The following is a 63,425-nucleotide window of genomic DNA, read 5'->3' as shown; positions in this document are numbered from 1 at the left end:
TTTACGAGTCTCTCCTTGATGAATGAAACTTGACATGTGAGTTGTAGAGTCATTCATGTAGCTCAATCATACTTAATCAAGATAGTGGCATATTGTGGACAAGTTTGATAAAATGGAAGGATATGTTCACATCTACTGTTAAACTAAATAAATTTTTGGACGAAAAGAGCAAGTTGAAACTTAGAAAGGAGTTGTCATATTTGATAGAAAATTGTTCAGACAATATGAGTGGAAATTTTACATTGTGGGGTGAATAATAGTCAATGTTCCATTCCTACTTGAACCTTATTTAGAGGGAGATGTTCCATTCTCAAATAATCTAAAAGGACAATTTTTGAATCTTCATGTGCAAATAATTATTTTTATCTTTTACATTTATATTTTATTTGTTTTATCTTTTACTCCTTGTAGGCTCTCTCTTATTTGTAATTCTATACATACACTAAGGGTTATTTTCTTTGATCTTTTCCTTTATGATTGAGGATATTCTTACAGGAAAAGAAGGCTAGTACTAGTAGATAGTAGCTCCAAAGACCCTGATGATCAAGATGGTTAAAGTGAGGCTCTTGATGTAAACATCTTTGATGACTGAGATTATGAGATTCTTCTACATTAAGAGGGAGTATGACACTTCTTCTAAAGCAATGCAGGAACTTAGAAGATTGATGCTCAGAGGGAGTCTAGAAATACATGTGTGTGACTGCATGATTTTGATGGGCCTACTATTGAGTGCATCATGAAGAAGTATTGACTTATCATTAGAAAATTAAAAAATTGATATCAGATTTAGAGAGTGTGTGACAAGAATCCTTGGGGAAAGAGAGCCTCTAAGGGAGAAACTATTAGACCTAACTTCCCGGGATCATTGTTAAGAGGGAGAATTTCTTGAGGTGCAATCTTCTGTGAATGATATCTTTTCTATGAGAAGAAGTTCTAAGTGAAACTCCTTGTAATGCATTCTTCTCTATGAGAGAAAATTAAGGTGAAAACTTTTGTACCACCCTCTGCCTAGGTTCATGGTGGTTACTATTTCACATATGATATGTAATGAAAGGTGACGATCTTTCATTGACATATATAAACAGAAGGTAACCATTATAAGATGACGATCTTATAAATGGTAGACCTGTTATCATGACATACTTCATTAAATTGTTGTCCCAAAGTGTTGGAAATCATGATAACGAACAGACAGAACATAACCATTGTAAGGTGGCAATCTTATAAATGGTAGACCTGCTATTGTGATTTTTCAGGCCAAATTTTGCTGAACACCATGATAACCAACTTGTTATGGTTCTTTGGGTCGGATCTTGCTAGACACCATGACATAGTTAATTCTATAGACCACACATAAGGTGGTGTTTTAAAGTTAAGGAAATTGCTTCAATTTTGTGTTATGAAATGTGAGAAATTTAGCCTCATAGGGAATTGAATATCATTATGAGATGATATCTCTTCATATTCTGGAAAGCATAATGTGTTCTATAAATCCTCCCTAGCTAAGAGGGAGTGTTAAGGTTGTAGCTTATGTCAGATTGATTTTATCATGAGATACCGTGTTGATGGTAAACCATCTTTAAGATAAATATCTTATATATATAATATATATTATATATGTAATATAATATATTATATATATTATACATTATATACTATTATATAATAATAATATAATAATATATTACATATATGGTTAACATATTAATATTACAAATATGCTTAAGATGAGTTAAATATATGATTATTTATATTACTATTATATTAATATGTTAACTAGTGATGTTTAACCATAGAGACATGTCTCTTCATGAAACGTGTCTCCTACTCTCATATTTGTAAGCCTTCATTTGCATTTGGAACATCATCAATAACAATGGCTATGATTCTACATTTGCAGAAAGGATCCTAGAAATTAACACCATCAGCGTTAATCTTATATAGCCAATGGGCTTCTTCCCAGGAGAGATCAAAAAGCACCCAAGTGTTGTTCTTGAGAAGACTATGGTGTTTAACTTCCATAGCCTAGTCCCCACTCAAGTACCTTTAGCCTCTGAATAAGATTGAGGCTCATAAACACAATAATGTTGGCCATAAAAGAAAAATTAACTATGTTCTATTGCTTGATCTTGTTTCTACCTGATCTACCCTCAATGAGCTTGTCATCATGGAGATAACCTAAGGTCTTGGCCCACCATTTAGGAAAAAGAGTAAAGTGCCAACAACTGATCAATAGCTTCCTAAGGAAAGTTGGGTAGGACAATATTATGCCTGGGAGACTCCACAACTTCAAAGACAGAGTCATCTAAATCCCTCCCATCCTGTGAACTTAATGGAAGACTAACATCAAAATCCTTAGCTTGAAGATGCTAATCCTTAGAACTCAAAACAAGAGAAGAGAGATGAAAAGGCCCCCGTTCTTCATCAAAGACAACACCCTGGCTAAATATGAAATGATCAATGCCTACATTAATCAAGAAATATGCTTCCTAATTTTTGTTGTATCTTATGAACATGAGCTTCTAGCTTTGGAATTCAATTTTGAGCACTTGGCATCCAGAATCCAAACATACGCTGAAGAGCCAAAGGCTTACAGGTGAGTGATTTTAGGCTTTCTGTTAGACTAGGCTTCCTTTGGAGTCTTGTTCTTAACAACCTATGTGGGAGACTTGGTCATAAGATAGACACCATTGTAGATTGCTTCTACCCATAAATTCTTTCGAACATTTCTATGTTCTTGTGATATAGAAAATGGTAATCAATAATATAACCCACTTTCTATATACATTGGAAATACCCAAAACGACCAACAAAGGAAACCCAATTAGACAACCAAATAAGAAAGAGTGTCAATTTGTGATCCTCATAGTGTAGAGTTTTGGATTTTTACTAATGGTAGAGATGTCAATGATATGAAAAGAAAGGTATATAAGAGCTGCAAAAGCAAGTACAAGGGGAAACTGGAAAGAACAATCTTACCTTTAAGCCAGGAGAGGAGGAATGAACTTCAAAATCTAGTTTTCATTGTCGTAAAGCTATCAAAATCGGGTAAGGTTCTAGATCTGGAACTCTCATGTCTATAACTTCCTCCTATAAATATCTTAGATCCAAAGGACAATGTCAGGAAAAGTCAACCTAGTCCTATACACTCAAAAACTGATGATATATGTAGATGACTTATCACCAAATCTATAACTCCCCAATTTGGATCCAAAACTTTGCCAATTGTTCTTGCACACAGAAAAGAAGGGGAAATTGTTGTGGTAGGGGCTTGCCTTGTTAAAGCACCTGTATAGGGATTAACCTTAAAACGAAATAAATGTAATTCAAAGAATGTTGTCATGTAGAAAAGATTAGTTCTAAATTAAGGAATTTATCGAACCATGTAGATGCAATTGTCCTTAAAATGCAATCAAGTATGTTGATGCAATAGCTTTGGCTCAACACAAAAAACAAAAGGAAATCATGTAAGACAAAACATCATGTAGATGTTGTAATTCACCATAATGTTGGATAGACGAAGAAGAAGACTTGATGGATGAATATAGATCTCCTTCCTTGATTATGAACTTATTTGTCGAACATCCAATGAATAGCATTCGATCTATGGAAGGAAATGCCTAGTATGCATGATGAAATGATGGAATGTAGACTTTGAAATACTTAAACAGCTTCATTGCACTTGAATTCTTGATGGGCTCAAATACTTGACAGTAGATGCCTTCGATGGATGCTTGCTTGTAAATGATTGCATGAAGATGGGATGTGAAAATGAAAGGAAGAGGTATCCTTTTATACACATTTTAGGGCTCAGATTTCACATGATCGGCCTGAGTTAAACACCCAAGAGAATCACCCCAAATCAGACCCAAAAACACATAAATTGCAATGCCCTAGGACAAGACCGACTTGTTCGACCTTGTTTGGGCATACTTCTTCAAAGCTTTCTCAGAACCTAGGGTTGTGTGTCAAGAAGCATAGTCTACTTGGAAATCAGGGGGAATCTTGAAATCAAAAAATGCATGTAAAGGGGACCTAGATGGAGAAAAAATAATGTGATAGGTGGAAAAATAGGAAGTCGTGCATAGAAATTAGAGCCATCTTGTGTTTGAAGGAGGACCTATATTTGAATTTAATATGCATTAAAGTACAATATGAGGTCCCTCCATAGGAAACACACTAAGTAGGCTCAAAATGGTCCCAAAGTGTACACAATTTAAGTGCTTAGTTTTTAGAACCGAACAGTTCCAACATAGACTGAGTCATCTCAATGATTGTCTGATTTCTCTACTCAACAAAATTGTTTTTGCAAAAGGGTGTAAGTTGTGGTAAGTTGATGCTTGATACCTTGATATGCATAGAAGTTCGAGAAATCAGAAGAACAAATTTCCCCTTGTTGTTTGACCTAAGAGTTATAATTTGTTGACCAAACTCATTTTCTACCAGTGCCTTAAACTTGTGAAATGTGCTAAACACCTCTAATCTTTTTTTAAGAAAATACACCCACATTTTGTGATAAAATCGTCAACAATCACAAAATGCTTAGACCCAGTAGCAGAAGGAGTGTTTCTTACTCCAATACATCGACATCAAACAATTACAATACCTTGGAAGCTCGTCAAGTATATCCAAAAATGGAATCTAACGCTACTTTCCAACCTAACAAGCTTCATTTCAAACACCATGATTTTGAGTCTAAATCTTAGGTAAGCCAACAACCAACTCTCTTGAAATAAGTGAGAGAGGTAGTGACCGTTCAAATGCCCATACCATTGATTCTAGAGATTGTTGATGGAAGAACTTTTGGCTGCTATGGCACAGTCCCGAGATTCACTAGTGTCAACTAGTATATAAAGATCATGATACTCAATACCCACAAATCTCCCAATCAACGACATTGTATTTGTGGGAACTGTGAATTGAATATCACATCTAGCTGAGGAGAGTGTCCCAAAACCTACTAAAAAGAGAAGGTTAAGTTTCATGACAAGAACATAGTATATGTTGAGGAAAATTAAATTCCTCCATCCAAATTAAATCTACACATTGCCCTTTTCGACAAAATAGTATACTCTTCTACTCCAAAAAAAACAACTAAATCAATGAATGGAGTGTAGTCAAAGAACCAACCTCGACAAGAATAAAGTGCTAAGAAGCACTTAAGTCAATACCAAGAAGACAATTTGATGTGATCTATTGGACGTTTGGCCATAAAGGCATAGAAGGTAGACTCCTCCTTAGTGTACTCTACCATATTGACCTTCTACTAAGGCCTTCCTTGCTTCTTTTGTTCAAAAGAACCAAGCGATGCCAACAATCTTTCTTCATGTGACCATACTTGTGACAATAATTACACAGAATTTTCTTCTTGGAAAAATCATGGGATTGGGTTGGGCCATTATGTTGACAGAAGTGATTATTCCCTTTGTCTTGAGTACAAAAGGTTGTTGTGCGAGCTTGTTCTATGGAGGATGAACTGGCACTGCTACCGATTTGTTGTCTCCATTGGACCTACTGCACAAGTTTGATGCAAAGATATGGAAACTTCAAGTCAACATTAGTTAAGGCAATGTTGAGTGTCTCAATAAAGCGCTCACAAGACTTCGGTAGACTTTTCAAAGTGATTACTACCATATCTTCTTCCTCCATCATTCGACAAATCACCTCCAACTAATCACAAATTTCCTTCATTTTTATAAGATGCTCCTTTAGAGACATCATCTCATCCATCATAATCAAGAAAAGCATGTTTTTCAAACATAACGCATGACTCTTGTTGAGCGTTTCATGTAGGCCTTTCAAAAATTCCCATATTTCCTACGCTCCACGGAATTTCCAAGACGAGGACGTGTTTCCGGTACGAGGAGGGGTCAAAGCCAAAATTTAGGGGACAAGACCTTATGGGACAACGATTAAAAACATATGGGATTGTTTAATATAAAGAGACAAGATTCAAATATGCATATCATAACATTGATAAACCATTCACCATAGACATTTTAGAAGATCAATACATGGAAAATTATCAAATGACAAAAACTAAGTACTTCCATTATAACAATATCACATACATATATAGCAAAAATAAAAATGCCTAAAGGCTCCAAGTATCATGCATGTAATTGGAATGGACTAAAGAGAATTCCAACTAAAATAGTAAGTAGTAAATACTAAATGCAATCTTTCCTCACTGATATTGCTGCTCTATGTTTTTTTTTTCTTCCTCTTAACAAGTACATCAAATCTTAAAATGAGTAGAAGAGTTAGTATTTTAATGGACCAAATATGATTTGCACATTTTTATCATGTCTTTAAGCCAACTAGAGGCCCGCACAAAAAGCAAATAAAAAATTTAAAATTGGGGAAGTGTTTTGCCTTCACTCAACTAGTTGGAAAAAAGGGGATGGCCAGCAGTTTTGGGGGTGGCTGGAGGGGACAAGTAAAGAGAAAATAAGGATGCGAACAATCTTTGCGAAAGAAATGTGAAAAGAAAACCCGTCCTAATTCTGGTTAATGTGGAAGCAACACTGCATAAACTCTGTAAACTAGTCACACGGAAGCCAAAATCCGAGCTATGAGAAGCCCAAAAACTGGCAATTTTAAGTCACTCTGAGCAGGAAAGAAAATAGATGGCAATTAGATTATTGTGGCATTCAGACATAAAAGAAAATTGCGTAGAAAACGACCAAGAAAAAATAGCAATCTCTTGAATTTGTAGAAAATGTGACATCAATATGAAGAACGACACATAGAGAAATCGTGTATTACACCACTAGTTGCAGACTTCAAAACACAAGATTAGAAGATGCTTGGGCATGGTCATACAAGTTAGAAACGCTCTATGTGGACAGAGAAAAAACTAGAAATATGCGTATAGACTATGAAAAAAACCGGCCCAAGAAAAGAAAACAAGGCCCAAAAATCTTCAAAATGCGAACTGTCATAGATGGGAATCACAAAAAAGAAAACTAGAACATGCGAAAAAAAGAACTTGTAGAAGAATTGAAAACACACAAAACCCTCGATTTTCAGAGATCGCTAACAAAATTTCAACCATAGCAATGAAAACAGATTTTGAAAAAAAACGTAAAAGGAAAGGTTGAAAAAAAAAATGGACAATTTTTCACTACAAAATTTCTATTTAGAAAATTTTAGAATTATAATAAATTTCAAAAAAAAATATTGTCCACCTACTCTAATGCCTTGTTACAATGGTAGATGCTATTTTTTTTATTAAAAGAATAAAATGTACACATATATGCAATTACATCATTGATGTTTGCTAAAGAAACAAACGAAGACTAAATTAAAAACAAATCTAATCTACCTAAAAATACATTATTGACCAAATCATAGATGCAAATATCATTTTAACACAGATGTGAAGAGAAAATAACCAGGAAATGGTCATTCAAGAACATTTATCAATTCAAAGAATTTGAGTTACAGCTCTATCAGGGAGAATGAAGTAGAAATAAGAAAGTCCCAATCTTGTTGCTTGAAGGATCCTTCAAGAAAAATACATTACATAAAAGATCAAACTGTGAGGCCTTTTTACTAATCAAACACTCTTTAAGCAATTACGGACAATTAAAGATAAATAAAAGAGTTGGACTTGCTGATTATGATTCAATGTCCCAATAGTATAGAATCTAGGACTCTATTGCAAAGCTTTGTACTTTCAAGTTGCAACGATTTTCTTAATCTCCTAAACCAATGGAAACTGATAAGATTTACCAAATTTGCATTCAATTAAATTTATTTAAGATGAAGAAAAGGCAATACAACAAGGAAACCGTGGTAGTTAATAACAGAATAATGTCATTGTAAATTATACATACAATACAAGAACCAGAGAGGATTGATCACTGGAGATCACATCACATTGCTCAAGTAGCTGTTCCAGTTTCCAATTCAGAATTATCAAATTACAGCCGTTCATGCATGGCTGATACAGCTTCTCTCATACAAGCTTGAACATGTCTGGACTAGCTTCACATTCCTCTTGCAGAATCCCAAGTCTACCTTCAATTAGAGAAGCGTACTGTTTTTGGAGTTCTATAATCTCCCTAGAACGCCGAGAATTTTCCTCAAGGAGTTTAAGGCTTGCTTTAATGACTTTTTGCATTATGTGTGTCAAATTGCTTTTGTCTCTACCTCTGTTTGTGTTGTCATCCCCATCTCCAATCTGTTCAAGCTCTTGGTTATGTCTCTCCAATACTTTTTCAAGTACATGTGGCTGGCATAGAAAGGCTGTATTCTTCAAAGCTTTGTCATATATTTCTGGGGAGAGTTTAGATATATCAACAAGCCTCCATAGCATTTGTGCATCCTCGATACACAACCTGTACTTTTCCACCAGTTTTTGAATGGCTGTATAGAGAAAGTCATGGTTTTGTCGGAATGAATGAGGAAATGACTCAAATATGAATGAAAAATCAGAGGGGGAGATGGAACCACAGTCCACGCAACTCCACAGACAACTGTCAACTTCCCTGGAAACTTCTTCTCTTTCTGTTTCTCCGACATCTTTATCTTTAAAATATGATACTAAACTTACTAATGTTTGTGTGCTAAACCTGTAACAATGCAGGTACTCATCAAGCTCATTCAAGCTTCCTCCGATCCTATACTCAAGAAATGATTTAATACTGATTAGCTTTTCTTGCATCTCCTCCTCCAGGTCCCCCTTTTCTGCCAAAAAATCTGCATTTTCCAAAAGACTGCACCAATACTGAGAGGAGAGTTCCAGCCATGGGCGATCACTAGAGCAACTCTTCTGCAGCATTCTTGAAAGACAGACGATGACCCAAAATCTGCTTCTGTTGGTTTTGCATTCTTCATGTATTAGAGAGTCAACCCAACCTCGAACATTTCTACCCTGTCTGCACTTTATATGCAAATTAAGATGGCACTTGACAAGAGCATCAATCACATCCTGGACATACCTGTTAGAGACCAATCAAAACAAAGTGAAACTGATCATTGCCATATTAAACAAAATAAGTCTGATAGAATCCTGGCGGGCAGAAGAAAAACAATTCTTTTCAATTACATTCACATGAACTCTACTGTATGGTTAATTAGTGCAGAGAGGAATTATATCATATCATATATGATTGATAATTGAGAGCAAACACAACTCAATCTTAATACTTGGAAAATAAAAAATCAGCTCTCATCAAAGAGATGGCATGTGACTCTGATATAAGAATACAGTAGCATATTAAATAGCTTATTAAATCTGACATGGCAGCCAACTATGGGCCATGGAAACACAATAAAGAAATAATGGGATTAGGATATGCAATTAAGGAAGATGTGGCTTGTATACAATTTCCATTCACCATCTTTTAAGCTACTTTCTGTTATAAGTTTTCAACCATGAGAATTAACTCAATATATATATGGGGGTCATCAGCATATTTTAACATAATATTTGTCAGCTTTTAAACCAAATGATAGAACCTTCTATTCGAATTTGGGAAAGCATAATTGCCTTCGAACCTGCTGTCTCAAAGCTCTGGTTTTCTAAGCAATTGCAAAGCTTACATTTGCCCAAAGTTGCGATGTTATATATTGTGTATTGACTGTGGAAGGCCAAGGGGAGACCATACCTGTCCTCATCTAAGTTACCGATTCAGATGCGGATTCTCAAAAAAAATTGGATCCTCCTCATCTCCATCCGCTGCAAGGTTGATATCATTTGAACCAAGAAAGGTTCCACTTGTGCTAGATGCAAACAAAATGAGAACAGTAAACCCAGCTGCAAACAAAATGGAGATTGAATGGTTGAAAGGCCTCTATTAGGGCCGTAAATTGTGCAAACAAGCACGTCTTAAATAGTTTTTAAGTGATATTTGCATTTTTTTTGACTTTTTCAGTGTGGATGCTTACAGAAGCTCCCAGATGACCTGTGGGTGCCAACCGGGATGCCACTCACAGGCACCCGAATGTGTCCGGATGCCTAAAACAGGCATCTGCCCACATCTGAGTGCCTGTGAGTGGCATCCAGGTGGCACCCACATAGCTTCTGTCCGTATCCATGCTTCCGTACGTATCTGCTTCTGGCTCCAGACATTTCCTGCAAGTATAGGTATCTAAGGTCCTCATTGAATCCCTAAGGCATATGTAAGAAGAGTAGTTCATCACAAAGAAGAGGCTGAAAGTAGGCAAACCAGCAGAAAAGGAAAATGTAAAGTAATATAGCGACTCTGGGAATCCAACAAAGGAAACAAATGGGGAGCGGGAGAAGAAAAAATAAAAGTCAAAAAAAGCTTTTCCAGCTGAACAATAAGCAAAAAAAATTCTTATACCATTGTTAGTATCCACCAACTGTGAATATATAACTTCTTAAGTTTTACTTTTAAGTTTTTAACACATAAAAAATGGAAGCGAACTACAACAAAAAGGGTTGAAATTCCAGAAGGAAAATCCAACACTACTCACCTCTTAATTTCTAATATTTAGATTGGAAACCTCTAAATAAACATGCAAAAATTAAGTATACTAAATAAATATTTATATCATACTTTAAATAGCATTTGCAGAAGGTGTGCAAAATGAAGTCACATTTATGGATCTAGATGTTAATTAGGCTCTAGGTTATTAAGCTTTTTGTTTATTGCATTAGATCTCACATGGTAAATGAGTCATGGTCAAAAACATCAACATGTCATCAGAATGACAGTATACAAAAAATCTAGTCGTAAATATCATAATGCAAGTGTTACGAAAAATATCAGTGTAGAAGCTACTTAAAGCTAAGTTGCCAAATAGAATCAGATTCCAGTCTAAGTATGTGGATATGGTACACCGGTACACCATATATTTTAGGGTCTTTGAACATTTGGTTACATCTATATGCAAATTAAAAATCATAAATATATACATTATACCTTTAATAATGTCGTACAACATGCCCACTAATGGGCTCTCATGGGTTCATTCATGCAAAGATTCTAAGAGCGAGGTGCACTAAGAAGTGTCACAGAATGGATAGATTATGGTAAAACTTTGATGGGGCATCAAAAGGTAACCTAGGGCCATCAAGTGCAGGATGTATGGCAAGGGGTTCAAAGGATAACATTCTAGCCACAAAGGCGAAGAAAATGGAGGATGGACCAAATCATGAGAAGTCAAGCTGGCTTTGGTAGCAATACAAATGGTCAGAAGATTGAAGTTTGAGCAATTGCATTTGGAAGGAGACTCCCAAATCATAGTAAATGCCATTGGGGAAGGAAAGTATCGTGCATGGAAAATTGATAAGATAATAACTATAATCTAGAAAAATTTGGAGGCCTTTTGGAACTTCGAAGTATCATGTATATAAGGAAGGCAATGTGGTGGCAGACTCCCTATCCAAGCAAGAAGTTGGCAAGCAAACTAGGTGATGAATGTGGAGCAATGGCACCTAGGGAAAGGAAGACACAGTAGAGCAATTCCTTGAAGTACACACCAAAGATAATAAAATCCCTTCAAAAATAGCAACTAGGGAAAGGATTATATGGTGGATAATATCCCTCATAGCGAACACCAAAGTTGAAGTGAATAAATTTCTTGTCGGCAAACACCAAGAATGTTTTGAGTTCCTGAAGAGGCAACACCTAAGGAAGGGAGGATATGGTAGATAAAATACTCAGAGGCAAATAACAAAGGTGGAGATGCAGTAAACTGATGGTGAGGTATATAAAATCCCTAGCAAAAAACACAATTGATGACTAAGCACAACATGTGACGAGCAATAATTGCTGAAAGACTTTGAGAAAGCTCAACACACATGTGAAGGACAAGAATATGGTAAAAGGCCCCAAAAAAGGTGGTGCACATATGGCAAGAGGATGTTTACACTCCAGATTGCATTTTGGCAAAGAAGGACAGGGGATGAGATCCCTGGAGATGAATGCTAAAGTCAAGAAATGCTCTAGATAATTAGCACCTAGGGAAGGGAGGAAATGGTGGATAAAATCAGCAGAGTTGGACACCTAAGATGGGATTGCCATAAACCAAGGTGAAGGTGAAAGTCCTAATGGCGGAAACCAACACTGACAAAGCTCATGAAAGGATGGATAGTAAATGCAAAAGAAAATTCTGAAGGACGTCGATACAACTCAACACACATGCAAAGCTAATTGGCTGGCCACCCAAGAAAAAAGATGGTGTAGAAATGGCAAGAAGATGATTTCAGTTCTCATTGCGTTCTGTCAGAGCAGCAGGAAAGAAGAAGGGTGGTCTGTGATCATGGAAGCCAATTTCAGCCTATGACCACCAAGCAACATATGCCTTTCTCGGGTGAGGTTACAATGGAGCGGCTCAAACATGTTTTTACTATGGATGACCCATGGTTCCTTTTCATGGTGCGGGGGCTTCTAGGTTACGACTTTTTGCTGGTAGACTACAAACCAAAAGTCGACACAAACATTTTGTCGCTTTTCTGTGCATGCAGTTCAAGTTCAATGCAAAGTCAGAGGTTTGCCAAGCGATAACCAGATCTGTGTAGATGATTTCAGTTCTTGTTGCATTCTGTCAGAGCAGAAGGAAAGGAGAAAGGTGGTTTGTAATCATGGAAGCCAATTTCAGCCTATGATCACCAAGCAACAGATACCTTTCTAGGGTGAGGTTACAATGGAGTGGCTCAAACATGTTTTTACTATGGATGAACCATGGTTCCTTTTCATGGTACAAGGGCTTCTAGGTTACGACTTTTTGCTGGTAGACTACAAACCAAAAGCTGACACAAACATTTTGTCACTTTTCAGTGCATGCGGCTGAAGTTCAATGCAAAGTCAAAGGTTTGTCAAGTGATAACCAGATCCATTAGAGCTCAGTCTCGAAGCACATAGTGGAGCGATAGCGAGATTTTTGAATTGAGGTGGGAGATTGTGATGGATCACAAGCTACCTATTCCTTCTGCATCCCTTCATCCTTCACAAGGTTAGGCCCAACCACTGGGATAGACATGAACATGCCCATCAAATGTGGCAAGTTTTGTGCAACTACACGAAGAATTGGGAAGAAGTCATCAACTTTGGGCAAAGTTGAGCAAAATTTGATGTCACCAGAATCAAATTCAAACTTTCGGACTATTGACAAGCCCTAACCCACAATGTGGATGACCAAAACCAAGGTGCCCGCAGAAGGAGAAGAAGATGCATGAGTGTGAGTAGGACCTAAGTGTGGACAACACAAGATTGAGACAAAGCAAGGATGAAGGTGTAGAATGTACATGGGAATCTAGAGAGTAGTTGCAAAGGAAGGTACACTTTGTTCTCAGGCGAACTAGAGTTTGGGTGAGTGTCATGGACCCTCAAACTTTCGGATGTAGAAAATGGAGGCGATGTATCTTTTTGGTGTCAATTTGTTGAGAAGCCTACAAACATATAGCATTGCTTGTGCTTGAATACACCTTGAATTGTTTTGCCAAATCACTCTGCATGTAATGATGATGTTGACTGACTACAGTCAAGGGCGCACTATATGTATAAAATAGTATTTTTGTGGGCAGGGGCATTTCTATTTTGAACATGCCATTATAAGGGATATGAAGGACATGGACAAGTGTACTATATACTTTGTAAATATGATATAACTTTTAAGTTAATATATATTAAAAAATTGTACAACATATTAAAGTTTTTTGTTTATAATTATGATTTTTAAGTCTTGCATTATTATTTTTTAATTTATTAGATAATTATTAATATAAATTTTAATAAAAAATATACTAATATAATTATATCATATATACTAGCTTAAAATTTGAATCACCAATTACTAAATATTAAATTATTTCAAACTATAAAATTCTAAAGCATTTCATATACAATTTAAAATTTTAATAGTAAAAAATGAATATTAACACAAATCAATCGTTTCATATTTCAAGTTGTTATTCATCCCACTAGCCTCCAATGGATGCCTATTTGTCTCCAAGGAAGGAAGGCAAGCTAATGAGCGAATTTATGGCATTATTTCCTCAAAGAAGGATTTTAGAATACAGTGGTGTCCTCAATTTTGACATAACAAATTTGTGGCAACCCTACACCATTTTCTCATGGATCCATAGGTGCATCTTCATTGTTTTAGCATATTAGTAAAGTGTCATGAATGTAATTTATCATCCCTGAATGGTGATTTATGTAACTTTATTTGTTCATTCTTTTTGAAGGTTTCCATCAAGTTGATCCCCGTAAATGCTTGTTAAAACGATTTTTACTTCTCTAACTACAAGCACTTGATTTTTTGGCAATCTTCAAGTTTAATTTTCATTTTTTCCTTTCTTGTTACTAGTTTTTAATCTTGTTTTTCTTAGGAAAACAACCCTTGAAATTCACTTGTTTCAAGCTAACTTAGGCCTCAATTAGAGTTGTCTAACTCATGTTATAAAGGAAAAGGTGAGGCTTTTCAAGGTGACATGTCTTACTAAAAAATCATCAAGAAGTGGGCTTTTTATTTGCAATTGCACAAAATAAAATTATTTTTAACATCTAAAGTGGATTTTGACTTCCATTTTAAAATTTCAGCTCATTATGAGTTGATTTGACCATAGTTTTTAATGTTTTAATGAAAGTTGGCTTTTTCTAGTCTATTTACATGTTACTTTATTGAAAAGTATAGATATATATAAAATATAATTACACGAGACACTTCAATGTATTAAAAGTGGAGTTTTTATCACTCATTGTATATTATCCACATGCAAATCATCTTCTAAAACCCACTTCTAATAAAATCCAAGTCCCAGATGCATAAAGGTGGGTTTTATATGCAATAGCACATTTTTATTTAAAAACATATCACTTAAACTGTGTAAGTGGGGTTTTTATGTGTTTTTGCATATTTAAATCTTACCATTATAAACTGTTGATGACTTAAAGGCTTTATAAGTGAGGAGTTCAAACCTTATTACATGTTATTGCATTCCAAAAGTCCACTAGCATGTATTTTAACTTGGGCTATAACTTAAATGCACAGTGGTGGGGAATTTGAACCCAATAGCATATGCATTTGAACTTGCAGTTCTAAAATCCCTCTATACTCCTATTGAGGCATTTTGAATTGCAAATGCATAGTGGGGTTTTATAACTTAAACAAACATGCTTTTTGCATTTCCAAAACCCGTTTTTCTATTTCAAAAGCCGCATTAATGACACTAAGGACTTGGATGGAGATTTTGAGCATGTGAGCACATGCTTTTACACTCAAAAAGCCCCTTTTTACTTTAATTTTGTAATAAAGCCTCTCTGGCAACGATTTTGTGCATCATACAAGTGTTCTTCAATGCCAGAACCACATCTATACTCATGTTACAAATGCTTAATACTTGGGCAGGAGTTTGTATGGCATAACCACTTGCTTTGCAATTTCTTGAATGTGTTTTTGCACTATCTCTTGGGTGGTGATTTGGAAGGGAAAGCACGTGCTTTTCATTTCTAAAACCCTATTTTTCTTGGGCATTTCTAGCATGGACCCGTTTTTGCAAAGCATTTGCACATGATTTATCATCAAAACTTCAAGTTTTGCTTCTCCAATAGGGGCATTTAGGCTTCAAATCCATTAATGATCAATCTAATCTCAACAAACTTGCAAATTTGAATGTGTTTTGCTCTCAATACAGCATGTTTAGGGCATATATTTACTCAAAAACACCTATTGTTTGGTCATTTTCTTCATCAAATCTCCAAGTTATAGCTTCATGGTAAGATGATAAGATCTAGGGCATCAATTATCATTTTCAGCTTGTGTATCATTCTTCTCAAGTTGCATTCGATGGCCTATACGGATTTTTCGATTGTCATTTCACATTGCATATGATTTGGTCAAAATGGTTACTATTTCATGTAGGAGCATCTTGGGTGTGAGGGCAATCTTGCATCACCCAAAACTATTTTATTTTCAATCTTTTCTATTTTAATCAAGACTAGTAGACAGGGGGTTACTATTTCTGGGAGCTTACTATTTTTAGTAAGTTTGTCATACGAGCTCAAAATGTTCTCATTTTCTACATGAAGGTTCATTTCAGAATAATAAGCCTACCATAAAAATCTCATTGCTCTAGCTTAAGTATCAGAGAAGTTATTGCGGATTTTTGGTGTAAAATTTTGGAGAAAAATCTTTTAACTTAGTTTTGAAAGCCTTAGAGGCCCCGGATGAGGTTTGAAAACTCAACAAAAGGGCGCTTGCGTAGTTTCAAAAATGTAGATCAGGAGTTGGCGTTTCCGAAAAGTGGTATAATAGCCAATCGAAGCAATGGTTCGAGAGTTATGGCCTTCTGAAGTTGAGCTACCCGAAATTTCTAAAATAATTTGTTAAAGGTGTATTTGGCTGACTCTATATGTATTGTTAGGGTCTGTCAACCCTAGGTATTACGTTTGAGTGTCTAGAACCTTCCCAGGTGGCATAAAATTGCCTATTTAAGAAAGGCCCGAACATTGTCTAGGACAGCTCTTGGTGATAATTCAGAGCATTGTCTTGCAGATTACTATAATGAAGGCGCCCATGTGGGTTAGCATATTATAATTGTGAATTCTGTAATTCCGCATTTGCGGCAATAATAAGAAGCCCCTATTTTGTTCTCGCAACTGTTGTTGTTTCTTTGTTTCTGTTATGTGTTTATGGTATTAAGGGGAGCACCCTTCATCACTATTTGTGTGCATTTTAATCCTCTAACTTCCCACACATGGGAAGCAACGGATTTTGACTCAAAAATGCAAGAATTAAGTCAAGATTCAAAATCTATTTAAGTCATTACTGCAATCTTGCTAAATCCAAAAATCTTATTGGATTTATTTTCAGATTTTACATAAAAGACTAAAGAAGCTTCTTCCTTTGCTTCTTGTGGGAAAGAGGTAAGATCTTTGTCAATTTCATAGGGCTATGTAGTGTATATGTTTATTCTTTTGTTTTCACAAATCAGTTCATTTCCATTTTCAGATTTGCATGATGTGTATTATGTCCTTTATCTTCCGTTTTATTTCTCCAAGTTGCACATGCAAATACTTCCACTTTACTTGTAATGTAGTCGGGATTAAAACAAACGTTCTTGAAAGAGCCCATCAAAGAAAGAGCTCACTTTGTCACATGCTTTTGCATTCAAAAGGCCCACTTCCACAATTACATGCCCTCCATCCACACTTTTGTACCACTGCCACATGACTTAAAGCTCATGATGGTGGTTGCTTACACATACACTTATAATGAAAACATAATACTTCATTATAAGTAGATGGTATACAATCCATTTCCATGCAATACCCTTGCTGTTTGTATGAGCAATCACTCCTAAAATCCCATTGTTGGGGTTTTTTGACCTTGAAAGCACATGTTTTGAGCCCAAACACATATATTCACTCACTGCTCCAAGAATTTTCAGCCATATCTCATATGCAAAAGTTCCAAAATTCACACTTGTCCACCCAAGAATATGCAATGGATCCCCCTCTTGAATATGTACTTATGTTGTGGAATTTTCATGTCATAGTTGCTTGCACACACAACTTGCCATGACAGAGAAAATTATACCAGGTAAAGGTGAGGAAAAGTAAAAAATGAAGTATTAGTATGATTTGTATCACAATTTTGTGCCTCCTTCACAAGTCACCTCGTATTGTGAAGATATTAGAGATGTCATATCTCACACTTGGATATCGAAGACTTTTTAAGAGAGTAGGCACTGCAGCTACAATTGAGATGTCACAAATAAAATGAATTAGCATTCATTGTTTTTTTACTTTCCCTTTGGCTGCCCATAAACCCGAGTTCATGTGTCTATGCAAAGAACTTCGATCTCCGATCAAGGACTATCAGAGACCAAAAAGGGAAGACCATTATCAGCTTGAATCTAGAGACCCTTGACAGAATCTTCTGAGTTCCACCTGCTCCAATGGTAACCAATATCACAAAACAAAAAGCCTTGAAGAGGTGGAATAATGACACTGCAAAATGTAGTAGGTACATGATTACTAACTGGTTGATCAATGAGATCACAGGCATAATACAGGTAGAACAAAGAGATCACAGGCATATTCAAAGCAAACAGTAGTGAAGAACATCGAAGACTAAGACTAAAGATTGATACATAGATCGTGAAAACAAGTCAGAAGCAAGATCAATTGAATTCAATACGGAGTGAACGCTCAAAAATGCAGAAATGGCGAAAGAACCAAGTCAAAGGTGGTATGACTCTTTTTGAAATGAAATCTACGATTAATATTTAATCCACATGTAAACGTTGCAATGTTGAAAAGTCAATTGAACAAAAGAAAGCATGCTATTGGCCAATTGAAAAGTCCAAATGCTTACCTATCAGATCAGGTCTCATTTAAATATTAAAAGAAAGTTGGATGCCTTCAGCCGTCAAATCAGAGAATATCTATGAAGGTCGTAATGTCGCTATGTAAAGATGCCCGTTTGATAATTTATGCGACAAAGCAACGTGAAGGCATGTGTCCGGTGGGCCATCACATTTCACGAAGCGCAATCAAAATCTAGTCAAGAGGTGCCACGAAGGAAAGAAAGTCAACGTCATATTCTCCAAGCAATGGAATGGTGCCATCTATCTGCCACGATGTGCCTAGTTGAAAAGAGGGACCCGCGCCGCGAAACAAAGAGACCTAGTTCATCGTTTTGTTATCACCATCAGATCAGAAAGAGATCCACGAACGTCACTATCTCGCTATGTAGAGTTGCTCAACCGTTATTCTTAGCAACAAAGCGACAAGAAGACGCGTGTATACGGAGGAGGTTATAAAGGAAAGTTATAACATTTTAATCTTAACCGTCGATTTGAGATCAACGATGAGAATTCAAAGTTCTAATGACCATTGGAATATGAAATACGCAGTTTGGCACGAAAATAACAGAAGATGAAGAATAAACGATTTTTATAGGATTTTTTGAGATCGCAGGAAGCTAAAAAGGCATGGAGTGTTTTCAAGAATATTATGGATTCAGAATCGTCAGTAGAAGAGATACCAAGTGCTTATATCATGATAATTTCATATTTTATTCTCATTTTCTTTTCTATCATATGAGTGTTGCTCTACCAAAATTAAGAAAGGATAACAGCAAACTATAAATGTAACTTCATTTGATAATACAAAGGTCGGCAAACTTGATGGTGAATTGGTCTATAATTCCATTTACCCTATTTACTTGTCATGTTTTGTTGCCCATTCTTAGATTAGTTCTGCATTAACAATTGAAGGACAATTGTATGTGATCCTGTGATAACAGGTGTATTCCATTTCATTTTAATATTTGCAATGGAAGTGATTCCACTTACTTTCTTTATATATGATTTTGCTTCCTCTCTTGTTCATTTCATTTCATATTATGTTAGATAGTTTCATTGGAAATTGAAAGATAGATGCGTATGAATCTATTAGTAACTTGCTGAATTCCATTTCACTCAAGTCTAGTAGTCAAAGCAATTCCATTTGCCCTCGTGTGCATCTCTTTTTCCATCCCTCCTTGCATTTAGATTAGAAGTAAGAGTCATCTTAAGATAGTCTATTACAGTCATTCCATTGGGTGTGATAGGTTGTCCAAATCTACTTTCCCTGAATTGTTTGTGCCTACAAACAATTTGGTTATCCTTTACTGCTCTTAGGTTAAGAGCTTATAATATCAAGACTTCTGATCTCATAAAAACATATTTGTTGCATATCATTGCAAATCATAGGGAGTTGTACCTAATCAATTCAAAGGGCAGTAATAGAATACATACACTGACCCATTTGTTGGTAAACATCCTTTTGTCTTTCCAAGCATTGGGTATCAAAGAGTCAAGATAGTAAAATCTAATAGGAGGACAAACTGTTAACTAACAGTTTTTGGCGACTCTATTGGGGAGGCTTGAACGAATTTTTGGTTATCAAACGATTCTGCTAAGGAGCAATTCTAATAGGATCTCTGGTATATCAAAGCTCAATATTCTCATGTGTTTCAAATTATCCTGTATGTTCAGGATTGGCGACTATGATTAAAAGGATTGTGCCTTTTAAAATTGTGAAAGGGAAGAGGCCAGATCCTTCTTGTATAGAACTTCATCAAACTAGTGATTCGGTATTGCTTGATATGTTTGATGCTTTTAGAGAAAGCATCACTCAAGGAAGAAAATTGGATTTGAGCATTGAAGAAGACCATGTACCAGTTCTGTTATGGAGAAGTGTTTGTGCCAGGTATCATAAGATTAAAGAGCTGGAAATGAAAACAAAATGGTCGGAGCATTGCAAAAGAAGGGATTGCATTTAAGTGAAGAATTGAAGGTGAATGATGATGAAGTCTCAGAAGTTCCACATGATCTTGTTTCTTATAAATTTTCAGTCTTGAACAAACAAGAGGTTTTGCCAAGGAAACAAGTCAGAAGGAAACTTACATTTGAAGAGATAAATGTTGAGAGCGAAGAGCCCTGTCAATATGAAGAAGAAACAACTCATGCACTTCCTGCAAAAGAAGAAGATGTGACTTCACTGATTCTCAGCCTTTTGAATATCAAGAAGAATGATGATGAAGGGATTCAAGATTTCATGGACCGGTTTGATCAAATACTGGCTAAGATTCCTGAAGACAGCATGCCCAACTCATACAACCAAGCTGTATTCTTCATCCTAGCCATGCCATTGGAGATATGACATCAACTGAAAGAAATTGAGGTTTGTGATCTTGAAACCACCAAACAAGAAGTTATTAGGATTGAAAAGAGCTTAAATTTATCAGGATTGATGAAAGGAATAAAAGATGCTAAGATTCCTAATAATGAGGATGTTCCAACTGTTGAGTCTCAATCTGAAATGTGTGAAAATTTATCTCATCCTATTGAGTTTATAGATTCTTTTGTTGAACACCCTCAAAATGATATTATGAATGTCAATCCTCAAGTTGCTAAATTTTCTCATTATACCTGTAAAGATAGCATAGGAAGCCCAATGACTAAAGAAGAAAACCTCAATTGCCTCATGCCTCAAGCAGCCCCTATCCTTTACTAAATACCAATCAGCAATGATGAGGAAGAGCCTTTTTATGAGACCACTTTCCTTGGCAATTTCATTTCTGATCATCATGACCTTACCTCTGATGATGAAGAACAAGTCCTAGATGACAAAAAGAAAGTAGAAGACATAGAAAGAGAAGTTGTTCCCTTTTAGTCATCTCCTATAGAGAAATACTCACCTGATGAAGAAGGACTTGTTGAAAAGGGGTTAAGGGTGGATGTACTATTTGAGAGCTTGTTGAATGTTCATAACTCCTCTGAGGAAACAGTGAAATGGACAGCAGAAATCTCTCACAACAATTCAGGTATGACAGATCTAACTATTGAAGATGAGTTGTTTTCTACTCCCCCTTTCCATCTTTATGAACATCACCATTACCTTACCTCTGATGATGAAGAACAAGTCCTAGATGACAAAAAGAAAGTAGAAGACATAGAAAGAGAAGTGGTCCCCTTCTCCTATAGAGAAATGCTCACCTGATGAAGGAGGACTTGTTGAAAAGGGGTAAAGGGTGGATGTACTATTTGAGAGCTTGTTGAATGTTCATAACTCCTCTGAGGAAACAGTGAAATGGACAGCAGAAATCTCTCACAACAATTCAGGTATGACAGATCTAACTATTGAAGATGAGTTGTTTTCTGCTCCCCCTTCCCATCTTTATGAACCAGATATTGTCAATCTAAAGTATAAGCCTGTTATTGAAAGAACCATTGACACACTAGAGGATGTAAGGAAAGAAGAATCACTTGATGGCCCAAGTACAAAACCAAATCAAATTGAAGAGGGGTCATTAATGGTTGAGTTTTTTCCTCCTCCTTTTTTGTTTATTCCTGCTGATTTTGTTCCTGAAGATAATGAAGATGCAATGGAGGATAGGGAGAATGCATACCACTGCATAGCTGAAGGAGATTTGGTTCTTGAATGCAATGAAGAGGGTATCCATCCTGTAGACACCTAAAAATCCTTTAGAAAATAAAGTATTTTTATTTTCTGAAAAAGTCCTGATGACATCATCATTTATTAATTAATTAATTATTTAATTAATTAATTAATTTTCATGCCATTAAATCCCTTTATCTTAATTAAAAATATTTAATTAAGGAATCCCTCCCAAAAATGTTTAAATCTTATTTAAACATTATTTCCTTATTTATTAATTATTTAATTAATAAATTGACCAAAAATCCTAAAATAAATAAAAAATTTATTTTTTGCCCAAAACTTGGCCAATTTCCTTGTGACCAATAACCTCTTCCAAAATCTTCTAATCCTTCTTTAATTTCGATTAAAGGCTAATCCCATCATTTCCTACCCCTAATCCCAACTCAAAATATTTAATTAAGATTAAATATTAATCCTCATGTTTATTAAAAAAGTTTTAATAAATATCTCCTCAACCTAAACCCTTGAAATAAATAAAACTTTATTTATTTCTTAAAAATCTAATTTATCCTCATCCTAAGAAGTTCTAGACTCTTCTAGAAAGTCTTCATCCTCATCCTAGGAAATTCTAGACTATTCTAGAAAGTCTTTATCCTCATCCAAAATCTAGACTCTTCTAGAAGATGTCTTTAAACCTAATCCTAATCCCCTCCTAACCTTGTCACATTCCCTAAACATGGGTTAAAACTTACTAACCCAAGCCAAAGTTAACAAATATCTCCTCCTTCACCCACCCTCATTAAATGCCATCCACTTGCCTATCCCTAAGCTAATCCTAAACCATCCTAATCCATCCTCTAATCATTTGCACAAGCCTAAGCAAGCTTAAAACCTTCCTAATCAAGTCCAAGTCGAATTTGCTCTCATCACCCTCAAAATATCTCAACCATAAAACTTTATGAAGTCCACTAGGTCATAAATGACTCTTACAAGCCCTTTTATTGCTCTTACAAGTCATTATGAGGGTCTTTATGAAGATTTTATCTCTTGAGCCTCCTTTGTTGACTCATCCTTGCCCTTTCCTCCATCCTCTCACCATGTGACATGTGTCACTCCTTGATTGGCTATAAGGAAGCACAATCCATGTGCTCTCCTCTCATGCAATCTGAGCCCTCCATAAGCTTTTTCCCATCCTTGCATCTTAGCCCTCAAACCCTCAAGCCTCTTGCCTATAAATTGGATCCTTCCCCTTTACAAAATAACACAATCCATGAAGTAAAGTTATAATGCTATTTTGAGAGCCAAATCCATACTAAAACCATACACTCACACCCAAATTCCAACTCCATTTGAAGCCCTTTTTGAAGCATAAGCTTGAGCATACATCCTATCTATTTAGACAAAGCTACTCAACAAGAGAGCTTCTTATTGAGAGAGTCCATTAATGGCTCATATTCTCAATTGAGAGCTCATCTTAGTCTATCTTGAAGTTTATGAATTTTGTTTAGTTTGTAGAAGTTTTATTTAAATTTGGTTTCTATTAGCATACTAACATTGCTCATATACACATCCAATAATAGAGCTTGTGCAGGAGAAGATTTTCTCTACCTTGATTGATAAAGCTCAGTTATGTGAGGGGGTAATTGAAGTCTCTGGTGCCAATCACTTTTCTCCTAATAAGGAGGTGCATGACCATCTTCTTCTCCCAGAAGATTATCAGAAAGAGACTATCAAAGAACATAAGGAGGATGAGGTAATATATAATGATGCATGGTTGTTTGGATCTGAGTGGATTTCCAGTCAAATCCCACTTGAAGAGTTGGAGTTGTCATGCTTTTGCTGCTGCTACAAGTAGAGATCCTACTTAGAGATCAAAATCAATTGTGGAGGAGGGGATCCTATTTCAGTCAATCAGTAAGTGGATTCATTTGAGTATCTTTTGCTGCTGGTTCCATATGGTGAGATTCATCTCACCTCTATAAATATGTTAGGTTGGGTGTGTGTCTAGTGTAGTTGTCTTTCCTTGCTTTCCTGCTTTCTGCGTGTTTGCTTTTCTTTTGTGTTGGCTGCCCTGTTTCCCCACCACCCAAATGCATAGCATCTCCCTGTGCTATTTAAGACTCTGCAACCCAATGGACTAAGGCACTGATCTTTGCTTTTTGGTGTTTTCTGTAATAAAGGAAGTAGGTAGCTTGTTGTTGTGTTTTTGCCGAGCTTTTTGTGAAACCAAAGATTGCTAGGTTCCAAATGTGGATGACCAATTCCTTTTACAAACATGGGATATGTCCAGAAATAAAGCAGAGAATCTCCTTCCCAATGACAAACTGTCTGAACACTTTGCAAGAAGTCTCACAATCAATTACCATGTCTTTACATTTGTATCAAACACTCTTCTATGCTTCCTCTATGTTGATATTTGGAAAGATATAAAGGTGAAGAGGACTACCTTTTCATAATCAGTGTAGAAAGCTACAAGTCTTAATTAATTTGTAAATACCTTGTAACTACTTTAAATACATTTGGAAGTTGAAACCCTCAAACAACTGAAACTTATAAAAGTCAAAGGTGCCTTTTTTCATTACTCAAAGGTCACTTTAAATGATATTATTAAAACTTGTTAAGACAACTGAAAAAAATTCATACCAAAACCATAATTCTTTATCCAGCTCAACAGTGGCTTTAATTCTGTAAAGAGAGAAAGGTCCAGTAGCAGGCAAATTCCACTTTTCAATGACCATACAGATTGTAAAGAGATTCAATGGCCTAAACCTCTCGGGTGCAAATGCTGTTGAAAGAAGCAACAATCAATTTGTACTCTATTGCTTCCATGCTCCTCCACTTGATTTTGTAAGCTGAGAATATCAGCAGAGAGATCACGGGTGTCCTTGATGAATATTTTATCAATGCTTACCTCAGCTTGAGGGGAGATGAACATCTTTACCATTTAGCTAATCTATGAGAAAAATGAGCCCTTGTGCTCCAAAGGACAAAAAAATATGCCATATATCACTATTTTAAGGGGAATACCTTCACTTCAAAAAACTGAATCATCAAGTTCTGGCAAGTCTCATTGGATAAATGCAATGAAAAATTGGAATGATCCTTCCAAAATGTTGAAGCAGTGTTGAAGAGTTGAGAGCCATTCCAATACTGCTTGAAGACCGACACCCATAAGGTTTTTGTCAACAACAGGATCAATCAAATCTACTATTTGTAGCCAGATTCTCACACTTGTCTCCAAGCTCTTAGATCATGGAGGAAAACTTAATGTGTAGAGATCAACCTCCATGCACAGCCTTGGAACTTTTATGCTTAATTCCTTAGAAACAAACAGAAGTCCAATGCTGAATGGGAATCATCTATGATATCCGTTAAATGCAGCTCCAGAAGCAGTCCATTCATTCACGAGTGAGTTTGCTGATATGCTCACTAGAAGTAGCAAGCATCTCAGCTGCAATAGGACTTGAGCAGTCACCCTTGCATAGATCTTGTCAATGTATTATAGAATCTGCCTTTTCAATGACATGAGCTAATTTGAACAGCTGTTAAAAACTGATTAACTGAAAGTAAAGAACAACAATTAAGAAAATATTAAAATATCCTTAATTTGGTGGATATCCTTCTGTGAATTATATTAACTCACCGCGTAGAACATATATGCTAGAACATCTGCTATTATCTATATGAGTAAAACCAATATATAACAGAAATCATGAGAAATAGTTAATTCTCAGTTAGAAAAGTGAGTCCGGAATGATGAATCCACTATGCATACAAGTGCAGCTACAACTAAACTCTAAACTATCAAGAAAGTTGTAGACCCGAAGATTTGACAGGACAAAATTTTAGATAGTATTCTGGATGAAATTGAGTCAGCTTTTGTTCTAACGTTTCAAGTGAGCTGCAACCCTAATCTTCCGAGACACGATATTCAAAGATGACTGAGGTAACTTGAAAACAGAAACCTGCCAGGCAGTTGATCAAGAAACTCCATCTAAAATCAACAGTAAACTGTGATACCGGGTGAAGAAGAATAGAAGCTGGTACTTAGACAATACACACTGCCACGTGAAAGAAATAGCTTAATAAAGAGCCCGAAAGGGCGTAGGTAGGAGCTTGAAGGTTTCATTAGGGGTCCAAAGGGCCGATGTAATGGCATCACAATGAGTGATATGCAATTCTAATTTCACATATGGCTGGAAATAAATAAAGCAGCATTGAGCAATTATGTGAGTTTTGAGATAATTTATGCATTTTCTACTGTACAATTTTATTTTCTTCATTTAAAATGAATAGATATCTTGATAAAGATCCCGGTTTGATCTCCAAGTTGAGGATCACCTCCACGAGTACTAAGTTATAGGTTTTAATAATGGATTCAAATAAAAATGTTTGGTTGCTTCAGAACTTTTCAGGTCATATTATGTAGGGATCAAACTTCAAAATATAATTCCATTTTACCCCAGAGAACCTCTTGATCTTAGTCTACATTAGCAACAAAGAAAACATGAAAGAAAAAAATAAGAGCATTTCAATCAATAAACATACAAGGCGCAATGCACATCAAGATGGTGAAGTTTTAGGGATTTGCATAGCACAGTACCGATCCGGCAGCAGGGCCACTGCCACCAAAATCTCAGTAACCTGCTGAGATGGACATGGAGATGGAGCTAATGCAGACAACATGGCTTTTTGTGCTCGCAGCTGCTTGGTTTCAACAAAGGCCTTTGTACACCCATTAACAATAGCCCTTACACATCTTGTCTCAATGTATTCATCCACTGCCACATTTCCCACCCTCTCGTATTGCCCCAAAAAATCTGCCGACAAACTCCAGTGGCTGAAAACATTGGCATACAAAAATTTCTTAGTGCCATCTACTAGGTCGGGCATGCCCAGAAACTCTGCAACTTTTCTAATCTGACCCACATTGCGAAAAGTATACTCAGGCTTTATCAGATAGCAGAAATTTGCAGCCAAAGAGAAAGCTTCTTCTGCTGCTGCTGCTCCTCCTGCTGCCAAATCTGCCAACTCTATTATCTTTATCTGGTTTGAAGAGCACAAGATGTTTCTAAAATAAGTACTCGCATTAACGAGGGGGAGACTATGAAGTTGAAACTCTTGACCATTTACTATGACCGTAACATCACTGAACTCCCCACTTCGTCTCACTCTCTGCAACCATCCATTGAAGGGCTCTTCTTTTGTAGACATTGTGTCCCCTACTTTTTATTAAGTTGGGTACTCCATTCCAATTCTCCCAAGAATCTGTAGCCACTTCATTGGGAATGTGCTTTGGAATTCACAGCAGGCCCACACTTCGATGCAGAAGAAGATGATGAGCAACGGTATCTTTTTGTTTATCAGAAGATGTCACTTCGTCAGATCCGCGTGTACACCTAGTTAGGGACTTCTAAATTGGATTATTTATTTATGGGTTTATGCTACCAACAAGGAAGTAGAGGCACTGTCTATTCAGCATACATCTTTACTGAAATTGTTAATTAATTAATAATAATTAATACTTAATAATAACAAAAATTGAAATTCAATAATTAACACTTGTATCTAAAAGAACATAAATAAGTCCCACGCAGAGACTTTCTGAGCTATTTCAAATTCACAATTACACCTTTGATTTCCTTTTTAAGCTTCAACTTTTGAGCAGTTGTCCTATCATATGAAACTAACGTGTAACTGTACCCACGCCAACAACTAAGAGCTCCTTGTGTTACGGCCCTTTCACTATCTTGTGTTCACTTTTTTGGCCCTTGTTTCTATATTTTTAACAAGGACGCATAGCCTCGAGCTGTTGGGGAAAGCTTATTGTATGATTGTTTCTATTTTATATTTTCAAGTAATATTGGTTTTCGTCAAAGGCAAACAAGAGACCTAAAGCATCATAGTTCCTGTTTAAATGCATAATATTGTGGAGTTTTCATGGAAAGGATAAATATAGGGTTAAAGTGAAGCGAAAAAGAAACAAGAGGTGCAAGCGCCAAAGTTTCTATCGAATTTGATGATTTCAAGATATTAAATGTGTCGTAGTCTAGAGATCTATGAAGTTGAGTTTGTGAGATATGAAATGTTTGTTTAGAAGTTTTATAATTTCTAAGAATATATTTATGATTGTTCAATTTGCATTATGCACAAAAATAATAACCATAAAATAGGGTTGAATTAAAAATAAATATGAATATTATACTTTCAATTGCTTTCTTCAAAAGATATGTATAAGTTTTGCTTAATTAAATGTTCTAAAGAGCAAAAATAGTAAAAATAGCAACAAAATTGATAATAACAGGAAAATTTTAGAAATCTAAAGATTTTTTTAATTACTAAAATCACACTTATGCACATGAGTAGATTTTTTTGCACATGTAATTTAATGTAATATTTTCAAATCTTCAGAATCTTAGAAGCTGTGAGAATTTGAGAACTTTGTTATAGTAGAGTTATTGCATGATGTGGACATAATAAAGTTTTTCAAACTTTATATTTGTTTTTAGTAATGTAAGTATAAAATACATACATAAGAATTTTTTGAAAACCAATCTAATAAATAAATAAAGCATAATTTCTATTTAAATTGACTAATTACTAATTTACCAATTACTTTGACATTTAATTGACCTTATAAAATGGCGTGGGAAGCACTCAAACGGTATCGAAGAAGGGATAAAAAAAAAAAAAAGGTATTAAATTTACTTCCTAACTAATGCATAAAAATAAATAAACATAAATTAATTTAAAAATAATATTTATGCTTTAAAAAAACCAAACACACTTATAAAAATATCAATATAATAAAAATTATATATGTTAAAGAAATGTATAATCTAATAAAATTATATATATATAATTTTTAAAAAGAAAACCTATTAAAAGCATTCGTTTAGATATGTAAAAATAAAAATAATTAAATTCTAATTTAAACTATATATAAATTAAAATTAAAATTAATATGAAATTAAAGTATATAAAAAATAATTTTTAAAAATTGACAATTTAAAAGAGTTAAAATGTTATATTTGATTAAAATATCTATATTTGAATAACAATTTACAAATGACAAAAATAAACATCAATTAAAACTATTATCTTCTTTTAAAAAGTTTATCCACTATTGTCACAAATGTGGAAAAGATAAGATTAAAATTAATGCATTCATTAATAGAGATAAAGTTGCAATTAATGCTTGCATTAATAGAGGTGTTCAAAAAATAGTTGTATTTTTGTTGAAGGAAAATGAATTTTTTCATTACCTTTTTCATCATGAGCCAGTAAGATTTCAGTTTAATGGTATTTTGTTTTTTTATTAAATAAGATGAAAATGTGAACTTTATAATAAATTTTGATCTCAGAATAATTCGAAAATCTTATTAGACAAATTAATTGGTTTTAGAAATTAAAGAGATCCAATAGATTTCCTGCCAAAGGCAGGAACTAATAATATTTTGAATAATAGTTGAAGTTAGCATTGTGAATGCATTGCAATATTAATCATTTACACCAATATTTTGTTCAACATGTGAAATATGGTGCAAACAAATAGGAGATAGATATAACGATGAATAAATAAGATGTCTTCCACGACTTATTAAAAAATTTGTTTATGCATCTATTAATAATTGAATATCACATATTTGTGCTTTCAAATAAATTAAAATATATTAAATATTCAAACAAAATAATTATAAAATATAGTTAAAATTTTAAACAAAAGAAAATAATTCTATAATATAAATTTTAATTGTACTTGTAGCTTGATTTTTTAATCTATCAAAATAATCAATAAATTTATATTTGTATAACTTAAATAAAAGAACTTTTATAGTTTAAAAATGAAAATTACTAATAAACAATTCTTTTAATATTATTATATTTATAGATCTAAGAAATTATAATCTATAGAAAAATTAATTGAATTACCTATTTTGAAATAAAATTAACTTTGCATTAACTGAATATATATTTTATAATTTTTAAGATTAAAAAACATTTAACTCAGAGCGAAATTTGAACGACGAATGCAATTTAATCAAACAGCGGTGAGCGAATTTTGATTAGCGATTGTGTATTAATCAGACAGTGAATGCGAATTAATCAGTCAGTGAAAATGAGCGAAATTTGAATCTTTGCCAGCGATTGTGATTGCAATTGAAAAACTAGGGTTTTTATTTTGTGCGAAGCTTTCTGATCGGATCTGCTCCTTTCAATCCGCATTTGATTTTTGATCAGGTCTGCGCCTAGGGCTTTGTCAAGGTGGCGACCTCCAGCAATGCCAATGTTGATGGTGGGGGATAGCGCAGCTCTTCTGTGCAGCTCCTCGATCTGGGCGTATCCCTTTCTACATCCAGCATTAAAGACTTTAAAATGTCTAAGGTGAGTGGTAATGGCAAGACCGCCGAGCAAGTACCAAGTAATACATTTTCGACGGTGATTAAATCTGCTCCAGGTAATGGCATTAGTAACACTGTCTCCCATAGTAGCGATCGACCTAAGTCTTTTTTTGAGGCTATGGGTCGATCATCGGTCATCTTTATTTTTTACAAGGATGCATAGCCTCTAGCTCTTGGGGAAAGCTTATTATATGATTGTTTCTATTTTATATTTTCAAGTAATATTAGTTCTTGTCAAAGGCAAACAAGAGACGTAAAGTGTCATAGTTCCTGTCTAAATGCATAATATTGTGGAGTTTTCATGGAATGGATGAATATAGGGTTAAAGTGAAGCAAAAAAGAAATAATATTTTGAATAATAATTGAAGTTAGCATTGTGAATGCATTGCAATATTAATCATTTACTCTAATATTTTGTTCAACATGTGAAATATGGTGCAAACAAATAGGAGACAGATATAACGATGAACAAATAAGATGTCTTCCATGACTTATTAAAAAAAGTTGTTTATGCATCTATTAATAATTGAATATCACATATTTGTACTTTCAAATAAATTAAAATATATTAAATATTCAAAAAAAATAATTATAAAATATAGTTAAAATTTTAAACAAAAGAAAATAATTCTATAATATAAATTTTAATTGTACTTGTAGCTTGATTTTTTAATCTATCAAAATAATCAATAAGTTTATATTTGTATAACTTAAATAAAAGAACTTTTATAGTTTAAAAATGAAAATTACTAATAAATAATTCTTTTAATATTATTATATTTATAAATCTAAGAAATTATAATCTATAGAAAAATTAATCAAATTACCTATTTTGAAATAAAATTAACTTTGCATTAATTGAATATATATTTTATAATTTTTAAGATTAAAAAATATTTAACTCAGAGCAAAATTTGAACTGCGAATGCAATTTAATCAGACAGTGGTGAGCGAAATTTGATTAGCGATTGTGTATTAATCAGACAGCAAATGTGAATTAATTAGTCAGCGAAAATGAGCGAAATTTAAATCTTTGGCAGCGATTGCGATTGCGATTGAAAAACTAAGGTTTTTATTTTGTGCGAAGCTTTCTGATTGGATCTGCTCCTTTCAATCCACATTTGATTTTCGATCGAGTCTGTGCCTAGGGCTTTGTCAAGGTGGCGACCTCCAGCAATGCCAATGCTAATGGTGGGGGACAGCGCAGCTCTTCCGTGCAGGTCCTCGATCTGGGTGTATCCCTTTCTACATCCAGCATTAAAGACTTTAAAATATCTGAGGTGAGTGGTAATGGCAAGACTACCGAGCAAGTACCAGGTAATACATTTTCGACAACGGTTAAATTTGCTCCAGGTAATGACATTAGTAACCCTATCTCCCATAGCAGCAATCAACCTAAGTCTTTTTCTGAGGCTGTGGGTCGATCATCAGTCATTAACGATAGGGCAAGGTTTGAGTTTGCAAGCACGGGTAACAATGATGTCTCTAAATTCGATATGACCCCTTCAGCTTCTCTGTCTCCCTTTGCCATTGTTCCTAATCCTAAAATGTTGGAAGAAATTGTTAAGGAAAAAGATAGATTAAGAGATACTGCAATTTTTTCTTAATTGTTAAAATTGATAAATGTCCGCCAAGGAAATTTATGGATAACTGGTTCCATCATTACTGGAATAACAAACTTGGGTTGCATATTTCATTTTGTAGGCAAATACAAAAGGGTTTATATGTGATTTTCTTTGTGAATCATGATGCTCAAACAGAGGTTCTTAAAAAACAATATTGGAATGTGTGTTCAACATCTTTTAGGGCTATTGCTTGGTCACTAGAGGCCATCCATGAGGAGGTTCTCACACTTTCTGCTCCAAGATGGATACTGGTTAAAAATATTCCCCCCTTTTTGTGTCATTTTTTGCCGCATTTTCTTGAGCCTATTGGTAAAATTATTTGAATAGATGAAACTGTGAGACTCGTCCCATATATGGATGCTAGAATTCTTATCTCTCTCTTGCCTGGTAAGGACCTTCCTATCAATATTTCAATTAACATCCTTAATGATGCTTATATCTATCCTATAGAGATTTTGGGGGGGGGGGGGTTGAACACCTATTTTCTCTACCACAAAGAAGGCTACCTCCGTAAGGATTGTTCGGTCATTAGGAAAAAAACCTAATTTCTCCAACGATTCAACTAAAAATATGGTTAATCCTCCTGTCACCAATAATCCTCCCCTTGAGAATGCTCTCTGTCGTTCAACCCCTACTTCTTCTTCATCCCCATCGCCTCCCACCGAAACCCCTAACCCCACTAATGTTTTGACTAATGTTATTCCTAACATTGTTCGGCCTGAGAATGTTTCAACTAAAATTGTGCCTAACCCTCTCTTTGCTATTACTGTTCGGCTTGAGAATGTTTTGTGTGATACCACTCCTACATCTGGAGGTCTTCAGATGCTCCCGAGTCTTGATTTAGCTATTGATCTTAATACAGATGATGGTTTTACTGTTGTTCAGGATAAGAAAAAAAGAAGGGGAAATAGTGTCTCCATGCCTAAAATTTTTCACCCTAACAACAGTAATAATCAACATATTAAATTGTTAACTAGTCCTGCTTTGACTAACGCGAATACTATCAGTCAAAATGCTGATATCAATTGTAAGCCCCAAACCAGTGAGTCCTCTCGAAAATTCCCCCAGAAAATCTTCCAAGAGATTGAGGAGGATTATGAATTTGAAATTATTCCAGCTGCTCCCGTTCCCCTGAAGTCTAATAATGGGCAGTGCATGGATGTGGATTCTCTAGCAGATATCAAAGATGATGTTAACATGAACTCTCCTGCTGCTAGGTGAAGAGGAAGACCACCTGGTTCAAAAAATAAGCCATCTATGCCTACACCAGGGGAGTCCTCAAATAAATTTTTGACCCTAGGTGATCAAGAGGGTATTGCGTGCTCCACCTTTAACATTTTGTCTCAATGAATTGCCTATCTTGGAATGTGGGGGGTTTAGAGTCCCCTGATAGAAAATTTGTTATTAAGCGATTGTTAAATTCTCTACATTCTATAGATTTCTTTATGATGCAGGAAGTTAAGTCTGTGGGATTCACTTTGGATTCCAATCTCAATTTTATTTGGAAAGATGCTATTAAGTTTTGCACTAACCATGAGAGAGGTAGAGGAGGAATTGCCCTACTTATTAGTAATAAATGGGGAAAACATATTACTAATAATGTGTGTTCTCCTTGTCAGAGAGCAGTGTGGGTTACTTTGAAGTATGATGACAAGACCTTCGAGGTTTGTGCTATTTATGCTTCAAATGAGCCTAAGGAAAGAATTGAGCTTTGGAAATGACTTATAAACCTCCCAAATATGCCTTGGCTCTTTGGTGGAGATTTCAACATGATTGAATCTCAGGATGACAAGTCGGGGGGCATTCCCTTTCATTGGAAGGATAATGAAAAATTTTATTGGAATAGATTTTTAAGTTCTAACTATCTTTTTGATCCTATTGTTGGTAACATGAATACCAACCCTAGATTATGGAACACCTGGTGCAACTTTCAGGAGAGCAATGCTAGGATTTATTCCAAGCTTGACAGATTTTATGCCAATAAGTATTTTTTCTCTTTTCCTCCTGACATCTCTAGATTTATTGTGGGTTATTGCCACCACTTTGTCTGATCATCACCCTATTTTGACTAAGGTTAATTTTAATAGTAGTCCCCTTCAGCACAAGTCTAGTAGTAGTAAATTCATCTTAAACACTAGCCTCCTCATGGATGAGGATGTTCTTGTTGCTATGCAGATTATTAGAGGTATCAATAAAATTAACCTTCAGCACCTATCCCATCTTGATATCTATGGAAATCTAACCTTTCTTCATGGAGGATTTTTCTTCAAACCATTGGTCAAAAAAGGCTGAGGATTACAAGTTTGTTGAAAAACAATTATCTTCTTAATTGCAAATAGCAGAGAACAACATCCAAAGAGATTCCTCCAATATGGATCTTCTCTCCCAGGTTATGGCTGCCAAAGATGCTCTTAGGAAGCATCAGCAATTTAGGATTCATGGAGCCAGGATTAGATCTAGAGCCCGTTGGCTCCAACATGGGGACAGGGGCTCAAAAATTTTCTTCAATCTTCTTAAACATAAACATATTAAAGAGTCCATTGATAGACTCTCGATTGATAATCAAGACATTTTAGACCCTGAGATTATTATTTAGGCTTTTCCTGATTATTATAGGACTCTTTTTACTTCAGAGGACTCCTCTAAGGCTGAGTCTTTAAGAAATAAATGCAAAATGCTTATTCCTAAAAAGTTGGACTTGGATGATATTGTTGTGCTTGCTAAAGATATCTCTATTGACGAGATTGAGGGAGCTATCAAGGCTCTCAATAATGATAAGGCCCCAGGTCTTGATGGTTTTCTTGTTGAGTTCTATAAATCCAATATTAGTTGGATATGTAACGATCTCCATGACTTATACTCTAAAGCTTTGTCTATTGGCTCCTTGGAATAGGATGTTAATAGAGGGATCATTAAGCTCCTACCCAAGGACAGAGATAAGACCCTCATTAGGAATTGGAGGCTGATTACCCTTCTTAATGTGTCATATAAGATTTTGGCTAAAATTATGGCTCTTAGGTTAGTCAATATTCTTCCTAAATTTGTTAACTCTACCCAAACTAGTTTCTTCAAGGGTAGATATATTCTCGAGAATCTCATAACTAGTTGGGAAGCCATGGAGTGGTCTAAATGCTCACACCAAAACTCAGCCATGCTTCATTTGGATTTTGAGAAGACTTATGACAGGGTTGAATGGGGGTTTATTCTTATGATGTTGGAGGCCTTCAATTTCCCTCCCTCCTTTTTTAATACAGTGCATGTGCTTCTCAGTGATGCTTTTGCTCAAGTTGAAGTTAATGGTGTTCTCTCTGCTCCTTTTTCTCTAGGGAGATCCATTAGACAAGGGTGCCCTCTGGCACCTTCTCTTTTTGTGATTTCTTTGAAGGCTCCTTTCTATATTCTTAGAGATAATTCTTTATCTCCTAATGTCAAAGGTATCTATTTGCCTAATGATGAAGAGCTCATCAATTGCCAGTTTGCGGATGATACCGCATTGTTCTTTGAGCTTTCAGAAAGTAATTTTAAGGCTTTGCAACATAAGCTTAGTTTTTTTTGTTCTATATCTAGGGCTAAAATATCTCAATCCAAATCAATTTGTTTGTGGTGGGATGTGCAGCCCTCGGATTGGTTTGCTCAATACAATTTTCAATGGGGAGGCCCCAATAAGATCACTAGATATCTTAATAGCCCTTTCTTAGTGGACCCTACCCTCAAAGACATGTGGTCATGGGTTAAAGAGAAGATTGATAAGAAGCTTAACAAACAACATAATAGGGTGTTATTTCTGGCAGGCAGAATTCAGGTTTGCCAAAAGATGTTGTCCTCTTACACCATTTACTATTCCTCTACTTGATTTTTTAACAATTATCAAATTGCTGAAATTTAGAAGTCCATCAAATAATTTCTTTGGTCTGATGACAAGGGTAATAATAAAATTCATTCTGTTAAGTGGGTTTGGTGCCACACTAACAAGGCCCTTGGGGGACTTGGGCTAAAGAATTTATGAATTCTGGGTATTGCCCTATCTGCCAAATGGATTTTTCAATGAATGGAGGGTGACTGGCATTGGAAAGTGTTGGTTAGAAACAACATTGAGAGGGGTGTGCCTAAGAAAGCCAAATCTTGGACTAATCTCCCCTTTTGTGACCTCATTATTGGCAATTTTCCTGTCATGGTCCAAGGTTCTGCGATCTTCAGATCTATTTGGAAGGCTTGGGACCATGTTAGGAAATTCATCACTAACAAGGATTTTCATTGTAATAATCAACTCCATGGTGAAAGATCCATTTGGTGGAATCTTCACCTAAATGGTAAACCTTTGGCCCTTACCCAAGGGTGTTCTGCCACACTATGGGCTAAGAAATGTATTAAATAGTTCATAGATATGATATCCCTGATTCCCATAAAAGAACTTATAACATGATTGTGCAAGCTATTAATGGTCTTCCCACTATATGCCATGTTGATTCTCAAAGGCACCTTAATTGTAACTAACCTAGTGGAGTTGTCACGAATCAGGTTAAGGCCAAGAATATATATAGCATCCTTGATTGTAATATTGATATTATTGATCATGTTAATGTTGTTTGGTACTCTTCTTATGATGCTGATGTTTGGAAAAAATACTTTGATATCTTGTGGAAGAATTCTGTTGAGCCTAAAATTAGATGCTTCAGATGGTTAGTCATGTTGGACAAGTTGCCTATTAAGAGAGATTTATCTAATTCTAATATTTGTAATTTATGTAAAGTTCTTGAAATTGGTAGAAATATTCATTTAGATTGTATTTTTTCTAAAGAAATATGGAGAATGTTTGGCATTGTTTATCCTATTGATGTTAATATTCTTGATATTATCATTGGTCATATTAATGGTCTTCCTAAAGATACCAATTTATTTTAGAATATTTTGTTGTCTAACATTCTTTGGCAAATCTGGAAGTATAGGAACGAGGAAAGGTACCAAGGTAAGCCGACGGATCTTACTGAGTTTTTTCGAAAACTCACTTATTTTAAAAAAAATTTGCAGGTGCAGGCTATTATGCTGATCGAGCGGGACAAGATGAGAAGGTTCCTTCATGATGGGCATGTTGCTTTTTTCTACTATGAGTTGAAGCATGGATACCAATGGCGTAGAACCCTGGATGATATGCAGACTTTTGAGCAAGCTTGCATTAGGCTAAACAGAAAAATCAATAAGAAAGTGAATGCTAGAAAAGAAGATTTATTCAAGCTGATGCGGATTCAAGAATGTAAAAGCGTCATTTGAATGGAGGGTCCCTTAGGTTGGACTACTTGGATGGTCAAATACTATGATGTTCTTATTAGTTAGTTCTTCTTCTCCTCTTTTTGTTATGTTGTATAGATGATACTGTTCTTCCTTAGTGAGACTTGACCTCCTTGTTGATTTTTGTGGCGATACTTTGGTTGCTTTATATTTTCTAATACTCTTATATCTAATAGAAAAAAATATTTAACTCTATAAATTCATAGGACTGCTTTTTATAAACTATCTTAAATAATAAATGTATTTAAAATAAGAAATATAAAACATTTAATTAAAATATATATATTTGAACTTGGTAAGAAAAATAGATAGTGAAAATTAATATTGATTAGACATTCATTGGTGAGGTGGAAGATAAAAATGATTGTTTTTTAAAAAGTTAATCCACTTGTCACAAATGTGGAAAAGAATAAAGTTGTAATTAATGCATTGATAGAGTTCTTATAAATCAATGTATTTGCAAAGTGTTTGAAAATTCTATATTTATATATAATGAAAATTAATTTTACTCCTTACTATTTTTACTCTCAACCAATCGCAATAAAGATATTTTTTTCATATTTTAAAATCATAGATAAAGATATGAACATTAGACATTTGTATATAAGAAAAAAAAAATTTGACTACTATTGGTCGGAAAAAAAATCATTTGCATCTAACAGATGCGTTAGTATCCTGTCGTAGGTGGGAACTAAAAATTATTGGAATCATTAAGAATAATTTTGTCAATTATTACACTCAATCATCACTAAAAATTAAAAGTTATAGAAAAAGTTCTTGTAGTTTAATATAATTTTCTATTTGGATGATTGTTAAAATTTTCATTTATCTATGTTCTTATGTAAACACATAAAAATGTAAAGGACAAAAATCATTTTTCTATTAGATAAACAAGAGGTGCAAGCGTCAAAGTTCCTACCGAATTTGATGATTTCAAGATATTAAATGTGTCGTAGTCTAGAGATCTATGAAGTTGAGTTTGTGAGATATGAAATGTTTGTTTAGAAGTTTTATAATTTCTAAGAATATATTTATGATTGTTCAATTTGCATTGTGCAAAAAATAATAACCATAAAACAGGGTTGAATTAAAAATAAATATGAATATTATACTTTCAACTGCTTCCTTCAAAAGATATGTATAAGTTTTGCTTAATTAAATGTTCTAAAGAGCAAAAGTAGTAAACATAGCAACAAAATTGAAAATAACATGAAAATTTTAGAAATCTGAAGTTTTTTTAATTACTAAAATCACACTTATGCACACGAGTAGATTTTTTTATACATGCAATTTAATGTAATATTTTCAAATCTTCAGAATTTTAGAAGCTGTGAGAATTTGAGAACTTATATATGTTAAATAGAGATGATTATATATTTTTATATTGATATTTTTAATATATTGAGTTATCTTCACAATTATTATGATAAATAGAGATGATTATATTTAGAAAAGATATCAAAATAATTATCTTACTACTATACAATTTTTTTTTTAAAATTAAACAATTGACATATTCCATTCAAAATTAGTAGACTAGTAAATTTATATAATTAATTTATAATATAATGCTTGAAATTTTATTTTAAGAAATATTTATAAATAAACTAATCTTAAAGATATTTATCATAAAATTAACATCATAGATTTATATTTCTTAGTCATATTTTAAGTATATTTGTAACAACATTGGTTATTGGTAAGGGGACTATCATCCCCAAAGATGTGGTATAGTTAAAAGCATGTCTACTTCCTCTTCATCTTCTTCATCTTCTTCCTCACCCTTTTTCCCATCTTCTCCCATCTTCATTCCGTTGTCTTCATATATACTTCTATCTTCCAATCACATTCTATTTTTTTCTCTACTTCTATCTTCATATCTTCTTATCTTCCATTTCCATTGACAAGAACTTTGACACATTGTGTCTCTTGTTTATATTATTAAGATTGTATGCAATATAGTTATGTTAACAGAATGTCAAATGATTTATTTATATTCATGTATACTTATCAGCTTAAGTCTCACATAGTTCAAATGCTCATCTTCTCCTTTATTTCTATAATGCAAAATTAAATCTTCATTAAATTTGTATTCTATGTTTACGATGCTAGATATCAGTACTCATTTAAACTTTAAAGTATATACATAGTCATTTAAAATTTAAAATTATACTAAAATATGATATGAAATATGCTACTATTAATTATCATATAACCATTCATTTTTATAATTATTTATTAAGCTAATGAAATCTTTCATTCTTCACATGTTCCAATTCAAATATAATATTTTAATATATAAATTTTGTCATTCATTTGTATTAAAAAGATTATATTTTTTGTACGATGAACACTCAATGTTCAAAGAAATTTTTTAAAATTAGTTCATCAAAGAATGCAATATTTCTTTTGAACTTTATTGTGCAGACTTATAGTACAGTGACACAAGATCACCCTACAAGAAAAAAAAATAGTAAATATAATATGCTAATTTAAAAGAAAAAATGATGAGAGTTACATAATGAAAGAAATGTAATACTTTATATCTATTACTATCCACTTTTGGTGGTTCTCCTGTCAAACCCGACATAGCAAGTGGGAGTGAGGCAAAAATTATGGCCTTACTCTACAAAATCTTAATGGTGACACTAAGTCTGAAATCATGAAGGGCACACAACGCACATGAGAGGACGAAGATACCAAGATTAAATCAAGGGTTTTGGAGGGCATTGAACAAACATGTTGCTCATATGCTGGTAAATCTTAATAATGACTTCCTCCTCTTTAGGTTTGAAATTCTCAAATTTAATGTTTGGTCTGGGTATTTAACCCACCCAAGGTGACAATTTCATCTACGCCTCAAAAATCTTGAAATTTTGAAACTACCATAGAATAATGCTCATTAGTTTCACACATGAAAAGAGATAAAAAGGAAAGGATTTTTAATGATATGTTGCTTCTGGATTCAATTGGGTATGAATTTTTAGCATCAACGTTTTAGAACTTGTAGTCTATCACCTGCTTATGATAAATTATAGAGTGAAATCTTGATATTAAAAACTTATATATAACCGGACTCAAATTTCAGATATATAAAGTAAAAATCTAATGTAATTGATTAAAACCGCACACCAGTTGCCATGGCTATTTCTTAATAAATTTGAATGCCTCGTGCACAAACTAGATTTGTAGTATAAAGGTTTGAAGGTGTGTACCTAGATGTCAATAATGTTTCCAAGTGTCCCTATTGTCATTGTGTGTCCCTGAAGAACTCAAACACAATGTCTAGATCAATGTGTGGGTTCTCTATTCATATAACAATTGGAGGTATTCCTAAAAAAAGGGTTTGCAAGTACATTGAAAATAAATGAAGAAAACATACAACATTCCTATAACCAATTACAAAACCAAAAGATAGATAGAACTATTAGAATCTATTGAATCTACAATCTATAAGATTTTACTGTATTTTTCTATAGTAGTTGGACTTTTCCATCAGAGTTTTCTAGAAAATTACATTGTAGAAAAGCCTATAGTTAAGGAGAAAAATATTTTAATTTAATTTTTCAAGATATGGACCAAAATATGAAGAAGATATTCTTACATATTGTGAGACTTATTTATTTCATTTCAGCGAGTTGTCTTGTCATATTAATGGTAGCTATAAAGTTTCAAAAAAAATTAAGTAAAAAATTAAAAGCTAACTCATAATTGTAGCAAGGCTACAACCAATAAGATTGGAAATAAATACTTTTCTATGAAATTAGCAAAATATAATATATATTAGAACTATGTAGAGTAAAAAAAATGAAAAATAAAGGTTTTCAATTGGACACATTAATTGGAATGCTATAGTATCATGCGTACATAGAAACTAATAAAGATGCTTTTAGATAAAAGTTCAAATAGTATAAATTTAATAAAAATAATAGTAAAAATAATAAACAAACAAATATATCAATAAATAAAGTCGAAAACATAAAATAGAAAATATAAGATTAAAGGTAAGCATATTAATTAGTTTGAAAATTATAATTTATTAAAAAAAAAATTTAAAAATATCTTTCATATATTACCAATAGCAATAACAATCACACTACAACATAGAAGACACTAAATACATTAGTATATTATTCTATTGTATAGGAGTATGATTAGGGTTATGGTTATTATTAAAGTTAGTATTAGGATTTTGGAATTAGGACTATGGTTTAGGATAAGGATTATGGTTTAGTGTTTAGTGTTAGAATATATATCATAGTTAGTATTATAGTTAGGGTTTGGAGTTTTATTTAAATTTGGGATTAAGATTAAGATTAGAGCAAGTATTTGCATTAGTACTATGGTTAGGATTAGGCTTTACGATTAATATTGTGATTAGATATAAGATTTGCATCATGATTAAAAGTATAGTTAGAGTTAGGGTTTTGATTAGGGCTAGGATTGGGATTTTAGTTAGGATTATGGTTAGGATTTACATCATAGTTAATATTATCATTGGGTATAGGATTAGTATTAGCATCATGGTTATGATTTTGGATTACAATTATGGTTAGAGTTATGGTTAAGTTTATTGCCAATTCCTGCCTATAGATAGACTCAAAACCAATGTTCCTAGTGGTGGTCACAATCAATTTTTACTATTGCATATCAAGAAGTCAAAAAGAGAAACAACCAAAGTTTAACAAGAGCAGGATGCTATCAACCCATAAATCCAAAATACCCAAACCAAAAAATAGCACTAAGGAGGCAATAGACGAATCAGTAAGCCATTACAAAGGTTGTCCCAAATGAAGCATCAAGTATTAGTGAACAAAAATCAAAATTACAACACAAAATTAACCACTTTCTTTTTTTCTCGACTCCAAGGTGGTGAACCTCTCTAGGGAAGGCATGAAGGAGGTAGTAGAACCTGGTTTGTCCTTTCTGATCTTCTTTAGAAGCTAAGCTAGAGGAATGTTGAAATCATGCTCTACTGAGCTAGCAACACTTCCTTTATCCTTCTCCTTAAGGGTGGTATATCCATAAAAGAGGTCCTCCTTTGACAAGGTAGCTTTTCCTTCTTTCAAAAAATCCTGAAATTGATCCTCCTTTAGCTTGAAGATTATTGTTACCTCCATCTCCTGTGGCGTCAGTGGAAGCGGTTGCGGATAGTTGGTGTAACTTGATAAATTTGGCGTCGACTGGGATGTTGAAGCTCCCTTGCAGTGCCTATTTGAAGGTAGGTCGGGTGTTTTCTGTGCCTTTGGCTCCTGTGGCTTGATTGCGCTCTCCATCCTTAGACCTGGAGTAAAAATCCCCACTTTTCTAAAACTAGCGAGAGCAGTCATGGGCACCAATTTTAACATCCTCCCTATTAAATGCTATAGGAAGTAGGCAGTGGAGTACTCCATTTTTCCCTGTCCCCAAAGAAACCGAGGCCATAAAGGCTAGTATGGAGGGAATTAAGAGGGCTTTATGAAAGCCAAGTTGCAAAGCCCTCTCTGCACCCAAAATACTTCTAATCCACAATCAATTTTTACAATAAGAATTAGTGAGTTTCTAAAGTGTAAAAATGAACTTATTTTCTAATTAATTTTCAAACAAAAATTTCTAGTATTTTATTGGCCAGTGATACTTTTTTCAGGGATAAAATTCATTTTTTGACACAAAAACTAGAGAAAAAATCAATCTCTGGAAAGTTCTTCTAAAACTATCACTTACACACACACACACACACACACACACACACACACACACACACACACACACACACACACACACACACACACACACACACACACATCTCACATATTCTACAACCTTCCAATATTTATCTTGGAAATATCTAGTACTGGTTGTTTCTGCAATGTTATGTTGCTATGGAGGTGGATAATATCATTAAGCAATGTACTTTCCTAGAAGAAATCCTAAGCCTACTTTGTTGTTTGCCCAAAACTATTCCTTCCTCTCAGGCAGTCACCCCATGCTTATCCAAGCTTGAAAGAAATTTTGTGCTTAGCAATTCATGAAAATTAAAACATTCCATCTAAGTTCCTTGTGTGTGAAGGAATTCCCCCACTCCATTGTCATGCATAGCCCATTCCATGTATACCATTCACACTACATTATTGATGATGAAGTATGAGTCTCACACCTAGACTTACACCTTTCACAACAAATCTTAAAGTGGAAATTCTTATTAATATTGATAAGAATTCAAAGTACCTTACCTTTCTAGTAGATTATAATATTTTTTTTAAGAGTATGAAATGATTTATTATTTATATTAATTTTTACTTATAATATTTTTGTATGTTTATTTAATTTAGTTTGTAAAACAAAAAATGTTTTCTTCAATATATTTAATTTAATTTTTTTAGTTAAATTATTATTTATTTTTAAGTTATTTTAAATAGTTTGATTCAAATTGAAAAATATATTATTATTTTATTTTACTTTTTGAATATATATATATATATTGTTAAATTATTATATATTTTAAGTTATTTTAAATAGTGTGATTTAAATTGAGAAATATTTTTTTTAATATTTTAATTGTGTTCTCTAGACTTTAATTAAAAAATTAAATATACAACCTTTTCTTATTGAATTTTAGTTTTGATAATTTATTTTCAAAGATTTTGTTTACTCAAAATCTAAATTTAGATTATTATTTTTATGGTTTTAATCTATGAGTCTTAAACAATAATATTTCTATCACCTAAAGATTATTACATTTTTTTCTTTTGAGATGGATGACTTTTTCAAATTAAGTATTAAAAACTCATTTATCTCAAAAAAGAAATTGCATCAATCTCAGGGGAAAGAAAAATTATTGTTTAAGAGTAAAACAATTTTATTTATTTTTTAATTCTATAAGTATAATAATGTTGTTGACTAATGTAATTGTTGCAATTTAGTTGATTGTACACTTCAATTAGTCTTAAATTTTATACACTTAAAAGTTTGTACACTGGTTGAATCAAATAAAATAATTTTTTAAAGAATAAAATAAATTATTCCTCACTCTCAAGTTAAATTAAGTGGGCTAAAAATATTATAGTTGAAAATTAAATATAATCAATAAAATTGTCTTAAAGAATTGTGTGCAGTTAATTGGAAGAATCTATTTTTGAGCCTCACTATGTAAGGGGCCAAGTACTTTAGTGGCAATGTAGTACATATGCTATGCATAGGTCATGGGCTTATGTATGGAATGGCGCAGGGGAATTAGTTGGTTGCATAGTCAGCTCCATGTGTGAAGGGCTAAGAAATTGGAACAACTTGTCTTTGTCTTTACTGTCTTCTATCATTTCCACAACCAGATACCATGTCAATGTGCTACTACTTTCAATTAGTCCGCAATTGTTAAGTTGGTGACTGGTAGGTTAAAAATGGAAGATTGAACCCCAAACACAAGTCCATCAATTATTTGGATGGCTTATGGAAAAGCCTGTCAGCAGCCTCATTTGCACTAGTCAACAACGATTCCTCCTCTTTTAGGATTTCATGATTTCTCATTTAATGCATTAGAGAAGGTAGTGATTCACATTTTTGAAATTGTTGAAGCTTATGGGAAGCAGAGCTAGTGTTGCAAATTGCCACATAAATTCTTTTGAAAAATCCAAAAATATTTAACTAGGGTAGATTTAGACTTGCAAGTAGTAAAATATGCAATCTACCAAGACTTGTCAACAAAATTCAAGTTCACGCCATGATTAATTCTCACTACTTTACTCGAAAATAATAAATTAAATAAAAGACTCAATTTGGTTACTTTAATTTCCCAACCTCACAAATGGTGGTAGTTCAAAATCTATGTTTTTAACAAGCAGAATTCAAAGTCCCCACCATAACTGTTTATCTATGCACATTCAGGCTATAAAAGGCCCAGTTTGGTTTCCCTAATTTCACAGCCTCAAAAATTGGGAGTAGTTGAAAGTCTCTATCTTTTCACAGTGCTCTTTCTCAAGATTTTATCTCAAAGAAAGCCTTTTATATTGTTTCAATCACCATTACCTTGAGCCAGGCCAAATCAACCTCAAATGGTGTCTTCCAATTAGGGTTCTTCAAGTTGGATGACACAAAAAGAATTGGTACAAAGGTTTCTTCTATGTTCAATTCCCAAATTAGACAGCCGCGTATTAATTTTATATTTTTTTAATCAATTGAAATAAATTTTTAATTTTATCATTTTATATAAAAATAATTTGTTTGTTTAAAGTAAATGGTATTTATTTTTATTTTTAAATTATTTTAAGATAAAATGAGAATTAGAAATTTGTAAATTTGACTTAAATCAAGTTATGTTTATTATTTTTTCTTGAAGATTATAAAATTATAAATTTGACTTAATAATTAGTAAATCTTATATAATTTTATATTCTATTTTTATATTTATATTTTAATTATCATATTAAAAAAAATTATTTTAAATATTTCACATAAAATGACATCATAAATATAATGAATTGATGTTAATGTTATTTATTTAGGCTTTGTATGGAGACAAGGAAAAAAAATGCTAAGAATACTTTTCATTAATTTATTTTTTTGATAGATGTATTTTAAATTAATTATTTGCTAACATATTGATATAATAATTTGTATCAATACTTGATTACAATATGCATATTTTCTTCATATTACTCTCAATTGATTAAATAGTTATGTTATTTGTATTATTCCTAGAGCTATTGTTATATCTTTATTATATATAGTTTATTAAGCTTAAAATCTTGTACAAATCTATCTTTCAATTTTCACAGAAGGTTGTTAGGATTAAACCTCAAACAAAAATAACAATTACATGCCCTGAGCGACAAAAAAGGTAATTGTGGTAATAAATTTGCATGGCCTGAAAAAGAAAGAATTTTGAAGTTTGAGATGAAAGGTTTTTTAATGATTTTTTTGTGCATGTCCTCATATGCTGGGATGAGTAAAAGTTCAAATTTTAAATGGTTTGAGAGTATTGGGAATGATGGAAAATATTGGAGAAGAGATAGAGGCAGTCGACACATGATGTTTAAGTCTAGATGGGATGCAACTATTATTGATAATAAAGGCCTTATTGTCTGCTTAAAGGCTAATATTTTTATGCCTAAGTGTGACTTCATTCTTAGTAATTGCTTCTGGCTTTGGGAGAAGAAGAGATTTTTAGGCAATATTATAGAGATGGGAGGTGATCTTTTGTGAATTGAGTTTCCATGATTGAGGAGAATGCTAGGAAGCCACTGGTGTGGTACATGCTGAAGGAAGGTGGTTTCATCTCATTTATGGAGGTGTTGAATGGGTACAATGAAAATTGCTCCCTGCAATTTGTCAATTCTTGGGAGGATAGAAGGGTGGCTGACGAAGCAAGTTTGCAGTGCATCTTCTTGGAAGGAGAGGAACCTAATCGACATAGAGGAGGATTTATGTGGGAGAAACTCCTTGAGCCATGGAATGAGGTTTTTTTGATGTTGATGAAGTACCTAACTCTAGAAGGGAGGTATGGAGCCTGTTATTATTATCATTTATCTCTCCTAAACCAATTTCGCCACCGTGATTCAATTTCCATTCCTTTCTTTCTATTACATGATTTAGAGGATACGGTTATGGATGTTAAAGAAAAAATGAGGAAGGGTGTTAATTTTACCATATTGCATCAAGGGTTGATGTTCTGGTTGTATCAATTTCACCTTGCTTTGGTCCCCCCTAGGATTGTTGATATTGATATTCCTGCTCACCCCAACCCCCAGCCCCAATAGGTTCCCCTTAGAATCATGGGACCCATAGCCCCTACTCCATAGCCTTCACCTAGTGGGTCCCCTGTTGAGTTGAAGCCCATCCCCTCAGGGAAAAAAGGGAAGTTGGATAAAGGGAAAGAGAAAGAACTAGAGGACTCGGAGGATGAGGGGAGAGGTGGTAGGAGGAATTCTAGGAGGATTGCAAAATCAAATGTTAAAAGAAAACTAAGATCTAGGGCCTCGTAGGAAGAGGAGTCAGATTCAGAGGAGGGTCCTTCTAAATAGAGGATCAAAGAGAAGGCCTCAAATTTTGGGGAGGGAAACATGGAGGAGGAGGAAGTGGAGGTTTTTGATTTTTCATGGGTTGGCTCGGGAGGTGGGAGTAAGGAGAAGAAAGATATGACACATGTTTCGATCATCATTGGGTTGGATTGTGTGGACTTAACCTAGGACCAATTCCTTGAAACTGTGGATAGGATGCCCTCCCCCATTACAATTTCCTCTCCTGTTAGGGTTTCTTCCAAACATAATGCTAACCCCCCGATTGTGCAAGATGTCACTAAGGAGCAGGTGGATGGCTACCATTGCGACAAGCAAGGGGTCACCATGGAAGTCAGGAAGATGGCTAGCAATGAAATATAGGAAAGAATCCATGTGCTAGAGGAAAGAATGTGTCTCTTCACAAAATTTACTATCAAGGTGACACATGTTGCTGCTACCATGCTTCACTTACTTAAAGACCAAGAGGGGGATTTTCCTAAGGAGGACTCCAAGATGTTATGTGACTTCCTTGCAAAAGACTGGGCTAATATCCTCCTAGGGAGGAAAGAGGCCAAGAAGCCTTAGGGCCCCTCCCTTCTTTTTTTTAATGATGCTTTTCTATTGGTTATCAAAATTTTCTAGGCTTAAGGTAGTTGTGCCTTTTTTTAATGTTTCCTTAGCTTTTTTAGTTCTAGTACAAGTAATAGTTATGTTATGCCTGCTAATACTCTGTTAGATATGTTTCCAAACAATGTTTTTGTGTTGTAAGTGGTAGGGGGTAATTTTGGTTTGTGGTTATTTGCTAGTGATTCACCAATTTGACTATTTTATGGGCTAGCCCCCTAGTTTTTGGCTACTTTTAATTCAAAAACAATAACAATTACATGCAAATATAAACAATATCAAAAAATAATAGATCACACAAAAAAGAACATAAGACACCAAGATTTAACGTGGTTCACCCAATCCCTGGGCTATGTCCACCAAACATCAAGTCCAATATTGTTACAATCCAATTATTACAACCTGATTACAATCCATAATCCCTTACAGCTCAATACTGCCATAAGAACCAATTTTTGCATCACACCTTATGAAACAATCTCTAACTCTAAGCCCTTTTATACAAGTATTTTTGCCACTTTAGGGTTAAAATTAGTTACAACATGTCGGCCATAAATTGGCAAATAAATAATAGCCAATTGGTGAATATTAGCCATTGGCAAATAGTAGCCCCAAACCCCAAAGAATTTATGAAGTATGTACACTACTTCCCTGATTAGCCACCAAAAACTAACAAAGGTAGTGACCCACACTCCATCAGAGCTCTTTTTTATATTATAGTTAGAGTTATGGTTATGGTTAGTATTGGGATTGAAATTTTGGTTATAATGTTACTTAGGATTAGGACTATGATTGTATCTATGCTTTAATGTCTAGATAAACATTTATAAGTAAGCTTAGGATTATAGTGAAGGTTAATTTATAAATATATTGAATTAGGATTATGTTTAAGATTAGGATTAAGGTTTATACTTTAGGAATAGGACCATGGTTAGAATTTACATTATTATTATTTAGGGAATCAGGGTTTACCATTAGGGTCAACATTTAGGGTTTATGATTAGGATTATGCTTAGGTTTATGATATATACAAATGGTATTATCATTAGGAGTAGGGTTTATGATTTTTTTAGGATTACAATTATGGCTAGGGTTAGACTTTAATCTTTGGCTTAAGGTTTAGGGTAAGTGATAAAGTTGGGATTAGGGTTAAAAATTTGAGGGTATGATCTTTTTTAAGATTAGTATTATGGTCAAGAATAGGATTTATATCATGGTTAATATTATGGTTAGGATTAAGATTTTGATTAGGTTTGTGTTTAGGTTATGATTAACATTAGGCTTTAGGATTTAAGGTTGAGATTATGGTTAGGGCTAGGGTTTACATCATGGTTAATATTATAGTTATGATTAGTACTTTGATTAGGAATAGGTATTAGGGTTAGGATTAAGATTAGGGTTAGGGTTATGGCTAGGATAAGGACATACATAATAGTTAACTTTATGGTTAGTGTTATAGTTGAAGTTAGGGCTACAATTTAGGTTTATGATTAGAGTGAAGATTTAGGGTTAAGATTAAGATATGGAGTAGGATTGGTATTAGGGTTAGGCTTAATACCATGGTTTTCATAAGGATTATGGTTTAGGTTTGGAATTAATATGTGGGTAATGTTTTAGTGTTAGGATTAGAATTAGGTTTTAGGGTCAGGATTATGGTCAAAGGTTTATATCATGGTTGGTATTATGGTTAGGGTCTTCATTAGGATTAGGATTTTGTTCTAAGGTTAGGATTGGAGTTAGGGTTACATTATAGTTTGTATCATGGTTATTATGGTTAAAATTTGGGATCACAATTAGGGTTATCTAATATAGGATATAATTATCATTAGTGTTAGGGTTACATCAAGGTAAAAATTATGGTTAGAGTAAGGTTTTTTTGTTTTTAATTAGGAGGAGGGTTTCGAGTTTAAGATTAGGATTATGGTTGTCAACAAGAAGTTGACTCAACTTTTTGGCCAAAAAGTGGAACTATTTTTTTCAATTTTGGCTTGTTTGAGCTCAATATTTCAAGCATTTGGAGATTGAATCTTTAAAAAAGTTAACAATAAAATTTTAATTACTCGAAATCTAATTTCCAAATAGGTAATTAATTTTAATATCTAGAGGAGAAATTTCAATTTTCAATAGGCATTACTAAAACTTACATTTTACAAGTTTATGTTTGAAGATTGTGACATATCCATGTTTGGTAAGCAAACTATGTTCTACATGAAAGTATTTCTCCAAATCCATTAAGCCAATGATATGTAACTCAATGAATAATGATGTAAATATTTTTTGTATTTTTTTTCAATATTGTTTTTTTATTGATTTCTCATAAGCATAACTATTTTTTTATAAAACCTAGTATGTATGACAAGAATAGTGTGACCTAAACATATTGTCTATGACAAGTAAACTATGATCTAAATGATATTATTTCTTTAAATCCTTAAAGTGACTTAAATTCTTGGGTTTTTAATATCTCTAATTTAATGTCATATTTATTTCAAGAAACTTTCAAATAAAAAAGTTATTAAAATAACAAAATACCATATTCTCTAGAGGTTTATAGACCTGTTTTAGTAGAGATTTAGTGAAAAATAGAAAAAGTAATCAAATATATAAACACTTTACATATTTGGAATTTGCACAGTTTGATCTATAATGGGTTTTTCTTTTGTCAAAAAATTCTACAGATAATTCAGTCTAATTCATGTCTAAAGTGTAAAATATCCAACATTTAGGTCAAACTAGATCCAATGACCAAGTCATTTCAAAATCTAATCTTGAAGGAAATTTGGAGAGAAATTTAAATATTTGTGGAATGGGTCTGGCTTATAAAATGTCACCTCATTCATGAAGTGTACATTGGCATATCATACTTCCAAGAAATGGGTTATAGTTATTAAACAAGGTAATAGTTTAAAAATGAAACATCGCCCTATTTTAAGCCTTTTATTTTTTATTATTTAAAAAATAAATTGCTAAATATTAAATTAATTAGGTAGAAGTATACAAATTTTAGGACCCTTATCACACATTAGGTCCCACTAAGATCCATGAGGTATCATAGAGGTTGTAATGGGTCCTAGGACAACTTAGGACCCATTATGATCCCTTATGATATGTTAGAACCATTTGTGTATCATAAAGGGTGGTGTATAATAGGTAATGTGTTATATCAACTCCTAAGGGGTCCTAGGGTGTTCTAGCGAAACCTTTAATGGGTCTTGATGGATCCTAGGACCACATACGACCTATTCGGACCTTTATGATGCATTAATTCTCATTAAGACCTAGTTGGTATCACAAGGGTTGTAATGGGTCACAAGGGATCCTAATGGGTCCTATAACTACTTAAGACCCATTATGACTCCTTTTGATATGTTAGGAACACTTATGTATCATGATAGTTTTGTACAATAGGTAATTTGCTCTATGGGGTTGTAAGGGGTCGTGGGGTGTTCTAATGGGATCTTATGTGTCCTAATGGCTCTTAATTTGTTGTAATGGATTTTTAATTTATCCTAATAGGTATTAATTGGCCCTAATGGGTTATAAGGGTTCATAAAACCCCTTAGTAAAAATTAGTTCTTGATGAGGACCCCTTGAGACAATTATTGTGTGTTAAGACCCATTTTGTACCACAAAGGTGTTCATGTGTTTCAGTGGGTCCTAATAGGACCTAATGTGTCCAATTGGGTCTTCATTTTTATTAATGAACTTTAATAGATTTGAATGGGTTTTAAGTAGTCCTAAGACCACTTAAGATCCATTATGACCCCATAGGACCCTTATTACGCACAAAGTCCCATTAGGACTCATTAGGTATCATAAGGGTCACAATAGGTCCTAAGGGGTCCTAATGCATCCTAGGACCCCATACAACACATTACAAAGTCTTATGACATGTTAGGACCACTTATGTACCATAAGGGTGTCATACAATAAGGAATGTGTTCTATGGGGTCTTAGGGTGTTCTAATGGTACCCAATGCATCCTAGTGGGTCTTAATTAATCACAATGGGCTTTACTGTGTCATATAATTTTTCATAATGGGTCTTAGTGAGACCTAATAGATCTTAAGGGTTCCAAGGAAAACTTAGGATCCTTATTATGTAATAGGTCCCATTAGGACCTATACGTGTAAAAATGCAACATGTTGGGATTCCTTAAACAACCTTGGAGTAGCTCAAAAAGTGCACCTAGGACTTCTTGGTTTACTTATGAAGAGGTTTGTGGATATAGTTAGATAAGTTTCAATGTTTTCTTCCCTCTAAATTACAAAAGGTAGAAGTCCCTTATAATATTTTCAATGAATCTTATTCAACATATACACACATGGGTACTTTTAACCTAAAAGTAGTTAAGGTCGCATGCCACCTTCTTAGATAAGGGGCTTAGTATACTAAAAATATAAGACTTATTACAAGAAGTAGAAAGCAAAGTTTTACATTTCCCAAAACCTAAATTGAATCCACAAGTTATCTAAAAAACATTTAAAGATAGAATGACAACATACTATAAATATAATGAAATTATAGGATGGCGTGAATTTAGCATTCCTTAAGAAATACCAACTTCATTAATTAGAACACAACATATTCAAATATTTCCACACCACAATTTCCATTATCAAAGCTCAAAGATAGATATACTTCTATTTTAGAGCATATAAGTTCATTCAACTTCCATTAAAAAATAAAAAAGCTATAACTACTATTATCTATATTGTTTTTACGTTTAGTTTTTCTAACACTTAGTTAAGTTTATACACCAACATATATAGTTTTAGATAGTGAGGAGATCTCCCTAAAACTTGGACCTCCTGATGGTTAAAGAAGTAGCTAAATCAAGTAAATATTGTTTGGAGGAACCTATCCCCGAAGCATAAATCTATCATTAGAAAATTATAAAGATCAATTGAATAGAGAAATCAATTCCTACCTTGTTAGCTTGTTCATCTTCCACCATGGCACCTTGAGTGAGTTTCTATTTTTTGTATGAACCACCAAAATTCTATACAATATTTGTGTTGGGGTTCTTGAGGTTCAGCAGTGATAGTCTCTACGTGTCTTTCTCCCACTTCAGGCTTATAGTTTGGCTTGCATACTTAGGTAGTTAATCCATGAAGAGACATAATATAGCCTTAACATGTGTGACCTTTTTCAGATCTATTACCGCAGGGTTCATTTATTCTCATATGGCCTTCATGGTTGCTATAAAAGTCTTCACAAGAGTGTCCATGTCTTGAACCCCTTCATCATACTACAGGGTATCACTAGAGTTAACGACTTTCATATCTTTCGTCATGTTGGCATACATTTCTTTAATCTTCTTTTCGAATCTTGAACCCATGTGATAACATGTTTGTATATAGAGCACCTCCAACCTATGTTTTTCTCTACAATGTACAATACAAATGCATCAACCATTTTCAACGGGTTCTCAATTAGAAACTTTGACATACCATATTTCTCAACCCCCAAAATTTGTGTAACCACAAAAACCCAATTTTGTTTCTCTACCTCCCAAGTTGGGAGTTGAGTTCTGCATCAATTAAAATAACACTAGAATCCTAGAAAAACTTATGTCCATTTCTAGTTATTTCATCAATCTAATTATCCATCGCTATGGCCAAGGCTTTACCTCATTGAAGTCGGTTCAAAAACTTCTTACTACTGGGGGAGTTTAGATAAAAAAACCTATGGCATTAGTATTAATGATAAAGCTACAAAACCACTAAAGGAATCAATATACTCAACCATGGAAGTGATTATTTTCTTGAGTTCCTTCTTGTCCCTACTTCCCTTTTGAGTTTTCATCAACATATATTGAGTTGATTGTTCAAGTAGATGATCTTTAGCTTCTCTGCCCAAGAATCCCAAATCAACTTTGGCCATTTTGAAATCATTAACATTCAATTCTAAAGTTCACTCTCTAGGATTATAAACCACAACCTCTGCTACTACTTTTCCAGTCTTTGAATTTGTCACTAGCCTTGTAGAATTCTTGACCCTTTTAGGTTTGGGAATACATACCATATCTTTCATTAGTATGGAAATGAGTATTAGACTATGCTTCTTGCTCATTGAATTGGTTAACCACTATATTAAGTTTGATACCTCATTCCTTTATGCAATTTTCATGGGAGTTACTAGAGAGTCCACCATTAAGGTGACACTATATAGTATGTCCCAACTTTTTTGTCCATTGTTCAACAATGGAGGACTCTGTTCCTTCTCTTAGTCTAGGTTCACAATAGTTTCATCCTGAGTTTCCATCTTGGTTATTTTCTAAGATCTTGTTATAGAACTTGTTCCTTGTACCACAGAGTGAATCCTTCTCACTTAAACTAGCTTTTCTATCTACAATATGAACCTTATCTCCATTATCAATTGAGAGAGTCATATTAGAGGCACTAGTAGGGGAATGCAAGAGACTTTAGTTTGATTTCCTTGATTGAATTTCTAGTATTCTTTCTCTTCTCCTTTTCCTTATCCAATTTTTGGTATATTTAATAACAACCTTTGTTCTATGATTGATGTTTCCCTCCTCTTTGGTCTAGTCAATTATTGGTAACATCATTTCACCTTGACCCAAGTATCCTAGTTCCATAATATCAGAACTATCATCCTGTACACCATCAACATTCATTCTTAATTACATGGATGCAACTTGAGATAAGAGCAACTTGGAATGACTAATTTTTTCCACTTCCTTTTCATTGTGAAAATCCTCCCAGAAGTCTTCGAAGAGAGGAATCAATGTCATTTGGCCTTATAGCTCCAAAACCCTTCTTACAAACTCCTTATTGTAAAAAAAAAATTCTCACCATAAAATTTCATGTTGAAACTACATAAATCACATCCAATACCAACTGTGTCCTTCATGAACCTATAGGAGAGTCAACCCAATTGAATAGGGAAAGCCATTTCCCACTTCTCTTCAGGAAGAAACTTCATAATTATCAAAGAAAAATGGTAGCATACCTCAACCACTACAAAGTAATCTAATGAATACCTTGGAAATTTCATAGGTTCATCCTTGAAACCTCCAATTCTAATGTAGATGAATCTTGGGAACTAAATATAAAAGCTACCATATGTTTGAACCAAGCTTTGTGCTTCTTGCGACATTATTCTTGTTGAAAACAATTGTTTAATTGTATATTGTCTTTGGTGTTACAAAAAATTTCAAGTCTTTACTAAGTAGTCAGTGTCTAATAAGCTCACTCGGGCGATGAAGATAGTTTCCAGTGCATGTCAGCATTCTAGAGATAACCAAGTTTAGAGTTAGTAGTGTAAGAGCATCTAGGGTATAGGTTAAACCCTAAGTCTAGGTTTTGATTTTTGGATGGTCTAACCAACCATGAGGTTAATAAGGACTAGTGATAAAGTTCCAAGGTGTGCCTAGGAGGTTTGAGTTGATAGGTTTGATTTAGGAGTCCATTTTGGTCAATTAGGTCTTGATAGTAGAAAATTGCAAAGATTTTTGTAGGAGGCCAAATAAGCTAAAATTTCATAATAGAGAGAAATGAATGAGTAAAGATGGATCTTAGGTTTTCTAAGGTAATCCTAGGAGGTTTGACAACTTCTTTTTCAAGTTTGGAGAGTCTAGGAACAAAATTGCAAAAGTTGTCAAAAAGTTGCATTGACAACTTTGCAATTTTACAAAATTGTTTGACAACTTTTTTGGCAGTTTTGCAAAACCAATGATCTGGGCAGTTAAGTTCAAACTATAGATTAGGAGGAAAGGTGAAATTTATTTAAGACTTTTCCAACTCAGTTCCAGGGGTTGGACAGTTGGATGTACAAAAAACATTCAACAATAGGACAATTTTGAGCATCTGAACTTAGTTTTGGAGTTTTAGTTGGATTTTTGGATTGAATGGAAGATTGTTTTTAGTGAAATAGAATCTTGTGTTCATGTTGTGAATCTATGTGCAATTTTTTTGGTTTCAATTAGGTATTCATTAAGGTTTAGAAAATTATTTGTTTTTGTTAGTCTTGTTGTCCAGTTTTGAGTAACAAGCATGGAATGGGCTATAGCTTGAGTGTCCTTGGTCTAAACCCCATGGCTCTTGGATACCAAGAAAAAAAATTTGTGCATATTGTAAATATGGTTTGTGGAGGTTTTGGAAGGCCATTTTATATTTTTACAAGCGAGCCCTAGGCAAGTTGGCAAGCTTGACAAGGTGCAAGGAGATGCTTGTAAGGAGTTCTTGTGAAGAATAGATGATTGGCATGGGTCAATATTGAATTGGTAAGGTAGGAGAAATGTGTATGAGAATAAAAACTCAAAGGAGGAGGCTAGGTATGGATTTTGATGCTTGCAAGAGAGAAAACACCAACATTACTACCAAAACCCTTAAAAGTGGGGTTTTCTGAATTTGTACAATATAGACATTGCTGGAACCCTAGACCTACAATATCTTCAAGAGGTGGTCATGGGGAACAAAAATATAGCATAAAAAAAGGGGCCTTATTAAGGTTTTTTTTTGAGTTATAGCTATTTCCTTGATTCTAGGTGGGCTAATAGGGGCTCTTAGGGCTATAAAGCCTAACTAGCCAATTTGGTGATTTGGGTGAAAGAAACTTGAAAGAATGATGTAGAATGATGAGGAATGCATTAAGAACCTAAATAGGAGTGTTCTAATTTATTTTTGAGGAACTTTGTGTTCTTGGGGAAGGTTTTGGTATTCTAAGCCAAATAAGGCATTTGGGGTGAATTGGGAGAATGAAATTGGAGTTTTGAATTGGTGGGTGAGTTTCCTATGAAAGGGGGATTATAGAGGGATCCTCTAAGTTAGGGATAGGAGAGAAGAACCTATAGTGGGCTAGAAGTAGCCTGGGAAGAGATAGAATCTCTTAGTTGAAGAAGCTCCCCACTAGTTAGTATCTACTAAGCTCACTCAAGTATCGAACAAAATCCAGTGTTAATTGAGCTCACTTGGTTAACAAAGGAAAGTTGGCATGGAACTAGTGTTAACCGATCTCACTTAGTTACCAAAGAGAAGTTGGCAAAATTTTAGTGTTAATCAAGTTCACTCAGTTAATAAAGGAAAGTTGGCCTAGGACCAATGTTAACTGAGCTCACTCGGTTACCAAGGGAAATTCAGTTTAGGATGTAGTGTCAACCGAGTTCACTTGGTTATGAAAGGAAAGTCTTTTTTGAGTTAGTGTTGAACAAGTTGGGTTGGCTAACAAAGGATTTTTATTTTTACAACATATTGAGTGTGATGGATTGATTTGTTTGTTCTAGCTGACTCAAGGGTTGATTATTGATTTATTTTAAGTATGTTCAAGCCGACTTGATAAGGTAATTCATATAAGGTCAAGTTGAGGATTGAAAGAGAGTATCTATGGAATAAAAGAAGATGAATTTAGGAAGGGAATTAGAAGGATAGTAGACTATCCAAGTTAACTGAGCTACAAAGAATGTTCTAATCAAGGAGGATCAAGTAATCAAGCCAGAACAAAGATCTGAAATCAACAAGTTAGTTGCATCAGCAATTAGGTCAAGTCATTTTTACTCTCTAATAATTTTAGCAGTGAATCAAATCTCCTAATAGAGTTAGCTTAACAGATATTTGCCAAATCCTCTAACAAGTTGGCATTTCTAGATTGAAGTGTCTAAGACCTCTAACAAGGCCACTCCTAATAGGGTGATCTAAATCCTTTAACAAGGTCACACCTAACAGTGTGTTTTGTAACCTTTAACATGGTTGGCTCATAACATGGCTCACTTTAGATGATTGAAAACTAATAACTAGTTAGAAAATTGGTGGTTTTCCCAAATTGGGTTTCCACATTAAATCTCGATGTCTCATGTGTCCATGTTAATTGCTTCATGTTTATGCAACTAAGTTAATTAAGGTTAATCACACTTAATATTTCAAGATCTGCATGTCCAGTGTTAACCAAGTAACAATGCATATATTCAATATTAACCAAGTGTTTATCGAGTGACAGACATTCTTAGTGTAAACTGAGTTACTATGTTAACCGAGTGTTTAAGTGCTAACCGAGTTACAATATTATACTCAACAGAGTTTTGTTTTGTTTTGTATTGACATCCGAAGGGACTTGGATTTGTTTTTATGGTAACTAATTCACCCCTCCCCTTTTAGTTACTCCTCTTATATTTCCAACACTTCTTTGTAGAACAATAATTATTTCAAGGCTTAATTTTCCTAAAAATACATCATGAACTCTTCTATAATTTTCCAAAGTTGAATTCTTTGTAACATTGAACAATATTGTTAAATAATTATGGTGTTGTCCCAGGGTTCATGAGGGATGCCAATGAGGTTCTAGGTGTAGGATAAATAGTATATTGCATAGGAGGACATAAAGAAGTCCTTTTTTATTGTTAGTGATAATTTTAACTATTATCTCCTTGAATTCATGATCAATTCCCCCCAATCTAGGTTTTATTTCCCTTCTAATATTATTTCTATATAGAAGTACATCCAATCTTCAAATAGGGATTCCTCAGAGGAACCTTTTACTATATGAAGTAGCACTACCAGGTCATGAACATGTTGTTTCATATTGTATATATTGAGACTTTTAGGCAAGTGAGAACCCCCTTCTCCGATGCCTTTCTATAATGCTATGGTTTTCCTTAGACAACTCATTAAAATTGGCTAAGGTTTTCCTTAGAGAACATTAGCCCACTCGAGAACATTGCAAAGGTAAGGGGTTCAGTTGGACTACTAATTAGCCTTTCATTAATAGCTTCTACATATACTCCTTTGAAGTCTATATCAATGATTATTGGACCTCTACAATTCATATTGGTGGTGTTGCCAAAAAGATGTAAAGAGGAGCTCATGACTTCTTCTAATGTGGAAAATAAGAATTTTCTAGACTCTAAGCAAATAGAAATTTCAAAAATACACATTAGAGAAAGTTACAGATAATTATCTTTTGTTAGAAATACAATGGGAAAGTAATTTCTGCAAGGGGGGGAGGGGGGTGGTGAATCAACACTTGAAACTTTTTCCTCTAAAACATATCACCATCATCCATCTCATAACTTAACATATAAACTAAAATAATTTGATATGCATAACATCCATAGCATAAAGTAGATAACACATACTACATTAAATGTGGTTACCTAGAAACCCTCAATGAGAAGGTAAAATTGGGGTGGGGATGCCACCCACAAATCTTCACTATTTCAGTTGTAAAGTGTGACCAATTATGGTTACAAAGTGTTGATCATAAGATATGATCTACCATTTGAGGGGTTTTCCCTATTAAAGGCTTACAAGACTATTACGTCTCACCTTGACTAAAGGATTTCAAACTCAAAATTAAGTACGCACTTAGTTAAGAGATTTACAACAGCCTATTAGGACTACTTTGTTAAGAGATTTACTTTGTGTCACCTATTAGAATGATTCAACACCCAATCCTTTGGTTAGCACACTGCTACTTAATGTCAGATCTTCTCTTTGTTGTTTGAACATTGATCCTCCTAATCAAATCTATGCTTTCTAAACCTCTCACTGCTTATCTCTGATTACTCTTAAAATGATTCTATTTTGTATTACTCTGTCATAGCCTTCATAGCCACCATGAACTCTTTCTAACCTCTTAGCATTCATCTCCTCATGCATGGATAAACTCTTTAGAGTTTTCCTTCATTAAATAAACATGGGTGGAGATGGGATAGGTTATAATCAATGGTTGTGGTTGATTCTTATTGTTGTCTACAGCTTCCCTTAATTTGATTGGTTGCATGCATTACATAGGGATTCAAAATATGACTCCATGCTTATCTCTTATAATTGTAAATTCATGATCATGTTAACAAAAAGTGGTTTACATAGGAGTTTGTGCCATAATAAACAACTATACCAAAAATTATTCACTCAGCATCCAAAGGCTTTGAAGCTCGGCCTTCATTATGCTCTAAATGTTGTAACTTAGCTTCTGTAGAACTTGACACTTACTAATACTTGACACCTGAATCAATCAACATGTATAGGCTACTCAGTACTAGAGTGACTTGGCATGTACTATTTTCTTGGCATGTACTATTTTCTTAGCACATACTAATGCTCAACACTAACTAGTCATATTGCTTGGAATGTACTATGTGGAAACTTATGTGCAACATGCTTTGATCACTCGGCTTACATTGATTGCTCGACTCACTCTGATCACTTGGCATGCACTGTGCACTTAGCTAAATAATGACTAAGTGTTTTGTCACTGCCTTGTCAAAACCAAAATGAGATAAAAAAATCTCCCCCTTTGACATGAGTGGCAAAAACACTTTTTCATGGCATATACATCCTTATTTTATGCATAAGTTAGACAATGTATCTTTGTGACTCCCCTTCTATATAAAAATCTCAAAATCTCAAAATTTACAATTTAGTTGTCTATCTTCAATACCTTATTACTCCCCCTAAGTAAATACTTCACTTATGTATCTGCTATTACTCCTATTGAGTAGATATTTGCCTTGACAAACATTTTTCTCCAAAAAATCCATAATCCCCCTTTTTTGACACTTAGGCCATTTGGGTTGTAAACTAATAGTGTGTTTGTTCAAAAATGGCTTGTGTAGTTCCATTATGATCTTCAAAGCTGCATCTAGAGATTGATATTGAATATCTAGCTAGGTAGTAAGGTCAACTAAGCCTTCATGTGTAGAAAGACGAGAATCTTTCTTCATCAATGTTTTTGCATAGGCTAGTTCCTTGTGCAATACTTCCATGTGTAGGATCAACATGGATTGGATACTAATCAGAGTAAATCTAATATTAACATCATGTGCTTGCAACTTGACAAGCCTACTCTAAGTCATCAGTAGCCTCTAAAAATGTAATTAACTATGGCCTGGAGATTATTTCAATGTAGTACATTTTAGTTGCAAATCTCCCTACAACTGGTTAATAGCCTATTGTACCTCCTTTGTAAATATATCTACATTGCATAGCTTAATGTATAGAGAGAAAATATTCTCTAACACCTTCTTTACATTTTCTATCTTGGGTGCTAGATCAACTTGTCTGAGTGCAATAACACTATATATCTTCTCCAAAATCTTGGTATGAAACTTCCTTTTAGACCATTCTAATAATTTGACATTAGAATCTAGGTCTTCATTCTTTATCTTGTCCACAATGGTGACAAGTTTCTCTATAATAGGCTTATCTTCATTTATTTTTGGGAGACTGAAAGTAGCAATGAATATGTCTTTGATTTTATGCAAAAATTACTTTTTCTTATGCTCCCTCCTTAAGATCTCTTACCTTTTCTTTCTTCATAGAGCATCTTGAAGAATGCTCATTTCTTCAATAGTGATTATATTCAAGTCAAACTTTGGTAGCTCAATCACCTCATCTAAGCTTACATACTCAAATGATATACCATCGACACTCTTGGGTGTGATGGAACTCAACCTTCATATTTGTGGTGGGGTGTCCTAAGTAATCAGCTTCTGAAGGGCTTGACTGCTGAGAGGAGATGTAGAAACTAGCAAAGTAACTAGTGTCTATATGACAATTTTCTCCTCAAGTGTAGCAGTCAACTTAGACTCTTTTGTCTTTTCTCCTTCTTTCTGAACTTCACCCTGTAATGGTGAAATAGTTATAGGACTTGCTTCCTTACCCTTGTTCACTTCTGTTCCATCCTTGTCAACAATTACTAGAGCTAGTAAACTTGAATTGTTTAGGCTTGACACTAATATACCTTTAAGTTGTGCTTCTTCCTCTGTCATCTAAATGGCAATTGTTGGCATTAGAGATGGTGTCTGTGTTGTAACATCTCTTTATTCAAGGTTTACACTTTGATCTGTATTGTGATCCTATGATTCCTTTTCCTTAACTTTTGTAGTTTGTGGGGGCACATTTGATGTGTCTTGTTGCTTCTCCCCTACAGATGCAAGTTTTTCCTTTTGTATCTCATCCACTCTCACCAATACTGGAGTACTACATAGAATTGTTGCATTGGTAGAGTCTTATAATATTTTCTTCAAATCATCCTTAGTCAAAGGATTGACATTCTAAGATATATTATCAAGAACATCCTTGATAATAACTAAGTCATGTTGACTCTCTTGGTCACCATGTAGGGGACTGGTGCTCAACACTTGTACATCTTGTACATTCTGCTGCTCTTTTCCATCTGTGACTTCCTATGTTGTTTCTTCAGTTCCCTCCATAGTACCTTCCTTGACTAGGTTTGTTTTTCTTTTCTCATCTTTCTTTTCCTCATCCTTTTAAGGTTCATGCTCCTCTTTCTCTTCTTTCTCCTCTATAGCCCTGTGAATAACCCATAAATAGATTTCCAAATTAACGTGCTCTTGATTACCACATCCTCCACTTTCTTCTTTCGAATATGAAATGCTTTGTATTTTGGAGCAAATTTCCATTTATGTTTTTCCATGGCTTTCACCATCATATTCTTATCCAAAGTAGGCATAACTTGGGCTAATGTAGCATCTCTTATTTGTCTCTCAATGGTCAAACTAAATTGCCACTTTTGCTCAACTCTATCATATAAAGCCTTAGGTATGGAGTTTTCAATCTCTACAAGAATGGTCTTAAAAGTTACCATCATATCATATATGTCTTCCTCTATATTGTTCTTATCTACACTTCCTAACTTATCAAAATCAACATGTGTGAAATTTGGCAAATCTGCATTGGTTTTAATGTTTTCACACAAATTGTCAATGTTAGAAGAGGGATTGTGGCTTACCACTTTGTATTGAATCAAGTCTCTAGACTCTATCTTCTCCTCATCTGAATCTTGTTGTGACTTTTATTTCTTCCTCAATCTCTTGTAAGTCTTCTTAGCATGTTGTCTTAGCTCTGCTATAACACTTGCTCTTTTGTCTTTAGGCTTTATAACTTCCTTAGCCTGCACAGTGGCTACCCTTGTGCTTGACCTAGTTAAAGCAATTGGCTCTTGTTTTGACTACTTCACAATCTTCTTTGGCTTCTCCACTACCTTTTCCTTTGCTTTCCTCTTCTTCTTAATTTCCTTAGATGCTTCCTCAACTTCTTCTTCCTTGACACCTTCATTATCATCATCTTTATCTTCTCCTAGGCCTTGTGTTAGTTCTAGTGGTGCTTGGCCTTCTACTTCTTCTTCTTCATCACCATCACCAAACTTCTTTTTAAGTTTCTTCACTATCTTGTTCTTCTTTCTTATCATAGAGGCAATTTTCAAGTTAATAGTTATTCTAGAATTAGCCTCATCATAGTTTCCAAAGGATGTAACATCCTTTTCTATTTCATATGTGTAGTTTGTGATTGTTGTTGAGGCTTCATCCACATTGATTTCATATGGCGGGGGTCTCAACAATCTAACCCTTAGCATAACTTCCTGCACATATGTGTAGTCAGTATCCACTAGAAAATAAATGTCATTGTAGTGTTGTTCTACTAGGGATACAGGTATCCTCAACCTTTGTTTCAAGGATTTCTTGAAATCCTCAAAATAGCTTGTCATAATAGAATCAAAATTATCTCCAAGTTTCTCAATAAATTTTTTTATCTATTGTGTGACAGGTCTGTTTGTCTTCCACACCACTTAACCAATAGTATGGAACGTGTTTTACACATAGAAAAATATACAAACAATCAAAGAACCAAACTTACAAGATGCACTTTTGGCCTTCCTGAT

General features: G+C 34.0%; 2 protein-coding genes across 2 annotated transcripts; one reads left to right on the top strand and one right to left on the bottom strand.

Annotated features, from left to right (window-relative positions):
* Positions 1 to 7,732: 7,732 nt before the first annotated feature.
* On the bottom strand, positions 7,733 to 27,292 carry LOC149547796 (BTB/POZ domain-containing protein At5g48800-like). The gene is made up of 2 exons (XM_089791843.1): positions 26,479 to 27,292; positions 7,733 to 8,948 (listed from the first exon to the last, which is right to left on the bottom strand). Exons 1-2 carry the CDS (start codon positions 27,087 to 27,089, stop codon positions 7,964 to 7,966), a joined length of 1,596 nt encoding a protein of 531 aa, XP_089647969.1. The 5' UTR covers positions 27,090 to 27,292; the 3' UTR covers positions 7,733 to 7,963.
* Positions 27,293 to 35,017: 7,725 nt separating this feature from the next.
* LOC149547795 (secreted RxLR effector protein 78-like) lies at positions 35,018 to 36,983 on the top strand. Its single transcript, XM_089794188.1, has 2 exons — positions 35,018 to 35,417; positions 36,931 to 36,983. Exons 1-2 carry the CDS (start codon positions 35,018 to 35,020, stop codon positions 36,981 to 36,983), a joined length of 453 nt encoding a protein of 150 aa, XP_089650314.1.
* The last annotated feature ends 26,442 nt before the right edge of the window (positions 36,984 to 63,425 follow it).

The sequence above is a fragment of the Cupressus sempervirens genome, chromosome 7, assembly GCF_028749045.1.
Source record: "Cupressus sempervirens isolate cs-2001-9-10 chromosome 7, ASM2874904v1, whole genome shotgun sequence".
Classification (NCBI taxonomy): Eukaryota; Viridiplantae; Streptophyta; class Pinopsida; order Cupressales; family Cupressaceae; genus Cupressus; species Cupressus sempervirens.
This window is presented reverse-complemented; position numbering and strand designations above follow the sequence as displayed.

What these genes read in the sequence shown, in the direction of transcription:
- LOC149547796 (XM_089791843.1), bottom strand. Translation starts at nt 27,089, where the DNA reads ATGTCTACAAAAGAAGAGCCCTTCAATGGATGGTTGCAGAGAGTGAGA. An exon ending in GTGGCCCTGCTGCCGGATCG is followed by an intron (nt 8,949 to 26,478) that starts GTACTGTGCTAT and finishes GGTCTCTAACAG; the next exon opens with GTATGTCCAGGATGTGATTG.
- LOC149547795 (XM_089794188.1), top strand. Translation starts at nt 35,018, where the DNA reads ATGGAGTGGTCTAAATGCTCACACCAAAACTCAGCCATGCTTCATTTG. An exon ending in GTTCTTTGAGCTTTCAGAAA is followed by an intron (nt 35,418 to 36,930) that starts GTAATTTTAAGG and finishes AAAAATTTGCAG; the next exon opens with GTGCAGGCTATTATGCTGAT.